The sequence below is a fragment of the Rhinolophus hipposideros genome (genome assembly GCF_964194185.1).
Source record: "Rhinolophus hipposideros genome assembly, chromosome: 17".
Classification (NCBI taxonomy): domain Eukaryota; kingdom Metazoa; phylum Chordata; class Mammalia; order Chiroptera; family Rhinolophidae; genus Rhinolophus; species Rhinolophus hipposideros.
Window position 1 is genome coordinate 58,349,793 of NC_138063.1, and position 72,089 is coordinate 58,421,881.

At 43.1% G+C, this 72,089-nt stretch overlaps 2 protein-coding genes across 4 annotated transcripts in view; one reads left to right on the forward strand and one right to left on the reverse strand.

Moving 5' to 3' along the window:
• Positions 1–230: 230 nt before the first annotated feature.
• Positions 231–45,126, reverse strand: RUVBL1 (RuvB like AAA ATPase 1). The gene is made up of 11 exons (XM_081078345.1): positions 44,885–45,126; positions 41,122–41,208; positions 28,112–28,244; positions 20,547–20,698; positions 17,996–18,085; positions 17,105–17,254; positions 15,271–15,334; positions 13,676–13,874; positions 6,325–6,427; positions 1,723–1,814; positions 231–651 (listed from the first exon to the last, which is right to left on the reverse strand). The coding sequence occupies exons 1-11, from the start codon at positions 45,023–45,025 to the stop codon at positions 492–494; spliced, it is 1,371 nt and encodes a 456-aa protein (XP_080934471.1). The 5' UTR covers positions 45,026–45,126; the 3' UTR covers positions 231–491.
• An 18,147-nt stretch (positions 45,127–63,273) lies between these two features.
• Positions 63,274–72,089, forward strand: part of EEFSEC (eukaryotic elongation factor, selenocysteine-tRNA specific) — a 329,667-nt gene continuing 320,851 nt past the window's right edge. For 2 of the 3 annotated variants that reach the window (XM_081079076.1, XM_081079075.1), the window contains exon 1: positions 63,274–63,654. In XM_081079076.1, coding sequence (XP_080935202.1) covers positions 63,339–63,654 — 316 coding nt within the window. In that variant the 5' untranslated portion in view covers positions 63,274–63,338. The remainder of the gene's footprint in view (positions 63,655–72,089) is intronic. The other variant, XM_081079077.1, reaches the window with a different exon arrangement.

Consider the following 72,089-nt stretch of genomic DNA (forward strand, 5'->3'; position numbering starts at 1 on the left):
ATGTAATGTGGGGTCCTGGGACAGAAAAGGGACATTAGATAACTCAAGAAATGGGAATAAAGCATAATAAGGTATTGGTTCATTAATTGTGACAAATTTACCATATACTACTATGAGATGTTAACAGTAAGGGAAACTGGGTATGAGGTATGTGGGAACTATCTTCACAACAATTTTGTACATCTAAAACTGTTCTAAAATACAAAGGTTTTTGTTTTGTTTTTTTTTTTAATTAAAAGAAGAAAGAGAGATGGCATCAAAGTAACCTATAAGGGGTTTATTAGAAAACACACCAGGTGAGTCAGGGTTCCTTCAAAGCAACCATGGGAGAAACTGAGATAATTTAGAAACACTTTCCACACTGAACTGACAACAATGCTAACCGTGCCCGAGTGGGAACAAAGCCAAACCGAGGGACAAGGCTTGTGTTCGCAAGCTGGACCTGGGCCCAGGTACGCCCAGGAGTCTCTCTGCAGAAAACCTCAGCTGGCTCACTTCATGTACTTGTCCTGCTGGTCAGCCAGGATTTTGGCCGATGACTTGGCATCATAGAAGAGCTCACTGATCTCCTCAACGTGCTCTTTCTCGATGCTGTCCTTCCCGTTGATCTTAGCAAGCAAGTTGGCCGGGGTCAGCAGCTGCACCGAGTACCTAGTGTGGACAGGGGCCAGGGTAGGAGTGAAATGGTGGCCATAGATAGGAGCCCGCTCCCAGAACAGCTGGAGCACCGACACCAGGGGCTGAGCCCAATGCTGGGCTTGTGCTAGCTGTTGCAGACACAGCAGTCAAGGAGAAATGACAGCTGTCCTTTCTCAGAGAGCTGCAGACCCCTCATTGGAGGGGTCAGAAGTCACTAACATGACAAAGTCCTGCTCCTCCAATCTTTGTCACAGTCTAAAAGTTCTCCAACAGAAGGTAGCTCTACTGCAACTTGAAAGAGATCTCAAACTTAGATGTATACAAATGCCAGGCAGGTAACACGAAGGTCCAGATAGGTTACATTGAACATGACAGGGAAATGAACATACAGCCACCTGAAAGCATAGGGCACATCCAAAGGCAAGAAAATCCAGGAGGTTTTAAAGCACGGCTCCACCCAAACAAAACAGCTTGCAATTCTGCTTCAACCTTAGGAGCGAGGGAAATAGGGACAGGCTGAGAACTATGAAGTCATGATTTCACAAGGAGTCAGGACACTATGGAGGGACATCCTCCACAGGCAACTGCTTCGAGCCGCTGGTGAACAGTCAAGAAAGCAATCTATGTCTGCACTCTTCTCACGATCGCCTATGCTCACCATCCCTACCCAAGACACGCCTGGAGAACAGAATCTACAGGGCCTGAGGCAGGGCCTGGCCAATGAGCTCCCTGCCCTGGACCCTGGTCTCTGGTTCTGTCCATCTCCTCTACCAAGGAGATTGGCCCAGGGTCAGAGCCAGTTCTCTACCACAGGCGTGCATCTGCTACAGGACAATGGGACTTACACCGTTACTCTAGCTTTTTAAACTCCAGCATCTCAATTTAAGAACTCTAAATTGCAATGTCCTGGGACAAGACCCATCACACTAGTAAGGGCAGACATGGTCCTATGCCCTGTGAAAGGAGCCTGCCTTTGTGTCCCGGAACAGACCCCATCCAGGCTGCACAGGCCTTGCAGAGAAGGCACCAGCGGGGTCTGGGGCAGCTCCAGGCAGACACAGGTCCAGGGGACAACCACCTCACCTCAAGGTAGTCTTGGTACCAATCTCCCCCAGGTGGTTCAGCGCCTCTTCACTGATGTTGATTCCCTCTGTCTGGGCACGGATTTTAATGATCTTTTGGAGAAGAAAAACCATGATCAGCAATGAATGACAAGTGTCCCATTTATAAAGTGCTTTAAAAACAACCGTGTTCAGTGTTTCTCACCCCCCCATCATAAGAGCAGCAGAGGCCCAAACCTGGGCTGGTGGGGCAGAGAACCCACCCTTACCCAGGACTGCTGGCTTCAAACACCTCCGGGGTGCCAGCCACACTGTGAATGGCTTTATAGCCGTGGTGTTGCCTTCATACTAACTAGAAAGCAGCTGGTACCCCTGAAGCTGTGCACTAGGGTGGCTCAGCTCCTGTCTCCCAGCCCTTCGCACTCAATCTCCAGACCCAGAAAATAGAGGCCTCTCCAAAACCTGCCAGGCTCCCACACAGTTTTTAACCTTCCCACCTATAAGCACGCAGGGAAGAAGAGACATTTTTTTTATTTACTCGATAAATGACAATGGTTAAATAAATCAAAAAAGTTACTTTTAAAGATTTACCAGCCCTTATACCATCACTGGAAGATATCTAATCTATCCAGAAGAGGCTGACGCTTGTTGCAGTTTACAGCTCGCAGGACCGTGGGACGGGAAGGAAGCTGGCAGCGGGGCTGCTGTAACGCAAGAGGTCCAGCATCTCACAGGCGCGCCGGCACTGAGTGATAAGGGCCAGCTGGGAGAGTGACGTTGTGTGTTGTGCAGCTGAGATAACTCGAGGACTTTGAGCCTCATATAATACAGGAATTTGTCACTATGGCAGCTTCGTAAACAAGATATCAAGAAGCCCTTGTTTAAATTAAAGCCATAAAAACACACCCGGGTGGAGATGTAGGAAGTGGGAAAGACAGAGCCCCCAGCTAAAGCCTTACAAGGGGAAGAGAGGGACCAGAGGTTTAGGAGATGGACACTTCAAACTGGTCTTTCAACTCTCAGGTACAGACCGTGTGGGCAGGAGCTGCAGGTGGAGGGAGTTTAGTGTCCAGAGACACTGATAAGGGACCCAGTATATCAGTCTCTACCATGTTTCCCTGAAAATGAGACAGGGTCTTATATTAATTTTTGCTCCACTAGGATATATTGTCGGGGGATGTCTTATTTTTTCATGTACAACGATCTACATTTATTCAAATAGTCATGTCATCTTGTTCTGGAACATCGTGATAACGTACGAAATGCGTCCGTCTGGCTGACGATCTTAACTGGGGCTTATTTTCGGGGTAGGTCTTATTTTCAGGGAAACATGATATGAATGAGAAAGGCCCTGCTCAGTAAGAAAGTCAGGTCTCGTATAAGTAGGGTAGGAGCTGGGGCTGAGGTGGCAGGGCCAGCAAGCACTCGGGGAGGTGGTTAGGGCTGGAGGGCCACGTGCTGGAAGGAAAGTCTTTCTTTCTGTCAGAAGACTCATACATTTTGTATGAAATGTCCTGATTTCTAAATGTTGGCAACTGGTTTAAATATTTCACACTGCCCCAGCCCCAGAGAAACCTATCTGTTCAGCCAGTGATGCCAGGGTATAACCCGTCAAAAGAATCTTAGCTTGTACGTGAGGGAGTCCACCATCTGGGCTCCAAAGCTAAATGTAGCTGAGCAGAGAAATTACTGCATGAGCAAGAGGAAGGCGGAAAGAGAGTAGGGACAGAGAGCCTTGCTCCTGGCTCCAGCCGCAGGACGCCCCGCTGACCACAACAGTCAGAGTCAAACAGGTTTGTGCTCCAATATAAAACGGGCTTCTTACTGCCAGATGGCGACTAAGGAAACCTCCAGGTCCTGCCAAGAAAAACGTCCCCTGGGGCCTTCAGAAAGTCTAGGGAGATGCAAATATTCAATCCTGGAGCCCGGTCAAGAGGAAAGCTTAAGCTCGAAGCATCTCGTCTTCAGTGAACTGCGCTGAATTGGAAGACAGGCTTCAGAAATGTCAGAGACAGTCTGCTCTCAGGCTCTCTAGAGCAGGTCAGAGCAATCCCAAGAGCTCCTGCTTCAGACTGTTCGGAAATGGACAGTTCATAAATTAGATCTTTAATCATTTAATAACCTGCAGGGATAGTTTATGAGGGTGTCCACACTGATGGCAGAGTACACAAGTTACATTTACTTTGTTTTTAAAAAGTCCTCCCCCAGGCTCCAGTAAAAGTGCTGCGGTTATCCTTGAACCCATTCAGAACAAAGCATTGAAGGTGCTGGCAGTAAGTCTATCCTCTGACTGAGCCAAGACGAGAACCAGCCCAAGAGGCAACCTGCAGTCACTCCTGTGGAGGCACAGGGCAGAGGGGAGCTCGGACTGCATGCTCCGGGCTCAAATGGAAGCAGCAAATGTGGACTGGCTCCGAGTCGGGTCCTAGCAATGCAGCTTATTCTGTGACCATGGGACCCTAGTTGTTCCCAAGCCACAAACCCTGGTTATTGAAAGTTATTGTGAAGACCACAGAAGATGTCTGTGAAGCAGCTACAAGCTGTTAACAGTAATACTTACTGCAGTGGGAAGCGATGGCTGGCCCTGGCCCTTCCCTAAGTTACTGTTGCTGTTTCACTTAGTCCTCACAAGCCCTCCCTCTTTGAAAGGAGGGGGCAGATTTTCCAGTGAACTAGGAGGTCTGGGGCTCACAGAGGTTAACAAATTGCTCAAGTCACTTAGCCACGAAGTGCTCCAAGTGTGCAGGACACTGGGGGCTCCAGTCCCAATGGTAAGGATGGGGAAGGGACCAATTTCTCCTTTGCTTTTGCTTCTGCTTCTATTCAATGAATGCCTTGGCTTCAACCAAGCATTCATCCAAGAGCAAGAGACCACTATCTGGTGACCAAGGGCCCCAGCCATGGACACTTATCTCCTAAATCACGCACACACTTGCTGCCATGAACTTCAACTGTTTGGGTATTCTGTCAATGCTGTTTATAAAGGCTGCATGCTTACTTCGGCACTCCTGGGTACTGGTCAACAAGAAATGTTGGCAGGGCCAGGCAGGACAGGCCACATGTGAGCAAGGCGGCGGCCAGGTAGTACCCAGGAGAGTCAAAAGGAAAGGCTCTGCCGACAAATTGCCAAAGGAACTCCATCCCGAGTTGAGGTATTTCTAGCAGGTGGGAGGCTGGTAGCATGGCACTTAGGAACATGGGCTTCAGGATTAGACAGCCTGGATTCCAGTTAGTCAGGCCTGTCACCTACTAGCCACTGACAAGCTAACTTGGGCATTGAGTTAGCCTAAATCTTGGTTTCCTTATCTTTAAGAATGACAATGATAATAATTCTCCCTATTTCATGCTTACTGGAGATCAAATGGAATCATGCTGGCTAAGCATGTCCACGGACTTAGTATGATATCCAACAAACAGTGCCTGGGTTCTGGTGAGAGGAGAAGGTCCAGGGAGAGAACTTCAAGACATCAGTGCAGCTCTGGTCCACTCCACAGCCCCAGCCTTGGCCTCACGCAGACCCCAGTGAGAGAGAGACCTACACACGGGCAGTAAGACTATCTGGGGCACGGGGTAGGCAGAGCAGGGAAAAAAGTACTGTGTCCCCCCAGTGGGAGCAACCTAAGGTGCAATCCACCACTGAGCAGATGGCCTGGGCTTCTGCAGGGCACAGCCTGGCTTTGCATCGGGGACTTGCTACTCTGTGATTCAGCCATCAAAAGGAAAAGAGACCATGACCGTAACAACTACTGAAGTACCAGTTAGGGGACCAGAAATTCTAAGTGTGCAGTGCCTAGGCACTATTTGGCACACAGTTGGTGCTCCAGCTCCAGATTAAGCAAGAGGTAATTCCTTCAGGAAGAACTGGGACTGTACTCCTCGGGAGAAGGCCCAATCTCATACATCTCTGTCACCCCAGCCAAGCCTAATTCAAACTCAGCTCATGTGGAATTTTGAGCATGCACTCTGTCAGGGACCGAGCTAGATGCTTCCATGTACACCTCCTTGAAGCCTCTCATTTTAAGGTTAAGTTTACGACCTCCATTCCAGGAGCCCCTCTAAACTGTGTGACCCTGCTTCACTATCATCTCTACAGCCAAGGCAGCAGCCCCAGGCACAGCCTCCAAAATCTGCAAGAAACCCACCACTAGTTAGGCCGCTTACAGCCTCCAGGCTCTGCTAAGGCTTGAATGCGCTCGGCCCCTCCCCGCCTTGCGGGAGCCAGCCCGCTGTGAGTTCTGCTGGGACAGAGTGCCTGGCTTCACCCTCTGAGTAGAAGTGCCCTCCAGATAGGACCTGGCCAAGAGGCTATCGCTCAGTCCTATGCCTCTTCCCCAGAGCTGGTAGTCTCCCTAATGGCTGTCATCAGTCAGTATTTTTCACTATACCTATCCCGAAGTTTATACGAAGGGATATGGGCAGCTGAGGTTTTGTGATACTTCAGGCCCACCCATCTCTTGGATGGAGGGACTGAGCTCTGGAGTCCTGTGACTTGCCCAAGGCAGGCGCTCAGTGGTGGGACGGTGGTGGGAGCCAGGTCTGCTCTGTGGATGCTTTCCTGCCTGGCATCAGGGAACACTGGGAGCAAACAAGGGCGGCAGAGAGGGGCACGGGGAGGCAGGCTCACTTGTTTCATTTCCTGCGGCGTGTACAGCATGGTCCGGATGATCATCACTCGGTCCAGAAGGTCGAGAGGGATGCCGTGAGGAGAGGTGATGTCCTCTGTGCCCCTGGGAGAGCCAGAACGACCACATCAGCACAGGCTCTGACACCAGAAACTGAATACTGGAAACATGGCTAAGGCACTCACAATGACAAAACAGCTAATTCACATCCTAAGAATCAGAGCCAGGACCACAGGGGAAATAGACTACCATTCAGGTGTCATCAAAACCAACTTCATTATTTTAGCAAATATCAATACCATAGGAAATTTGGGGAAGAGAAAAAAAAAAGCCACCTAAGATCATATTATATATAGATATTTGCCAAATTTTCATACATACATTTTTATAAATTACGCTACGTATGTAGATTTTTTTGCTTTCGTCCATGTTGCTTCAGTCTTAATAACCCATCAAGTATTTAACAAAACCCAAATTGTTGGGCATTTAGGTAGTTTCCAATTGTCGGTGTTTTTATTAACGATGCTTTGATAATACTTCTATGCATACAACCATGAATATTTCCTCAGTAGCTCTCATAGTGTCTGACACAATCCTGAACATCTATTCGAATAAACAAATGGATGAATGAATGTCCTAATTTATACAGCTACACAAGTGATCTGATTTTATTGCATTATAGCCAGTGCTGGGTACTGTAATTTTTAAAGATTTTGCTGCTTTAATGGTTTAGAAAAAGGGTAACACTTTATTTGAATTTGCATTTCCTTGATTCATTTGAATGCTTTCCCTTATACGCACTAGTTATTTCTTTGTGGGGAATTGTCCAATCATGTCCTTTGCCTATTTTCCTCTTAAATCCTTAACCAAGCCATAGGAAGAACAGCTCAGGAGAGGAGCCTGTCAAACCCACCGGGCCTCGAGGTACCAGCTATCTGCCGGGATGCGTTGGGCAGATCTGGTAGCCAGTAGGACTGGGCTTCAGCCACAGCGTCTGGAAGCCCATATGCTCTGGGCTTCTGCCTCAGCATTTGGGAAGCACAGCAGCAGAATGTCTCCATCAGCACCGTTTCTGGTGCCAGACTAGGGTCTAGGGTCAAAACTTATCAATTTAACAAAGAACAGGGACAGGTCATTTGGATTTAATTCTTAATATTGAAATATTTGGTTTCAAATATAAATAAACATTGTACATATAGAACTTCAGTAAAAAAATATATCTGCTGAAATTCTATTCAGTCAGTTGAAGTGTAAATGTATACTTATGACTGCAAGAATAAAATGCTTTTCTGATACATACTATAATAGGATGAACCTTGAAACCATTATGTAAGTGAAAGAAGGCCAATTACAAAAGGGCAAATATTGTATGATTCCACTTATAGGAAATATCTAGAAAAGGCAAATTCTTAAAGACAGAGTAGAACAGAGATTACCAGGGCCAGGGCGAAGGGGAAAATGGGACTTACTATTTAAGGGGTACAGAGTTTCTGTTTGGGATGATGGAAAAGTTTTGGAGATGGACGGTGATGATGACTGTAAAACAGTGTGAATGTAATTAATGCCACTGCATTGTACACTGAAATCGCAAATTCCACATTATATACATTTTACCACAATAAAAACAATTCAAAAAAAATGCTATGAATAATTGCTAAATATAATATAAAAATAATTAAGATCTTTTAAAATAAATAGGGAAATAGAATAATAGCAAATATAAATATTAAGGTAACTAGAGAAAACAAATCTCTTCCACCAACAAGTCATTCTAGAATTATAAAAAATAATTGTAAAGATTAAATTCTATTATGATTCCAATTCTGGTATTTGGTTTGCCTGCAATCTTCACATTAAACAGAATAACCTTTAAAGGCTACATTTAATTTTAGTTATTTAATTCTATTTAGGCCATAAGTTTGAGGCTTCTTAAGTCCTATCTGGGAACTCTCTTGAGAATTCTTGGGAAATCTTTAAAAGATCTCATCTTTACCACATTAAAATATCCCAAATTCTGTAACACTCATCATAAATTATCTTCGATTCAGACATAATATAACAAATATTAAGTCTAAAGAAGAAATGGTTAGAGAAAAATGAAGTACTTCCTAATCAAACTCCAAAATAGCAGAATTTATAAGAATGCATTAAGAAAATTTCTTATAGCTTTGAGTCTATAAAATTAAAAATTTAAACAAGTCTGCTTAAAGGCTGCTAAGCATTTTTCAAGAATTAAAGACAAAATATTTTTGAAATTTGTCCAAGCTATGAACTTTAGATATAATTCCTTTTAGAAAACATATTAGTGAAAAAAGGTTTCTGGAATTCTATTCTGCTAGGTACAAAAGGGCCTGTGACATTGCCGAGCAGGCCAGAGCATGGAGTCCCTATTTACCAGGGCTCCTGCATGGGGTGGTGACCCCAGGAGGAGCTCTCAGTGTGGACCAATTACTGTTTGACAAGGCAGCCATAATCGTCACATTACATTATAAAATTGCTCACAATAAACTGCAATGATAACTATATTTTGGCTAAAACTGCAGACTTATTCTTATAATTAAAATTTCATTTCTGGCTTTGGTCTCAGCCTAATACTGATTTCACCACTTTGCTATTTGACAACTGTTCAAACTCTGTTAATGGTGTGCCTCCTCCAGACGTAGTTTTGGGTTGTGAGGACACAGGCCCAATTCTCCTTGGAATTCAATATGATGTATCTGTAGGAACAAGGTAATTACGCTTTTAGAAATTTACCCTATAGCTATACCTACATGTGTGCAGAATGACTGACTCATTTGTGAATACGTCCCTTTCACTATAACTCAGGGTTCCTCAAATACTTTTTTGTGGTGGACTGTCCTGTGCGTTTTAAGATGTTCGGCAGCATCCCTGGCCTCTACCCACTAGATGCCAGCAGCACCTCCAGTTATGACAAGTACAAATGTCCCTGGCTGAAAATCACTGCCTGACTGCTTTTTTATGTAACCCTGTAACTGCAAGGACACAGATAACACAATGCTTCTATGAGGACAGGAAGTGCAGTCAAGAATACTTCTCTGGGTAACACGAAGGGTAATTCCCGTAAGCTCAGTGGACACAGCAAGAGTGCTAAGAAGAAAGGCATTATTTGATTTTTTGATGAGACTGACAAAGCAATTCAATGAAGTAAAAACAGTTTTTTCATCAAATGGTCCTGGGACACATGCAAAGGAATGAAGCTGGACAGACTTATTCTTCGTGCCAGACACAAAAATTAACTCTAAGTGATCAGAAAACTAAATTTGAGCTACAACTAGAAAACTCTTAGAAGAACTCATAGGTGTAAAGCTCTGTCACCTTCGATTATGCAATGAATGGTTTCTAGGATATGACACCAAACACAGACAACAAAAGAAAAAACAGATAAATTGGATTTCATCAAAATTAAAACTTGTAAATCAAAAGACATTATCAAGAAACTGAAAAGACAATGTATAGAGTGGGAGAAAATATTTGCAAATCATATATCTGGTAAGGGTCTCGTATCCAGAATACATAAAGAATTCTTACAACTCAGTAATAAAAAGACAAATAACCCAAATGAAAAATGGGCAAAAGATCACAAACAGATAATCCTCCCAAGAAGATAGACAAACGGCCAACAGGCACATGGAAGGATGCTAATCACTAGCCATCAGGGACATGCAAATCAAAACCACAATGGGATACCACTCACACCCATTAGGAAGCACCAAAGAGACATTAGGAAGCACCGAAGAGACAGACAATAACAAGCGTTGTTGAGGATGGAGGAACCCTTGCACACTGCTGGTGAGAATGGTGCAGCCACTGTGGAAAACAGTCTGGCAGTTCCTTGAAAGCTTAAGCAGAGTTACCAATTGACCCATATTTTGGAATGCTATTCAACCTTAAAAACAAGTAAGTACTGAGGCACGCTGTAACATGGGTGAGCCTTGACAACAACACACTAAGTGAAAAAGCCAGACACAAAATAAAAAACACATATTGTATGGTGCCATTTATAGGAAATGTCCAGAAAAGGCTAATGCATAGAGACTGAAAGTAGATTACTGCTTGCCAGGGCCTGCGGGCAAGGGCTGGGGAAACACCAGGTGGGGTGGGATGGGGTGGTGTGCAGGTGGAGGTGGCAGGTAGCTGCTGATAGGCACAGAATTCTTTTTTGGGGTGATAAAAATGTTCTAAAATAGATTGTGGTGATGATTGCACAACTTTGTATGTTAAAAACCCCTGAATTTTATACTTTAGCTGGGTGAATTGTATTACGTGTGAATTTTATCTCCATAAGGCTCATTTTCTAAAAAGTGCTACTTGGGATGTCTTCTGCCACAGGGTTACACTGAATTGAGACTACACTGTTTCTTAAGTCTCCACACTTTAATGCAATAGTAACTTGTGGAGAGCAACTCCTACAAAGACTCCTTAACCCCAGGGAGCTATTTCTCCACAGGAAAAGAAGAGCTCTCAGTTTTTAGAGCTGGAACAAGGGACAGGCTCTCCTTGAAGAGCTGAGGATCCTGCTGCCTGAAAGGGACCTTAAGGTGAGGGCAGAGCCAGTGCAGCTTCACCTCCTACTGAGCCCATGGATGTCTCTCCTCCCAGGAGGAGTGTGAGGCATCATGGGAGATGCCTAGGGCCAGGTGCTGCTCTGGGAATGGCTCCCCTATCCCCCTGTGCACAAGGAAAGGTGATGTAGAGGTCTTAGGGGCTGTCTGCACTTCCACAGCCACTTATCACCACTGTGTACATTCCCTTTATGCCACCACCATTAAAGCTCGACCTCTACTCACTGACTGGGCCACTCTGGAAAGCAGCCCAGGAGAGCAGGGATGGCATGGGCTTTGAAGTCAGATGGCACTCAGGCTTGTAGCCCACAAAGGTCACTCCTGTGTGACTCTGGAGATAATGTCACTTGCCCACAGGGGGTCAGGGTGCCCTGAGATTACATGAGACGACCTATGCAGACTACTCTGGACAATTTCTGGCACAAAAGAAGCCCTCAGTTACTGTTGAGTTCCCTTCCTCCTCCCTTTCCTTTTGAATTCTGGAGGTCAGATATGAGTCTGAAGGCAAGAAAGCTCAACACCTCCCCTCTAGGGGTAGAGTCTGATGGGCAGTTTAGTTAGATGTTGCCAAAACTGTACATATATTCCAGAAATTCCACCATTTTGCATCTAAACCAATCTTGTCGAGAGCATGGGCTCTGAAGTTCAATGCTCCAAATCCCAGCCTTGCTTCTGAGCTATGTGATGCAGGCCACGTGCCCCATCCTGGTCCAGCCTCGGTATCTTCATCTGAACAACAAGAACAGCAGTCCTTTCCTCACTACGTTGAAGTGAGAGCAGCAGTGTGCCTAGCACACAGAAAGAGGTTTTCAATACATGTTGGCTATTATTTTTATCACTGCTATTTCGGCATTATTATCACTACTAAACAAATTTCCCACTAGGGCTCGGCACCAAAATCCTCTTGTAGAGCACACTCCCGTTTTAGTTACCTCTGTGGGCCTGCACAAGACCCACACTCTGAGCATCTTCCTTCCACTTGGGTGACTGCAGTCTGGCAACAGTGAGCAGCCACAGCTTCAAGCAACCCTTGATCAAATCAGTCAGGATAGGGCTGGGGCCAAATCTCCCACATTGCAGGCTGACCAGAGCTGTTCCCAACGAGCAGTTCTGTGATCAAAGCCACCTCCCTATGCACCTTTGTCCTTGATGGGATGGGACTAAGAGGAGGAACTGAGTCCTAAGAGATCTTGCTCCTGCCAGAGCTGCCACGCTCTCCTGGCACCCGCTGGGCTGGCTGATCTGTGAGGGAAGAGAGCCTGCGAGCAGAGTTCCCCAGCAGGGGGCGCCATGTGTCCAGGCTGAGCCCTTCCACCAGTTGTGCTACGGAAGGCAGGCCAGACCGAAGCAAGGCAAGTCCAGCCAACCTCTGGGGCCTGTGTGGCAGGGACATCAGGCTCCCTGGGCATCAGGCCACATGATCTGGTTTCCAGATGCTGCCCAGGTAGCCAGGCTCCTCTCACCAACAGCCGACCTGGACCTGGAACAAGCCTGCCCTCCAAGACTACAGAAGATCTGTAACAATGGTGTTGCCAGGGCAGCATTACAGGGATTCAGAGTGACTACAAGACGCTGCTATATGAACTGGAATCACGCACACAAGTCCCAATGCCCCGCCAACTGAGGGGGACCTGAAGGCTTCCCGCCCCAGCGTCAGCAGCACCACATCTGAACGACCTCCATGGAGACAAACATACTCCATCAGGAGCCAACTATACTGGATGTGACCCACCGCCATCCAAGACGCAGTCTCGGTGAACCAGCAATCTGAGTTCCTCACTCAATGTGGCTCCGGCTCTGTGCTGAGACACTCAAAGACCGTGGGGTCTCTTTCTGGATTGCCAGCACGCCTGCTGCCAGGAGCACACGACCTCCAGGGCGCTGTTCCCCTCACTACTCTGCTGCAGGCTTAAAAAGGGCTCCTCATCACCCCGCTTCATGACTCCAGCACTGCTTGGATCAGGCCCCGACTTTCAAACAGAAGCAGAGAAAATCAATAAAACGAGAAAACTACGAAGTATGGGATACTGATAGGCTTGTGAGCTGGGAAGATGGTGTGTTCTCTGGGGCTCACAAGCCTACAGAATGCTCAGGAGAAAAAAGAACCTCAACCAAGTCCACCATCCCAGCCCTGGGCCCATCTCCGCAGGGTGAGCATTATATAAGCCTCTGCCTTCCAGATGTCAGCACCTCCCCTTTACAAAAGCAGGCCTAAGGGGGAGGGGGCAGGCACCAGTGTGGCTCCAAGGAGGTCTGAAATAGCGAAAAATCCGGTTTTGTTACAGGTTTCACTGTCAGAAAGACGAGGGCTCTCATCCTATTTTTATGACCAGAAGCAAGTTATGCTGCCACTGTTTCTTCATTGAAAAATGAAGCCAAGAATACTCACCTCCCTAGTATGAGGAACTAGTATGAGGAGCTAGTATGAAGATAGAAGTTAACATGTGTAATATCACGCGAGGCCAGACCGTATGACCTCCCCTTTGCCCACTCCAACTGCATGACCAAATCATACCACATTGTAACCCCGTGGGAGGCCCTTATATTCAGTAACCGGGTGGCTGTTGCCTTTGGTGACCATGACAGATTGAGGCTGACACAGGAACGACCTCTGAAGGCAAGCCATTTGGTCATGTTTCTCTCGAAATGCACATGACTTCCCCTCATCCCCATCCCAATTCTGACATAATAGGTTTAAAGTGACTCAAGAGGAACAAATGAACCCAGGTAGAAGGTGGAAAACCCTCATGGCTAGCAGGCAGCCACCTACCTGATGACACAGTTGCCCCGGTTGGATGCAAAGATGACGATGGGGGCAATAGAAGATTCCAGGGCCCGGTGAAGGTAAGTGAAGCACTCGATGTCCAGCATGTGGACCTCGTCAACAAAGAGCACACCTGGAACCAGCTCAGCAATGCCCTGATCAATGTACTTGTTCACCACCTTGTTAATCTCCCCGCGAAGTTTATCTAGGAGACAGCCAGGGTGCGCAGGCCAGGTCAGTACCAGGTGGGGAAAACTGTCACCTCTTCTCTTCTCCCTCCATCTGAATTCAACCCAAACCCAAATTGGGAGCATGGTTTTACTGCTAGCTATGTGACCCCAGGCAAGTGATGTCCCCACTCCAGGCTTCAGTTTCATGACCTGAAAGTAGGGATAATCACACCAGAGGTCACAAAAATGGCAGCTTCTCCTCGAGATGTACTTTAAGTCACACTCCCCGCCAAGCTGTAGTACTCACACCCACCCAAACTTAGCTCCCTGCCTGTTCCCACAAACACGAGTTTGGGAGCCCTGGATGAAATGATTTTCCATGAACAAATTTTCCTGTTCTGCACTGATAAATGACCTTTTCTTTTGGCCCTGTATGACAAAGCTTAATTACTGTTCAGTCAAGTGCCTGGACGAAGGAATGGAGGAATGAATAGAAGTCGCATGTAGAATCCTCGCTGGAAGGAAAACCATGAGGAATAAAAGGTTCTCAGGAAAGGTCCAAGCTCAGAGCTCTAAGAAGAAAGAGTCTCTCAAAAGTTAACTCGTCTAAGGTCACAGTTGTCATTTTCCAAATCAGCTCCTGTGCTGCCACCAGGAGGAAGCTGCTCATAAACACAGAAAGTGAAGAGTTGATGGAGCATCTCCCACGTCATCTCCCTACGAGGTAGGACGGCCGAAAGAGGGTGCATAGTGAAAATCAGGTTAAAATAGAGAAACTGCTCTTGGCAACTCTAGTAGAAAGGTCTCAGCTCACTCCACTGGCTAAAATGTTAAAGAAAATTGATGCTTTAATGTTTAACATTTTAAGGTGACAAAGCTGTAAGTGGTCAATAGAGGAAAAAAGGGACGTACCAGTTGGGAAGAGAAGCAGGGTAAACTAGAGGTCCACAAGGGAGTAGCCACGTTCCTGCCAAACCCTGCAAAGTGCCCAGGAGGCTGGGCAGAGAGGGCTGCGGAACCCTGGCAGGGGAGGAGGATTCGGTACCTAGGCAGCAGAGCTCGTCGTGCTTAGATGTGTTTTGGCAGGAGCTAGCCTGAAGAAATGGGGTGATACAATCCACATTTTTGGGACCTCAGAGAGACCGGAGACAGTGACATCCATCTCTGAAGATGAATGCAAGGATACTGAATGCAGTCAAGAGAGTGTGCTAGCACGCAGGAACAGAGAGCACATGGTCTCCTGTTGGCTGTCTAAACCAGCCAGAGATTATTAGGATAGAATCAGGATTTGAAGGAAGAGGAAGAAAGCACCCGTCCCGAGGCACTTCCTCAGCTTGGGGAGTCACTCACAGAAACTCACACAGGAAGGATATCAGAATCCAGGGTCCTCCAGCTCTACTTATGGCTCACAGGCCTCGCTGTTTCTCTTACCTGTGATTTCTGTCTTCTTCGGCTTCATTAACTGGCCCATCATAGATAGGATGTCTTGTCCCCCCTATGAAAGAAAAGATTTAGAGTCAGTCTTGCTTTCAAAGGCAGCTGCAAAAGCCTCACCACCACCCCCCCTCCATCCCACTAGTTCCCAATGTCAACTTGACATGGGGTCCTGAGGTGTGCAGACCCTAGACAGCTCCACTGGAAAGCTTGAGGAGCTTCTAAACACAGGACTTCTTAAGAGGTTCTCCCTGACCTGCAAGAATCAGATGAAATCTCTTCATGGGAAGTACAAACTCTGTTGGGCCTGTCCCTGCCTCCATCTCTAGCCATATCTTTTTCCAATCCCACATTCCTTGATTAGCCATAAAGGACTCTTAACCCTTCCCTGAGCACCCAAGCTCTGCTATGACTAAATGCTTTTGCGTATTCTAGTCTATCTGCCAGGAACTGCATTCGCTTTCTTGGGAAGCTCCCAGTTATCCACCAAAGTGCAGGTCAAATGCCCTCTGGGGGGGCGTCTGACCCCTAACCCTGTCCTGATGCTGCAGCTCCCTCGGGGGCAGATGGACTGTCAAAATAGCTATAAGGACATACCTAATAGTGTTTCCATGTCTCCTCTCACTAGACTTGGCCACACAGTCACGTTAACCTAGTCCTGACCTAGCGCTGCTCAGAATCTAGTGAACCTGTGCCTGCATCATAGCAGATCCCTAACAGACTCACCACCTGCCTGCACGCTCCCCGATGCAATCGGTAAGAAGAGGCTGCTGTTTTGTCGCTTACCAAGCATTTCATGATCACCTGTTGGTTACCAGGCCCTGGGACACAGAGGTGCTCACCGAATGTTCAACAGTAAAAGGTAGCAAATGTTTCCTGAGTTCTTACAACACCTGGTCCTCAAAACAGCCCTGCAGGCAGAACTATTGTGCCCTTTTCACAGAGGAGGAAACTCAAAATCAGAGAGCCCTAAGTCACAGAAAACCCGAAGACCCAAAGTAACTAACTAGCCGAGCTCAGTAGTGCTGGCGTAGCACAATCCCTGACCTCCACTTCTCAGCCCAGCATTCTTTCCATGTCACAGGCTTCCGGGAGGTTGGCTTGGGGACAGCCATTCCACAAGCAGAGGGGATCTGCTGGTCCAAGCAATCTCGTGGCCAGGGCTTCAAGGGCTAAAACATCCACGGATCCAATTTCAAGTTAGAAAGCCTATTCCTTGCTAGTGAAGAAGTGGCCTCTCTTAGTGAAGAGGAAACCAAACTGAAAGACTACCAGCAGGAAAGAGTTGGGTTTTTTAAATCAAACATTTTCCAGCGCTGTCATAAACTCACACTGTACTTGCTCCCATTGTATTCGTCAAGGCACAAGTATCCATGTTCTACTCAGCATGAAGCGCACATATGATCTGCTCAAAGTTATAAAACTGTAGATTTTGCTAAGCAGGAGGAGAGACAGCTTTGTCAGGCTCTCCGAAATCCTGCAAGAAAAGGGCTCAAATAACACTCCTGCCCTCCCACCATTAAGACCCAGAGAATCCCAGGTGTGAGCCTGCTGCTACTGGAGAAAAGCCACAGAAGAAGCTGCCTAGCTCAGGCCCAGGAGTCTGGCTGGGATAAGGAACCATACACATGAAATCATCTGTGACTAGCGCATTTGAATTAGAACAAAGGAGTCCCTCGTAGCTCATGTCGCTGTTAATTGCTGAATATTACAGATAGAAGAGGACTGGCTGCCCTTAGAAACAGGAGCGAGACTGACAATTTATTCCCAGAACTTCCATGCACAAGCAAAAAGGTTTGTGTGCCAGGTCCTGCTGGTATGAAGGCAGTACCTGGGGCCGAGCATTGGCCACGTCCAAGTCATGCAAGGTCACATCCTGGATGATTTCTTTCTTCTTGTGCACATCCCCCTTTGGCAAGGGGACATACTCTTCAGCTTCAAGGTCGAATTCTGTGGCATAGGTATCACACCTGCCCTGTCTCTGCAAAATGAGAGAAACCTCAGTGCCTGGGGAGTTTTCACTGCCAACTCCCCAAATGGCACATTGCTAAATAAGATAAAAGTCTCAGTTCCCAAGTGTGGCCCTGACAGCCTACTTGACAAACTCCAAATATGTCCCACGCCCCTGCTGCCAAGAGAAGGAAGCTATCTGTTCATCACTGGGCTCCAAAAACCCAGTTGAAAAACACCTGATACTTTCTCCAAGAACCTTTTCCCTCCTCTCTTTTAACTGTATGCAATTCCTGATAAAGGGCAAATCCAGTAGATTAACTGGAGACAGAGGGAGCTGTTCAGACTCTTTTGTAGGTGGGTGATTTATCGTATGATATGAAGTATTATGCTCATCCATTAAACAGTGAGGAACACTGTACAGGACACTGAAAATCAGATATAGAAAGAATGCCAACCAATGCAGCATTCCTTTCCACATGCATAGATCTTGGGAAGAAAATACCAAAGAGATAAAAGGAAGATTAAACACACCGCACATTTCAATTTGAAAATGACTATCGTTGTTTTGCTTTCTCACCATGTACTCTCCCTCTAGACAGGTGTTTTAGTATTTTTTTAACAGCCTGTTTTAGAATAAAGATAAAGGGAAAGCAAACTTTATAAACATATAGGGGCAACTGCAGCATTGTATCAGACACCTCATACCCCCTGAAGCAAGCAACTGCCTGGTCACCTGGGTCTCCTCATGGCAAACAAATCACAGCATTACCTTCACGGCTCCACTGTTGGCTTCAATGTAAATCACATCTCCAGCCTCTACTCGTTCTTTTTGCAAACTTTCAAAAATGCTGGGGTCGAGCTTAAAATTAAAAAAAAAAAAAAGTAAATCAGAGACCTTTAATACATATTATATTTACTTCTGACATACTGTAAAGTATCTTTCCATTAAGAGACTTGAAGTAGCTAATGACTGTATGGAGACAGTGTCTTTGTATGTGTGTATTAGGATGTGTGAGACTGGCTGTGGGGGTGTTAGTGTCCTAGAGAGAAAGCGGGAGAGTGAGCGTATCTGCGTGCAGGGCAGAGAGGGGGACCAGGGAAGACCTAGGCTCCTTCTTCCCTTCACTCCTAAAGTTGCAAACTGGCAAATATGGCTCTGACTACTTTTAGGTGGCCTATACTGTCCATGGGGCCACACGCCCCAACATCCCTTTAGACACTGCTGTCCCTGTTTCAGTCTTTCGCATTCCTCACCTCAGGTACAGATGGAACTTTCTGCAACTGAAGCCAAAGCCTGCTTATTCTTTGTAGCTGGCATTCTGTGAGCCTATGATTTTGGACAAGGCTCTTTGAGCCTCAGTTTCCTCATCTATATAACAGCATCCAGGTGTGATCATAGATATGTAAAATTCAAAGGGAAACATAAACCAGGATCTTTCCCAAGCCTTTTGATTCAAATCCCAGTGTTTACTCCCTTGGGCCTGCCTGTTTATATCTCCAGGCAAGTAGCACATTTTGGGAACTGTTGCTTTTCTCCACATCATCCAGATTCAGGCTACTCTTGGTGATCATTTTTTGTAAGAAGTCAGTATTTAGAAATAAGTTTCTCTTGGTTAAACTTCACATTTTATAATGTAAAAAAATCTTGGGATTTGTCACAAACAAAATTAAAGAGTAAAAACCCAGGACTCAGTGAAAGAAACCAGACACAAAAGAACACATATTGTATGATTCCATTTGTATGAAATGTTCAGAAAAGGCAAATATATAAAAACAGAAAGAAGATTACTGATTGCCAAGGGCTATGGGTAGGAATGGGAAGCTACTATAAATGGGCATGAGGTTTCTTTTGGGGTGATAAAAATGTTCTAAAACTGGATGGTGGAGATGATTGTACAACTCTGTAAACAGACTTAAATTCCTTGAGTTGTACACTTAAAATGGGTGAATTTTATTTAAAATTATGTCTCAGTAAAGCTGTTGCAAATGGTAATCAGAGGAACAAAGTCCTGGGCTCTGCCTCACTCGCTGGGTGGTGCCCAATGGCCTCCTGGAGCACTGCCGTGAGCAGGAGGGACAGTGGTTGGTAAGCCCGACACAGGGCCTGGGATGAGGGAGGCACTCCATACTGATGGCAAATATGGTATTCTCCTTCACATTACCCACCCAAGTATTTGAGCTCCATCTATCCAACTATCTTACACATATGCTCAAACTAGCTAGAAGTACTCATTTTGGAAGAAACCATGAAATCTAAACTGCATGCCTCATCCTACATTGGAGTATAGTTTTGTTTTTGTTTTTGTTTGCTTCAAGCATTTTTATATAGGTTAATTCTCGAAAGGTGGCAGATCCTACTAAGAAATCTAATTAATACCAAACAAGAGAGATGAGGAGCAAATTTAAAAGATTCATTTGCACAGGCATGCTCCTAAGATGGAAACCCTATTAGAAAAAAGAAAAATGGCCCTTCGAAAAACAGACATTTTTATGATCTCCATAAAGCAGTGACCAAGTACCACCTTACAGAATCAAAGAACCATAAAATCAGAGTGAAGCAAAAATGGAGAAATTATATCATAAACTGCGGTCAATCTACCACAGTTTACAGATGGGAAAATAGAGGCCCAGAGAGCTCAACTGACTTCCAAAGGTCACACAGCAAGTTGGAGGGTGCTCTACCAAGTAACTAGCTGTATGATCCTAGGACAACTGCTTAACCTCTTTATGAGCCTCAGTTGTCCTTTATCTGTTGGAAATTACATACACACACACACACACACACACACACACACACACACACACAGTTGTAAACAACAATGGAAATATTTGTTGACACACTTTGCCCAGGGCCTGGCACAATAAATGAGAGCTATGATACTAATATTATTTATTATTAATAATAAGGCAAAGCCTACAATCCATATTGGCCCATTTCTCTAACTGAAGGTCCTCACAATAACATCAACAGCCACCACGTCTTAGGTAACTAGGCATCACATCCAAAGCTACAACTTTTATCCTTAAAAGAATTCTACGATAGGTAATTTTTATTCCCATTTAACAGATAAAGAAACTACTGCTCAGAGACAGAAGTAAATAAAATAAAAAAGTAAGAGCTATCTTTATTGATCCTCCTGTGTACTGGCCCTATACTTGGTACTGCTTTAACCATATAACACCTTCAAACGGCCTGTAACAACCATCAGCCACAGTGCACAGACGAGGAAACCAGGACAGAGAGGTTACACTACCTGCCCAAGGCCACACAGTGCTGAGAGATTCTGAGGCAAGAGAAGAGTCCACAAACATGTACTCACTTTCAATTGTTTGGTTCCTTTGGCTGTTTTGAGTCCTATGATTACATGGCTAATGGTTTTGCCATACCCCCCCATGGGGTTCTCTGTCTCACACGGAGTTAGCTCTGTGACTTCGCCTTCATAAACCTCCTTGGTCTCCTTTATCCGCAGCCCTGGAAAAGATGGCAGACAAGACCTGGTAAGAAGCAGAATTCTCTCTCTTACTCCTTTAACAGCCTTTTGAGCCACAAAACTTCCATGTCACAAGAACTGACAAGTCAACTTTACTGATGTATATTCAAGGGTTTCATCCTGGGGAGAAAAGCACTAGAAACAAAACTATAAACTGGAGGAGTTATTCAGAATGCAGAAAAACAATTTTATTTTAGGTTTTCAAAGGGACTTCCTAGGTTCAAATCTAGAACTAAACAGAGAAGCTGTAATTCTCAAAATGGTTTCAGACATCTGCTACACCTCCAAGGGGGTGAGACTTAGTGTCAGCCTCTGATCCAGCCTCTGAACCCAAACGATCCTACTCCACGAGAGAAGCAACTGTGTGTGCCTCACTACACCCCTTCTGACACCCGCAGGCTTACGCACGGTAACTATACTAATCAAAGCTCCGTGCTGACAGCAGGTGATACCTGATCCGGCCAGGTGTTCTGGGCCTCAGACTGACACTGTGCACCTCAAAAAGAAATACTCAGTGTCATTCATTAGTTTCAGGTTGTTTTATGTTTTCCAAGTCCACAACAATTTCCAAAGCAACCCTGCCCCGCCACTGTAAAGCATTTATAGCTTTTAGATTAGAATATTGTAAATGAAGGCAAATGTCTCTCCTCATTCTAAACATCGTTTACATTGGCCATTCAATAAATGTTTGTTGCCAAAGTAATTTTTAGAATCTGATCTCAGTGCCTTTTGATATGTTTTTGCTGCCTGAAGCACCCTTCACTCCTTTTTGGCCTCGCCAACTCCTCCTTGCAGACTCTCTGTTCAAGACTCAACCCCTCTAGAAAGCTTACCCTCTTCCTCACCCTCCGGATCTCTGCACAGCCACCTGCACCTCCCACTGGGCCCCCACACACGGAACCACAGTGACTAGAGGGGGCATAAGGAGCTTCTGGAGTTCCAGCAAGGTCTGTTTCTTAATCTGGATGCTGGTTACATGAATGTGTTGACTTTACAAAAACTCACTGAGCTTTATACTTATGATTCATACCCTTTTCTGTATGCACATTTTTATGCCTCAGTAATATTTACATTAAAATGTGAAAAAGGAAAATTGGATTTTTTCTAATACAGCAATGATAATCATTAGTAAATGAAGGTTTTTTTTAAGACCTAGCTGGACCATCAGCTCTAATGCATCTTTTGAAGCAAAAATTAATATAAGACCCGGTAATATATTATACTGTATTATACGCAGTATTATATTATATTATATTATATTATATTATATTATATTATATTATATTATAACCTGTCTTATATAAGACCCGGTCTTATACTATATTAAAATAAGACTGGGTCATATATTAATTTTTGCTCCGAGCTCCAAAAGATGCACTAGACTGACGGTACGGCTAGATCTTGTTTTCAGAGAAACACGGGATCACTGAACACAGCTTCTCTGAAAACACACATCACACACACACACCCCAACACACACAAACACTCTCTTTCCAATTCCAAGTCTGGGTCAAGGGGTACAAGTGACTTTTTCTGAAAACACAGCCACACCACAGGTAAGTTAATAGCTATTAAACCTACTTTCAGAGGATTCTAGAAACATCAACAAGAAAACCATTCTAAGTCACTATGCCTGCCATCAATTCAAAGATGAAGAGGGAAACATCCTTGGGTCACACTAGTTAAGATCTTGTGTACAGAAGGCGTCCCTGCACTGAGGTGAAAGCTGGCAGAGCACAGCAATCGGAATGAACTACAACCCGATGACTGCAGGGCCTCCTCGCCTGTATGAGCAGCCCTCACATGCCGTCTATGCCTTGCATGTCACTCCCTCATCTGGTCCTTCACTGGACTAGTGAGGACATCAGGAGATGCCGTCACATTGCAGCCTGGCCCTGTGACACAGCCAGGGGAAGCATTCTTTATCTCCACTTTACAGAGGGAAAGTCAACTCCAAGAGGTGAAGCAAAGACTGCTTTCCTCCTTCGTGGTAGACCCAAGGCTGGAGTCCAAGTCTTCAGGGTCTGGGACCAGTCTCTTCCTGCCGCATCACAGGATCGCTGCTCACTGACAGCCTTTTCTATAATACTCGTTCTGTCCTTTTCCACCTTCCAGTTAACATGTGCCACTGACCTCACCTTTCTCTTTCTGCAAGCCCTTAGATATGATCTTCGTCTCCATTTAATTTATATTTTTTCCAAAGCAAAAAACAGAAACATAAGGGATACCCATAAATGAAAAAGATATGACACATAACAACCAATCTATCATGGAGAACCTTATTTGTATCCTGATTCAAACAATAATGGTATAAGAAACACATTATGACACTTATGAGACAACTGGAAATTTGAACACTAACCAGATATTTGATGATGTTAAGGAATTTATTGTTAGTATTTTCTAGGTATGATAATGGTATTGTGCAGTTTCTAAAGTTTTTATTTTTCAGAGATATATACTGAAACATTTATGGATAAAATATCGGGTCTGCAATTAACTTACAAATAATCTTGGAGGGAATAACGGAAGCTGTGAATCAATCCAGATTTACTGAGTTGAAGCCTGGTGATGAGAACATAGAGGAGGGTCATCATACCACTGGACTACTTTCTGCACATTTGAAAATTTCCAAAATTAAAGTGTTTTTAAAAGGAAGAAGAAACACCAAGGAAATACTACTCCACAACCTCCAGAATCACTAAAATTAAAAAGACTGATAATACCAACAATTGGTGAGGATGCAGAACAACAGGGAGGTTATATGGCTGGTGGGAGTGTAAATTGGTATAAATACTCTTAAAGTTGAACACGTTTGAATATCCATGATCCTGCAATTCAATTCCTAAGTATATACCCACGAGGCATGAGTGCACATGTGCACCAAGAGATACAGCCAGTAGTGGTCACAGCAGCATTGTTCTTAATTGCCAAACGCTGAGAAAACTCCACTGTCTGTCAACAGTGGAAGAGACAAGTGAATTGTGGTTTACTCATACAACAGAATATCACAGAACAATGAAAAAGAATTACAGTCACATGCAACAACACGGATGAATCTCACAAATATAACTTTGTAGGAAACAAGACAAACACGGAAGAATATAAACTGCAAAATTGCATCTGAGGTTCAAAAATAGGCACAACTACACTATAAAATTAGAATTAAGACATTAATTTGGGGAAGGAAGGAAGAAAGGCAATTGAGGGTGGACACGAAGGGTACTTTGAGGTACTAGCAGTATTCTTTTCTTGAGTGGATGCTGGTTTCATGAGTTTTCAATTTATGATAATCCTCTGAGCTATGTAATTATGATTCATGCACTTTTCGGTATGTATGTACATTTCCAAGTCACATTAAAAATATTTAAGTAAATAATACTAGTGGGACCTGGTAAAGAAGACAATGGGTGGCTGAAGTTTAGGGAACACTGCTCTAAGCCTCAGCTGGCGTCTACAGTCATGATTTTCACCCTTTAGAATCACCTGACTGGCTTCTACAGTGCCTTATGCCCTGGCCACACTCAGACCACCTATCTCCGAATCTCAGGGGTTGGGACCTTGCCATCATCATTAAAGTTCCCCAGATGATCCCAATGTACAGCCACAGGTGAGAACCACTCATCTAAAGAATAAAAAAGAACTCTGTTCTACTCACAATGTGGAGACATAAACTACTTCTGATGGTAGGAAGCCCTGATGTGGTTTGGGTGTCCTCACCATCAAGCCACCTCTGTTCTGATATGGAAATAGTCCAATGGCAAAAAGAAACAATGGTGTCAATCACTTCCCACTTTTAAATGTGATCATTATCTTATCATTTGGGTAGGTTGACTTCTTTCCCCAGAAACCCAATCAGGACAAAGACTCTCTCAGATACTAAAGTTAAGAAAAAGTTTTACTCTACCTTCATTCAATCTGATAGTCTACAAATGGAAGTTTTGGAATAGCCCCAAAATAGAGGTTGCATTTCATTTTCTACTTACCAAATTCTTCGTTCCTAAATATCAAGACAAAAATTTTCTAAACAACATGAATGTATCAGAAGATTGTGACAAACTTGAAAAATTCTGTACTTTTTAAACAAACCTTGATTTTCTTTTTAATCAAAACATTTATGTCCCAGAGATAAATTCCTTCAAATAGAATGCTTCCCTATATTTACTGTTAGATGTCTGTGACATGAAATTTCTTGAGTGGGGGGAAGAAAAGCATTTCCATCTCACTAGTCCCCATATTTGTTTAGAAGTTGCTCTGTGCTGACAAGCAGGCAGGGGACGTGGTTGACAGACAATGAAACAGGCTGTCAGCCAGGAAAGGGGCTGAGCTGGCGCCATCTCTGGCAACGACAACGCACATGACACAGGTTTCATCTGCTGGCTCAGGTTTCTAAATCCCTGACAGGGACCTTCATCACATCAAGGAAACAGCACAGACTCCTTGCTTTTTATTTGTGATCAGCTTACTGCTTTCTCCCCACCCCCTCTGCCAACTTCACAGGAATTCAAAGGCAGAGGAAAATGGGCAGGGTTCCTTTTTAAAGATTGTCAATGGCCTGCCTTTTTACTCTGTGGCAGGATCAAGAAATTTCTCTTCATCTGGCTGCCATCAAAAGAAGTACACAGCCCCACCACCACCCCCAAATGGCAAATCACAAAACTCATGCCTAGAAAGTTTATCTCTATTTTTTCAAATTTTAAGGCATTTAAGCTACCTTTAAGCAAGCTAATCACATGTATTCATGTAAAGGTCAGTTTTGTCAGATTTTATCAATGTCAGACAAATATTTTTTAAATGCATAAAAATGCATTTTAAAAGTACTCAGATATTTGAACCAGTTGTAACATTTTACTGTTTATCTTATTAATTAATGAGTTAAATAAAATCCAAGGCACATGTTTATTAATTAGTATGGTTTGGGTGTCCCCACCATCAAACCACCACTGTTCTAATATGGAAAAACCCCAATGGCTAAAAGGTTTGAAACCCTGAGGAGGGTCCTATGAGCCATTTCCACTGTTTTTCCAGATAACGATGGCAACGACAGCGATTCATGTCAATAACACGGGCTGAACCTTACAAATATAAATGAAACAAGACACAACACCTAGAATAGGTTCCATTTAGATAAAGTTTAAAAGGGCAATATTCAGCCACATTACCTAGGGATACACCCAAGGGTACACAGAGTTATGATGATGACAGAAGCCACTGTCACACAACTTGCATTCTATGGGGTACACATTGGGAGAGGTAAGGAGCTGTGAACTTGAGTGACGTCTGCAGTGCTGGCTGTGCTGTGCACTTTAAGTGGTGATTACACAAACGTTTACTTCATAATTAATTGTTAAATCATAGGTATGTTTTACATACTTTTCTATATGTATATTTCAGATTAAAATGGGCATCAAAAAATCCAACTTCCAGTAAAATATTTTGCAGTTTAAAAAAGTCCATACTCAAAGTAACACAAAACAGCCTACAGACACATTTCAGTGTCTCTGGTTTAGAACAAGAGTCCCAAGCCCCAGAGCTTACCACGACCTGGCAGGGAACATCAAGAAGCATAGTAAGTCTCAGAGACTCGGGGAAGCCCACTCTGAAAAGGAGAAGACCCCCTTACCAGTAGCTTCGACCTACTGCTGCTGAGTGGGATGAAAGCTTCTTTCAAGCCAGAACGAAGGATTTTATATGACATCTCCCAATCTCTAAATACTGTCAAGTACATAATTCAAATTTTATTTTTAAAAACACTGTGTAAATAAAAAATATGTGTATTGCCAGACACAGACACAGGGCTATCTTACTTCACCTAAACGCTTCTGTTTTTTACTCTGCTTTAAAGTCCACCGCCTTTTCTAATTCAGAAAAACTCCACTGAGCACCCACTACGTGCCAGCAACTGGAGTAACAAAGATAAACACTGCCTTCTATATCCACAGTAGACATTTAATGAATACCTAATCTGCCCCTTCCCATCTCCCAAAATGACAAAACTGACATCCTCACCTCCTCTCTTTCAGCCCCTACATCTAATTCTTCAGGAAATCCTGCAGCTCCCTTATCCAACTATACCCAGAATCCAAACACTTACCACCTGCCACCACCACCCCGGTCAAAGCCACCACCGCCTCTTCCTTAGACTCCTCAAGATCTCTCTGCCTATGCCCTCGCTCTCCTTAGTGTCCCTTCTCCATACTCCAGCCGGAGAAACTCTTACAAAACCAAAGTCATTCTCCAATTACTTCTCCTTTCAGCGAAAAAGCCAAAGCCCTAACCATGGCCTAAAGGCCCTACAGGATCTTACCCCTACACTAAACATTAGCTGCCGTGAGGCAAGGATCCTGGGCTAGACAAATCTATTCTTTCTTAAACTTTCATAATTTCCTTGAAGTTTTTTAGTAAACTTCCTTCTTCAGAATACTTACCTTGTTTTAACAACCAGAGGGACTGAAAAATGGTACAGGCACTCTGACAAGTGTTCATAACCCATGACTCAGCAACTATATCATAGTGATAGAATCCTACATGTACAGACACACATTAAATATTTCTTAACAGCTTAAAAGGAATAAGTTATTTCTACAAGTAGGTGTGAGGGAAGTTGAGATTTTCCCAGAGCTAAGCCAGCAGAAATGGGGCCAGGAAACTACCCCACACTCCTGGCTGGCAAGAGGGAAACATTTGGGAGAGAGGCCCTTTTCTCCTCACAGCAGATCTTCAGAGCATGGACTCCAGAATCAGACAGATTAGGTTCAAACTAGAGCTCTGCTACTTACTAGCTGGTTCACTGTAGGCAAGTTAGTGAACTCTCTGAGACTATTTTATAAGATGCTAAATGAAGACAGAGAGTTTCCTCTTGGGGGAGGAAAAGGTAGTCAATGCAGGGGCCTGGTACATAACAAAACTCAATATGGTAGCTCCACAGCCTACGAGGCTAGAACCACCAGCCTCAAAGCTCTGCTAATGACCAAACAGTCTCCTCGTTTCCTGTCACAGTTCTTCTGGCTCAACATCTAGGACCAGGGGCACTGTGGCAGCATGGCACCTAATGCTTTGGGCTTTAGTGCAAAATCTTTTCAGTGGACAGTCATCTCTAAAAGCATAATGAGGCTGCCATGAAATCTGACTTGTTTTTGAAAAAAATCACTTTATAGAAACATCTGCTTTGTCAGGTGGAGAACCCCAGCCCCATAGCTGGGGCCCATATTTGCTAATTGCTAAAGCACTTCAATTAAAAAAGCTGGGTATTTGTTTTGTTTGCAAAGATAACATTAATGGTGGGGGGAAAAAAAAAGAACAGTGCAACAAATACAAGTCATCAAGGCATTTTCACAATCACAAGAGTGCACCGTGCAAGTGAGACCTCCTCCTACCACAAATGTGATACTCACCAATCGCCCTGCGGAAGTTCTCCATCAGCACTTCTGTCTTCTTGATCTCTGTAGAATAAACTTCACTCCCCACCATGGGGCAGAAAGGCACCTTACTACCCAGCTCCTGAGCAATAGCCAGAGCTAGAGCTGTCTACAGAAAACAAGGAAACATACTTCGTTTTTACATTCTTGAAAATATCATTCAGAAACATATGCTATAAAAAAATTATTAACCAGGAACAACAGAAAATCTGGTCCTTTTAGTTTTAATATCATTTGGCATGTTTCACACAACAAATGTTTGATAACCTGTCAATTATAATCTAAATGACATTTTTAATCAGCGCTGTAGTTACAACAGTTATCGTTCATTGAGACTCAGTGCAGGCCCAACTCTAAGTACTTCACATGACCCTCCCACACACCCTACAAATTAGATGCTAAGACTTTCCCCACTTTACAAATGAAGAACTGAAACACAGAGAGATTAAATAACATATCCTAGGTACCATAATCCAGAAAATGGCAGAGTGGGGAGTTAAACTCTGGCAGCAGGGTTAGAGATCATGTTTCCATCATAATTAGTACAGTCTTCTAAAACTGTTCCCTCAATAGCAAAAGAGGGTTCGGACCTAATCGTTAAGAAGCCCACTACTGGATCTTTGAGATACTGCTTTTAGTTTTCACAGATACAGGAAGACACCAATCTACAACGCATCAGAAATCAATAATCAAGGAATGCATTGCATGAGGTTCACTTTATATTAAGTGGCCCACAAATAATGAAGAATGTATGAGGAAGGATTATGAAGCTATGAGCTGGTCTTAAATTACACTTAAACGTGCCCTACTAAAACTACAAGTTGATTTTTGGTAAGACAACCACAGTTGATACTAAACAGAAGCAAACTTAACAGATATATGATCAAATATCAAGTATGAAAAGCTAGGCCTTTAAAGCTGGTACAGGACTGGGAAATCCCATGACCTTTTAATGCCATTTTCATCTTTCCTCAGCTTTGAAATAAGAGCCTGAATAAGATCAGTTCACAAGGTATATGGGCTAGGAAGAAAATAAGCTTGCTATTGAAGGTCAACAAAGTGCCTATCTGAGACAATGCTTTAAAATTGGCCCACTAAAGGTTCTGCTTAGATTTCCTTTTCAATTCCCCTTTGGTGATAGTTTTGAGACAGAAGAATCCTTGAGAGAATCAGTACACACAGTAGCACAAAAAGCACTGGCCTAAGGGGCAGAAACTGGGTTTTAGTCCTGGTTATGCCACTAATTTTCAGTGTGAACCTGGGAACGGGATGAATCTCTGTGGGCTCTGATGGGGCTCCGTTGGTGGGTAAGTCTGTGCGCAGTCCTTTTAATAGGAGTGCCCGGGAGTGCAATTGTCAGTCTCACTCAGTCACAATTCCCACTGCTTTTCACAACCAGAAATGATGGGGACTTCCCTCCCCGGCACTGGAACCCTGGGCTGGGACCTCTCGCTCCTCTGAGGGGTGGAGGGGAATCAAGTCCTGGGTTAGATGATACTAGGCAGCCAACTGGTTCTGTTGTGCCCAGCACAGTTTCATGTGTGTTTTTAAATTCAATTTGTTACTCTCTTTTTTCCTTCTCACTTTATTTTTTAATTTATTTTTTACTAGTTTCAGCTGTACAAAGCAATGTAATTAATAGTTAGACATTTAAAGCCCTCATAAAATGATAACACACCTGCCAAGCTACTACCCCTGACGTCTTATATAGCTGTTACAGTACCATCGACTATCTCCCCTATTCTGTACTCCACATCCCGTGACTATATATGCCTATATATTTAGTTATAGTTGACATTCAATATTATTCTACTTCAGCTTCAGGTGTCTAGCACATTGGACACAGTCTATGAAGTGATCCCCCTGATAAGCCCAGTGTCCATCTGGCACCTTACATGATCTTTACAATATTGTTGATTATATTCCCCATATTGCATTAACTACCAATTTGTATTTAATACCTTCACCTTTTTCACCGTGCCCCCAACCCCATTCTATTCTATCGCCCTGACAGATCTAGTACCTATCTGGCACCATACCTAGTTATTACAATATTATTGACTATATTCCTTATGCTATACCCTACATCTCCATGACTACTGTATAACAACCAATTTGTATTTCTTAATTCTTTCCCCTTTCACCCATCCTTAATCCCCCTCCTACTTTCAAGAAGTCCCTCTAAGAGTCCTTGTAATACTGGTTTGGTGGTGATGAACTCCTTCAGCTTTTTCTTGTATGGGAAGCTCCTTATCTGTCCTTCAATTCTAAATGATAGTTTTGCTGGAGTAATCTTGGTTGTATGTCGTTGCTTTTCATCACTTTGAATATTTCCTGCTACTCCCTTCTTGCCTGCAAAGTTTCTGTCGAAAAATCAACTGACAGTCTTATGGGGGCTCCCCTTTAGGTAACTAATTGCTTTTCTCCTGCTGCTTTTAAGGTTCTCTCTTTGTCATTAACCTTTGGTATTTTAATTTTGTGTCTTGGTGTTGGCCTCTTTGGGTTTATCTCGTTTGGGACTCTCTGGCTTGTGTGTCTATTTCCTTCACCAGGTTAGAGAAGTTTTCTGTCATTATTTCTTCAAATAGGTTTTCAATTCCTTGCTTTATCTCTTCTCCTTCTGATACCCCTATAATGTGAATGTTGGTAAGCTTGACATTGTCCCAGAGACCCCTTAAACTCTTCTCAATTTTGGGGATTTTTTTCTTTGCTGTTCTGGTTGGGTGTTTTCTGCTACCCTATCTTTTACATTGCTGGTTGGATCCTCTGCTTCATGTAATCTACTGTTGATTCCCTATAATATAGTCTTCATTTCCATTATTGTATCCTTTATTTCTGACTGGTTCTTTTTCATGGTTACCATCTCCATTTTTATGCTTCCTATCTCTCTGTTGCACTTTTCCCTGAGATCACTGAGCATTCTTATAACCAGTGTTTGGAAGTCTGCGTCTGATAGATTGCTTATCTCCTCCATTTTACTCAGTTCTTTTTCTGCAGCTTTGTTCTGTTCTTCTATTTGGGTCATGTTTCTTTGGCTCCCCATTTTGGCTGCCTCCCTGTGTTTGATTCTATGTATTAGGTAGGGCTGCTATGTCTTCCAGTCTTAGTAGAGTGGCCTTATGTAGTAGGTGTGCTGTGGGGTACAGTGGTGCAGTCTATCTGGTCACCTGAATCATGCATTCCAGGTGAGTCCTTTGTGTGTGTTGTGTGTGCCCTCCTCTTGTATTTAAGCCTTGGTTGATAACTGCACATCAGTAGGAGGGGCTGACCCTTGGGCTTACTGGTTGTGAGGACTGGCCTTAACTACAGTGTAAGAGTTGTTATGCAGGGGCTGATTCTACAGAGTAGGATCTGCCTCAGCAGGACTCAGGTGGCTGCCCAATCCACCCCTTGGGTGTGTCATACTTGGAGGCAGCTGGAATGCTTCAGCTCGTTTTGAAGCTGGCCACTGGGGATGCCAGACCCAGGACCACCTTGGAAGGGATCTGCTGCAGGTCAAGTTCCCCACCCAGGGCCACCCAGCAGGAGCCACAAAGAAATCCGCAGATGGCCTGTGCTGTGCTTGGAAGTGCCTTAAGAGGCCAAGCTGTAAACCAAGGCCGGCTGCCGCTAGTGCTGTACTTAGGGCTGCTCAGCCGAACATACAAGACATGCTCAAGCCAGATGCTGCTTGTCTGGGTTCCCCGAACCTTAAAGCGACCCTAGGAAGGTCTGTAGCTTGAGCCAAGACAGGTGGTCTGCACGAAAAAGCCACTGGAAGCAGCCTGGATATGCCCAAAAGCTGGGCGGGGCCAGGTCTCAAACTGCCAGGGTGTGGCGAACAAATGTCAAGGACTCAGATGTGGCAGCTGCCTGCATCCCGAAGCGGGGAAGGGGGAAGCCTCAGCAAAGAAACAATGTCCTCCACCAGCTCCTCCATCCAGGAGAAAGCCACCTCTCCAGCCCCTGTCCCAAGCCAGACAACTCAGTTCCACTCTCCCCACCCCACACCCCGGCCATCATATGTCCCTGCCACCTTTCCAGCTGCTACACCAGCACTGGACCTCAGATCAAGGAGCTCCATTGGTGGGTAAGTCTGTGCGCAGTCCTTTTAATAGGAGTGCCTGGGAGTGCAATTGTATTCAGTTTCACTCAGTCACAATTTCCACTGGTTTTCACAACCAGAAATTATGGGGACTTCTCTCCCCGGCACTGGAACCCTGGGCTGGGACCTCTCGCTCTTCTGGGGGGTGGAGGGGAATCTCCACAGCCAAAATATTCCTCCTGATCTTTAGTGGTCACATGCAGATGTGGGACCAGCCCGTTCCACACCTCTGCCCTTCCTACTAGTCTGGAGGTGGCTTCTTCTGCCACATCCTTAGTTGAAAGGCTTTAGTTCAGCTTGATTTTAGGCGATTCTCAATAATGGTTGTTTTGTAGACTAGTTGTAATTTTGATGAGGTCGTAAGAGAAGATAAGCACAGCGTTTACATACTGCGCCATCTGGGTTGTCCTCTGTTGCTCACTTTTGAATGTTGGCAACCTTCACATAAAAATCAAGCTATTTACAGGCAGACCTCAGACATACTGTGGGTTCTGCTCTAGACTGCCTCCAGCTGCACTGCTCCCTGGAGCTTGCACCTAGGTGTTTCACTCATCCCCACTGGCTGTCTGAGTGGGCATCTGAGATTGTGATCTCGAGAATGATACCTCTAAAACTGTTACTTTCTAGTATTCTAAGAGCGAAGGAAAAAAACCTCTGGAGCATGATGGGGCACAGTGAGAGGCGCAGCACTCTAACACCAGGCCTCCCAATGGAAGCCACAGGCCCGCCACGTCTGCCTTCTATCTAAATCCTGCAACCTTAACAGTCACTCCTCTTTCTCATCCAGGTATCTTTATGGGCAGAACTCCCTACCGTCAGTTGCAAACTTCAAAGACAGTGACTGTCTCTGATTTTATGGCATCCCTCCATCTCTACTTAATACAAAAGAGATGATCAATATACTCCCATTAAAATACGATAAATACTTACTTACGAAGTGTTTCAAGTGTGTCTAGTCTCCTCCACTTAAAGGCTCCCACAAGACAGGTATACAATATGGCAGGTATACTATATCTCAAGTAAGTGACCAAGCACCTACTACTGTGTTTCCCTGAAAATAAGACCTAGCAGGACCATCAGCTCTAATGCACCTCTTGGAGCAAAAATTAATCTACGACCCGGTATTATATTACACTATATTATATTATACCTGATCTTGTATTATATAAGACCCGGTCTTGTATCATATTACAATAAGACCGGGTCTTATATTAATTTTTGCTCCAAAAATGATCATGCATTAGAGCTGATACTCCAGGGAGGTCTTATTTTTGGGGAAGCACGGTACATATACTGCTAGATCACCTACATGAGAGATCTCATTGAATCCTCCCAACTAGCCTATGAACTTGACAGTCTAGTTGGCATTTTAGAGATTTAGAAACTGAAATGCAGAAGTTACCAACTCACACAAGGTCAAACAGTTATCAAACAGCAGAGCTAAGATGCAAACCCTAATCTCCACGACATTATTTCTTTGTGCCCAGCCCACCCCTATGCAGGTGGCACACAAAAAAGAGGTGGTTGCCAAAAGAAGATTGAAGAAATCTATTTTATTTTCACTCTTATCTGAAAATCTCCTTTTTCTAAAACCCAAACACATAGGCCTGTTATTAATGGTGTGAGTTCCTTAAGAACGGAACGTCCATATGAACTATGTATTTGCACCTCTAAATAAGTACCATATTCCTGCCTGTGATTAGTTAAGTTGCTTAAACGCTGGGGCCCCATCAGCATACTATAAAGCAGGAGAGTTACCACATGCCTTCATACCCATCAAAAGGGACTGGACAATCCTGTAAATGCTGAGAATTTCTCATATTTCCTGGAGGAAAATGGTACAATACTACAAAAGGATTGAAGGACTTATGCTTCCAGTATGGCACACTAGAGCCACTGAAAATCCTTCCTGTTACAAAACACCTAAAAACAGACAAATAAATAAATACATGCATACGTACATAAATATATAAACAAACAAACAAAAATAAACCCAGAGTAGTTTGGGTTTCAAGTCCATTGCCTTGAAAGTTCAGTGGGTGTTGGACAGATACCAGAAACCCAGCAAGGTATAACATTAAGGCAGAAACCCCTGAATAAAAAGGATCCTTGAAGTGTCCCACATTAGTAGAAAAGGTGGGCCATAAAAAATCTCCTTGAGGTATAAAGTATAAAGTTGTCAGTCTTGCATTGGCTCTGGGTGAGGAACACAAGTGTCCCTAGCATGCTGTCAAACAGATTTAGGATTGGTCTTTACTAGGGTTTCCAAGAGGGAGTTCCCGCCCATTCTCAGGAATTTTTTTCGCTTTCCTATTCCCAAATCCCAAGATATAAACTGTTTTCTGTTCTCCACAATGAATCGTTTCCACAAAGTGATGGCCGATACTCCCAACCACCTGGGTTCAATTTTCCCAATTTCCCGACCAACTTTTCTTGGGATTCAGGAACGGAAAAGCGAGAAAAATTCCTGAGAACAGGCGGGAATTCCCATGCAGAAACCCTAGTCTTTATACTGCCTGATGACCAGAAGATCCAAGCCACAAAATTCACATCAAGTACCCTGGGTTGGTAGCAAAGCAGGGCCCCTCACAAGTCCTCGTAGGAAGTACTCAGTCCTAACTTTAGAGAAGCCTCACAGATTTGATGAAACATGGTATCACGGGGCAGATAGGTGGCTCAGTTGATTAGAGCGCGAGCTCTGGGCAACGGGGCTGCCGGTTCGATTCCCACATGGGCCAGCGAATTGCGTCCTCTGCACCTAGAATGAAGTCAATGAGCTGCCGCTCAGCTCCCAGGTGGCCAGATGGCTCAGTTGGTTGGAGCGCGGGCTCTCAACCACAAGATTGCCGGTTGGACAACTCGACTCCAGCAAGGGATGATGGGCTGTGCCCCTGCAAATAAGACTGAACACAGCACCTTGAGCTGAGCTGCCGCCGAGCTCCCGGATGGCTCAGTTGGTTGGAGAGCATCCTCTCAACCACAAAGTTGCCGGTTCAACTTCCACAAGGGATGGTGGGCTGTGTCCCCTGCAACTAACAATGGCAACTGGACCTGGAGCTGAGCTGCACCCTCCACAACTAAGATTGAAAGGACAACAACTTGACTTGGAAAAAGTCCTGGAAGTACACACTGTTCCCCAATAAAGTCCTGTTCCCCTTTCCCAATTGAGAAAAAAAAAAAAAAAAAACCACGATTTCCCCAGCAGATACAGCATACAAAAAGAAAAAGAAGAAGAAATTGGTTAATGAACAAGAAACAAGAGGCTATCAAAAATAGCCAGATTTTAAAGAAAAGAAAAAACAGAACTTTGGTGAGGTTGATCCATCTTTACAAAAGAAACAAACAAAAAGAGCAAGCTATAATATATGTAGAATAAATGACATTTAGAAAAAAAAAATCACCATTTTCTAGTATCACTAAGACAAGAAATGACAAGTGTTGAAGAAGTTGTGGAGAAAAGGGAACCCTCATACATTGCTGGTGGGAATGTAAACTGGTACAGCCAATACGGAAAACAGTACGGAGATTCCTCAAAAAATTAAGACTAGAACTACCGCATGACCCAGCAATCCCTCTTCTAGGTAATTACCCAAAAAATTTGAAAACACTTATTCATAAAGACATATGTATCCCTATGTTCACTGCAGCATTATTTAGAATAGCCAAGACATGGAAACAACCTAAGTGTCCTTTAACAAATGATTGGATAAAGAAGATGTGGTACATACATATAATGGAATACTACTTGGCCAACATAAAGATGAAATATTGCCATTTGCGACAACATGGATAGATCTTGAGAGTACTATGCTTAAGTGAAATAAGTTAGAAGGAAAACGTTAAGAACTGTATGATTTTACTCAGATGTGAGATATAAAAAAGGCAACAAATGAACAAACAATACAAATAAATAAAAAAACAAAGAAATAGAGACAACAGAATGATGGCTACCAGAGGGGAAGACGAGTGGGGGAGGACAAAGAGGGTAAAAGGGGATAAATATACGGAGATGGAAGATTAGACTTTGGGTGATAGCCACACAATAGAATATACAGAAGTGTACTACAAAGCTGTACACCTGAAACTGATAATGTTATTATTACCCAATGTCATCCAATAAATTTAATGATTAAAAAAATGACCAACCACTTTGGTTCAGGTCAAGATAGCAGAGTAGGTAAAAGCTGTGCTTACCTCCTCTCACGACCACATCAAAATCACAAGTAAATTACAGAATAACCATCATTGAGAGCCACTGAAATCTAGCTGAACCGAAGCCCTGCAACTAAGGACATACAGAAGAAGCCACGTCGAGACTGGTAGGAGGGTCAGATAGGTCGCCAGTTCAATTCCCACATGGGCCAGTGAGCTGTACCCTCTACAGCTAAGATTGTGAACAACAGCTCTCCTTGGAGCTGGGCTGCTGTGAGCAAACGGAGGTTGGCATGAGCTGCTGTGTGCTGCCACGGGCAGCACAGCCATGGGCTACCGTATGCTGCCAGGACTGGCCAATGGCCAGCGTGAGCTGCCGTGAGCTGCTGTTAGCAGCCAACCAACAACTGGTGACCGACTGCCTCAGCTGTGGGGAGCACAAGGCTCATAATACCAGCATGGGCCAGTTGTGTCCTACACAACTCGACTGAGAAACAATGGCTTGAACAGGAGTGGGGGTTGGGGGAGGCAGAAGAAGAGGGGGTGGAAACTGAATTGTCTAGCTTCAGGGAAAGAGCTTCCCATACTAGAAAAAGCTAAAGGAGTTCATCACCACCAAACCAGAATTATAAGGAATCTTAGAGGGACATTTTTAATATGAAAAAAAAATTAAAATATATATATATAATATCAATAGTAAAATGGCAATAACTACATATCAACAATTACTTTCAATGTAAATGAATTAAATGCTCCAGTCAAAAGGTAGGGTGGCTGAATGAATAAGAAAACAAGACCCTTACATATGCTGCCTACCAGAGGCTCACTTCAGATCGAAAGACACACACAGACTGAACATAAAGGGATAGGAAAAAGACATTTCATGAAAATGGAAACAAACAACAAAGCTGCAGTAGCAATACTAATCCCAGGCAAAATAGACTTTAAAGCAAAAGCTATAACAAGAGACAAAGAAGGACTGAGTATTCCCACTTCAGTTACTCATCTGAAGAAACCCAAAATACTACTTCAAGGGGACGTTGTATCCATATGTTCATTGCAGCATTGTTTACAATGGCCAAGATGTGGAGGCAGCCTGGGTATCCACTAATAGATGGATAAAGCAGAGGTGATACATATATACAATAGAATATTGCTTGGCCATGGAAGGGAATGGGTTCTTGCCATGTGCAGCAGCATGGATGGACCTGGAGGGCACTGTGCTGAGTGGAGTGTAAAGACAGATGCAAGGTGATTTTTGCTTTTATGTGGAATCTGAAGAACAAAATAAATAAATAAATGAAACAGAAACAAACTCATAAATACAGAGAACATTTTGATGGTTGCCAAATGGAAGGGGGTTGGAGGGTGGGTGAGAAAGGGGAAGGGATTAAGGAGTACAAATTGGTTGTTACAAAGTAGTCATGGAGATATAGGGTATAGCATAAGGAACATAGTCAATAATATTGTAATAACTATGTATGGTGTCAGATGGGCACTAGGTGTATTGGGGTGATAGATGGGACGGGTTGGGAGGCAGCGTGAAAAGGGAAGGAATTAAGAAGTACAAATCGGTAGTTACAAAATAGTCATAGGGATGCAAAGCATAGGAAAGATAGTCAATAACATGGTAATAATTATATATAGTGCCAGGCGGGTACTAGACTAGTCAGGGGGATCACTTCTTAAATTATATAAATGTCTAACCACTATGCTGTAAACCTGAAATTAATATAAAATAATACTGAATGTCAATTGTAATTGAAAAAATAAAAAGAGGCGGGGAAAGGTGAAGAGGAATAAGAGGTTCAAATTTCCAGATATAAAACAATTAAGTCATGGGGATATAATGTACAGCACAGGGAATATAGTCAATAATATAGTGATAGCGTGGTACAGTATCAAATGGTTGCTGGACTTACCATGGTGATCACTTCTTTAGCTACATAAATGTTAAATAATTATAGCGTATACCTAAAACTAATATAATATTGTATGTTAGCTATATTTTAATAAATTTTTTATGAAAATCACCATTTTGCAATCACCAATGTGATAATTGATAAGCAGTGACTGTCAATGAATGTTAAACCCACAGGGCAAAAGGATATTTGCAACATCTCAATATGTCACTTCACAGATTACTTATTGATTACAAAGAGAACCAGTAACTTCACAGCAGAACCTGGCATCAACCTCCTGTTATGAAACAATGGAAGGATACAATATCATCTATGCGGCGTAGTGCCAAAGTATTTAACATTTCATACAAAAACAGTTAGGCAATCACTGTAGAACAGTTGTAGGTCATTGCACAAAAAAACTGTCCTGGACTCTTCAAAAATATCAATGCCATAAAGGAAAATAAAACAAAAAAATAGTGGAGAGGGTAACTGTTCTAGATAAAAAGAGACTAAAGAGACATAACTATGAATTCAATAAGTGATCCTTCATTATATTCTGAATTTAAAAGTATAAAACAATGAAACAGTCAAAAACTAGAACAGCTTGGAGAAACTTTAATATAAATTAGACATCTGCTAATACTATTAGCAATTTTAACTCTCTTGGATGTGATGACAATATCCTGGTAATGCGGGAAAATGTCCTTGTATTTACTTTCACATGGTTCAGAAATAAAATTTTAAAAAAGCAAATGTCACAAAATATTTACAATTAGTCATCTATGTGTAGGGTATAGAGAGGGTCATCATATTATTCTTTCAACTCTTCTGTAGATTTCAAAGTTTTCAAAATGAAAAGAAAAAAGTTCAATGGATTGGATTAAGCAGTCACTTAGTCACAGCTTAAGCTTACAAAACAATGAGACTGAAACAGAGGTCTAAAGAAATCACCCAGAATGCAGCAAAGTAAAAAAGATGGAAAATATGAAAAAAAAGGTGAAAGACAAGATGAGAAGCTCTAGCCCAGGGTGTCCCAATCTTGGCACTATTGACATTTTGAACTGGATAATTCCCTGTGGAGACTACCCTGGGCACACTGTAGGATGTTTAGCAGCACCTGTGGCCTCCACCCATGAGATTCCTTGAAGCATTCCCTGCCCAACCAAGTTGTGATAACCAAAAATGTCTTTAGACATTGCCAAATGTCCCTTGGGGAAGCAAAATTAACACAGGTTGAGAACCTTTGCAGACAAACTTAACATCTAACTATATTTCCAGAAGGAGAGAATATAGGGAAAGGCAATATTTAAAAAAATAAAGGCCAACAACTTCCCAGAACTCATTAGACACATAATATTCAGATTCAGAAAACACAATTAACATCAAGCTGGATAAATAAAAGTAAATTCACTCTTTGACAAACCATAGTGAAATACCAAAACCAAAAATATCTCTGAAACATCCAGCAGAAAAACCAAAATCCTCAAAATTAGACTTCTCAGAAGCAAAAATAGAAGCCAACATCATTGAGAGAAATAATAGTACTAAAAGAAAATAAGCTGTCAACTAAACTATCTTTCAAAACAAGGGCAACATAATAATTACAAACCTGACTTTGACATCAACAAACCTCTCGAATGAACTTCTAAACGATGTACTTTAGAAAGAAGAAAAATGGAGGGTAAGTCAGGGTCTAAGATGTAAGAAGAAATAGTAGGCAAATAAATGGTAAATACATTGGACAAGCTAATGTTGCCTGCAGAGGTAATGAAAGCTCACCTTTATATGGTATGAGTTAAAAAAAAACTTAAGAAACATAGCACTTCTTCTGTTTTAAGACACCAGTATAATATACACCATCAATTCAATTTATGATTTCAAATGATAATTAAAAGCATTATCTTAGAACTGATCAGTTTAATAACATTCTGAAATAGTCAGGGCATATGCTACTACTTCAGAAAGGCTAAGAGACCTGCCTTGGGTCTCATGGCAAGTCAGCACCAGAGATGGAATTTAAAGCTTATTTCTTTACAAACAGAATCTTAAGCTCCTACTCTGGTACCAAGTGGCCCTTTTAAAGAACAAGCAGGGCTCAGACTGGGGACTTTGGAGCGTTTCAAGTATCTAGGCAGTCTCCTCATGGATTACTACCTTCTTTACCTGGAAGGCCCTTTTCTTTCCTGCGAAGCTAAATCCTCTCCCCACTTTGCAGGGCAACTATCAAGACTCAACCAACCCTTCCAGCTTTACTAGCCCTCAGTGCTGCCTCCTGCTCTACTCCAAGCTGCATTTAAGATCAGTCAATAGCTCGCAACTTAGTGTTCAACTGAAGTATTTTGTGCTGTCATGGTTTCTTCTCTCTGCCCTATAAGCCCCTTGAAGATAAAAATCATGTCCCTAATTCCTTTCTTCTTTCTTTTTTTCCTCATCTCTCACACAGCCATAACAGTGCTGGGTAAAGTTAGCATTCAGAAAAATGCTTGCTATTTTTTTCCCCCTCGAGTAAGATGTCACTCTGAAGATTTTATGAAGCCCTAAGCCAACAGAAATGTATTTCCAAAGCAAAGGAGACTTAAAAGAGATACAGGACAAATTCTAAAGACAATGAGACCCCTCTGAGGACTTCATTCTCTCTTCTCTGGAGGTCAGCCAGCATAATCTGAATTTTAGAAGCATGGATTTTAGAGACTGAATTGTATTATTAAACATTAGTTTTAAAAACATACACATAACCAATTTAGCTAAACAAAGACTAGTTAAGCCACAAATTCGATTTGGCTTAGACATTAAACATTAAGATCATTCTCCTGAGCAGATTAAAAGAAATGAGAGAAAATGAGTACCTTGCCAGTTCCAGGAGGTCCTGCCAACAAGACAGCTCTTCCAGCCATTTTCTTGCTTTTGATTAATTCTACTATCACTCCACATGCCTAGACACCACAGTGGAAATAATAAATCAGTATTAAAATGTTTCACGGGGGAAAAAGTCCAGTCTCTGGTCCAAACAATTCACATACTCATTCAACCAACACTGAGTGCCAATACACTGCTGGAGGCAGTGAAGGGTAAGACAGAAAAGACTTGTGCTCATGGAACTCCTGTTCCAGTGGAGAAGAAAGACAATCACAAAGACACTGTACAAGATCTATCATGAAGAAAAAAGGGTAATGACAGAGGGAGTGGCTGGGGCAATTTGATACGAAGTCTGATCACAAAATACGGTGAATGTTTAAATAAAAAAGAAATTATTACAGTAAAAGACACATTGCCATTAACACCCTTCAAAATACGCCCCCCTCGCTTCAAACACACTTATCCCATCGTTCTTGCCACTTTCTGAAGCAGTTCTGGAAGTGCCCTTTCACTAGTATCTTTAGTTGCACAGTCATGGCTGCCTCAATGTCCTGCATTGATTCAAAACGTTTACCTTTCATGGTCATTTTGACTTCGGGGAAGAGCCAGAAGTCACATGGTTCCAGATCCAGTGAGTAAGGTAGATGAGGACACACCGCAATATTTTTATTTGACAGAAGTTGCTGTAACAGAAGTGTTGTGTGACACGGAGCATTGTCATGATGGAGGGTGAAGTAAAGATACTCACAAAAGAGGACTTCCAGAACTGCTTCAGAAAGTGGCAAGAATGATGTGATAAGTGTTCGAAGCGAGGGGGAATATTTTGAGGGGGATTAATGGCAATGTCTTTCACTGTAATACATTTTTTTTAATTTAAACATTCACTGTATTTTTTGATCACACCTCATATGTGAAGCTCTGGGCAGGGCAGAAGTCAGTGTTGCAGTCAAAGGAAATAGTAAATTCAAAATATAGTAATGAGCTTGGTATGTCCGAGGGACAGAAAGGCTGCAATGACCAAAGTATAACAAGAATGGGAAGATGAGGTTAAAGAGGCAAGCACGGGCCAGAACTCAGAACAGAATTTTATAGAGTCCACAGTAATATTTGGATTTTATTCTACATGTAATGGGAAGCCACTGAAAAGGTCTTAGGCTATGTACCATGTTATGATGATTTGTTTTTAAAAGATCTTGATGGCTGCTGTGTGGAGGAGCAGACAGTAGGAGTACAAATGAGAGTAGTGACTTTTAGCCTGGGGACCAGAGATAGTCTCCAGGAGCCCACACACCTCCTGAAATTGGAAATGAAATTGGAAATAAAAGTGTGCGTATATGTTCATATGTACATTTGTCCAGGGAGAAGATTCACAGCTTTCATCAGATTTCCAAATTAACCTATTAAGGGCTACGAATCAATGACATATACTACTAGTTTGCCATCAGTTAACCATCCCAAAATGCTACAAAATAAATGCTGTATATGAGGTTAAACCTGTGGCACCTTAAGATTCACTGAATGCCTTCCGAATCCTCAAGATCAATTCCTTGCCTTAGAGGAGGCCACAGCTCTTCTCTCTGGGCAGTGACAACACTACCCTATTAACAGAGTCTTGGAAATCTATCTTATCTCCTCTACCACTGTTCCCCAGGGGCTGTGAAGAAGTACCTTGGTCCCACACTTATGACAGCCCTTCAGAAACTGTGGGTTCAAGGAATGCATGTAGATGTGCTATATTTCATTTCCGGCTCAGCTGGAAAAGCACAGTGCCCTTAACAGAGCCTAGAAGCTATTCTTCAGATGCTGCATTTCTAAAAAGATAACAGAGCCACTATGGTTTTTTCCATAGAACCTGTCATATCATAATCCTCAGCATTGAAGGTCTTTGGGAAATTCAAAAGAGATAGAAGAGACTTTCCAAACCTTGGACATGTACTCTTATTCACACACTAGGACCTCTTCCATTTAATCTTCGTCAGTTTAGGCTCCAACTTCTCCCTAGTGAGGTATGTTCAGTGAGTACTAAAATTTAAACAGTGGAAGGGCCTTTAAAAGATCACCTAGTGAAACTCTCTCATTTTTCAGATGAGGATATCAAACACCAACAAGACTGCTGATGTGACCAGTCATACAAGGACCTGGTAGCTGAAGTGGAATGACGATTAATTCAATAAATAAATAACAAGCCCCTCTATAGAGTCAAGTTCTGGGTATTTAATAATATTAATAATATATTTATGCTCAGGAAGCTCATAGTTGTACAGAGGCAAACAGCATCAGAGTTAAGAGCATGGGTTCTGGACTTGGGTTTAAATCATGGCTCTACCACTACCAGTGGGTGACCTTGGACCTACCTACTTAACATCTGTGAACTACAATTTCCTTATCTGAAATGGTTCATGATAGTGGCATACATGCTAAAGGGTTTAAGGGTAAAATGTACTGTAGTCTGCAACTTATTTTGAAATGCAAAAGTGGATTGGTGGATGGATAAATGAATATATATATGATAAAGCAACAGAGTAAAATGTTAACTGTAGAATTTAGGCACACAGGTATTCAATATACAAGTCTTACAACTTTTTGTGTGTGTCTTAAAGTCAGGAAGAAACAATTACTAGGGTGGTGAAAACAAGACAATGGAGATAAAGCTGCTTAGTACAGTGCTTGGCCCATAGAAAGCTTCAACTGATGTTAGCTATTTGCAGTAACAGGTCCTCCCTCAGTAAGCAGAAGCTACATAAAGAGAAATCTGAAAGCCACCTTGATCATACCAATGTTTCCTTTTTGGAAAGATGAAGCTCAAAATGAAAGCCAGAGACCTTTCTTTGGTCCTCTGTCTTAGTACAATTAGGGTAGGAGGAAATAGACTTAATTAAGGTTTCTGTAGCTGCTAAATGGCGAGGCCAAGAGGCATGGATCTGAGAGCACAGCAAGCTGAGAGGAGAGCACTAATTTGGGACCAGAAATACACGTGGGTACAAATCCTACCGTTCCCATTAATAAACTGAGTGGCAAGTGTATAGGTGAAGTGACCTCTCCCACCCTCAATTTTTTAATCTGAAAAAAAATAAAGCTTGAATAGTTTTGTGATTATAATGTAATACTTTTGGACCTAGCACAAGTGCCACTTAATAAAAGTAGACTGAGTTGGACAATAGGATGCTGAGCATGAGCGGAGCAGGCTGCTCCTCCCTGTGACTCCCACTTCCCTCCTTCAGGTCCCAGGCCCCGGGAAGCAAAATGAGCTTTTTCAGGCTGATCACGCCCCTACTTTAAAGCCCCATAGCCTCCCACTGCGTTCACGAGAATCCGAATTCCTTCCCACGGTCAGCAGAGCCCCGCAGGAAGTGGTCTCCAATAAAATATAATAATTACTGGTTTCAACGTTTGTCGTCTGTCACCACACTAAAACGTAAGCGCCATGAGAGCAGGGACCTTATCTATCTTGTTCCCCGCTGGGTCCCAGCGTCGCCAACAGGCGTGGCACGGAGCGGGGGACTCACTCCAGACTTGCCAGAGATGAAGCAAGCAGCCAGCCCCCCGTGGGGTCGTCAGCTGCTCTCCTGGAACGGCTCGGCTCCCAGTCCACGAGGCGCCCCTCGCCGCCCCCCACTGACAGCGCCGACTGTCACCGCGCCGAGGAGACCGGAGCCGGACACCCAGCGCACGCCCAGCTCCGAGCCCCCATGCAGCGGCCCCTCGCGGCGGCGGCGTGCTCAGCGCCCCAGTCCCCGGGCCCGCCCGCCACACCTCTCGCGCGTTCTCCTGGCCCACGAGCCCCGAGGCCGCTTGCTTGGCCAGGCCGCTCTCGTCCAGCCCCAGCCCCTTCACGTGGCTGTGGGAGGCGATGCGCTGCGTCTTCGTGGTGCTCTTCACCTCCTCAATCTTCATCCTGCAGACGCCGGGAATCAAGACTTGAGGGGAAAACCAGGAGATAGTTGCCCAAAGCCGGCGCCCGCGTTACCATGCGGCAGTTACTAGAGCGGTTTGTCAGGGCCCGCCTTGGTCGGCGATCCATTGGCGAAGGCGGAAACGCCTCTGCTCGCCATTGGCTCACGACTGCGCCCATCGCGGCGGCCGGGGCTCTCCCCACCCACTTCCGGCTGTGTTGCTGGACTAGCATCCCCCGCAGCCCGGGCTTCCTGCCCTGGCCCGGGGGCGGTAACGCAGAGGATAGGCTCCCAGTTTCGTCTGGGGCGGGGACTCTGCACCGAGGTGGGAGTCTTAGCCGTGCCGTCCTGTGCCTTTCGCACTGCACCGTCATATCCTTCAGAGAAGCTCAGGTTCTTACCTCCGTTTTGGACGCGGTGAAACAGGTTTGGAGCGTAAGCTTTCACTTTTACTTACTAAGTTTTCAGGCTCCCACGCCTTTGCGTCTCCCGGGGAAGGCCTAACGCAGCCAACCACTCCCACCCGTGTGCTGCTGGGTATCCTCCGTGGAACCGGCCTCTGCTTCTCCTGGCTTCCACCCTCTCCCTTTATTTAAATTAAGTTGGCTGCAAATAACATTTTATGTTTCCAAAACTCTACGACCCAGCAAGGGAGTATAATTCTAATGCAGATAAAGGCAGGCCAAAACAGGCCCAATAACCTGCCCAAGAACACACAGCAAGTAATTAACAGAATTGGAACTCCAGCTGAGGACTTAAGGCTGCACAGCCTGTGTCATCTTCATCCCATCCCACAACCTCAGATGAGACAATCAGCCAGCAAATATATCCTGTCAGGTTCCATAATGATATTAACACTCTGCACCACAATGTACTCTCCCATCCATCCATCCGTTCAGCAAATATTTGTTAGCACCTGCTTTGAGCCAGAAACTACAATGTACTAGGAATACAGGGATAAAATACAAAATCTCCAGCCTTGATAAGCTTAGTCTTAGTTAGGAAATGTGTAACATTAGATGTGCAGGAACAAGTACACCCCACCTGGTGTGCAAGCCCACAGCAAGGCCACCTAGGACAGCCTGGAATGCCAGGGAAGGCGCCATGAGGTGATAATGCCTGGGCCAAATCCTGATGAATGGATAAGTCTTCTTCAGAAGCAGATGGCATGTCACCATTTTACAAATGAGTAAACTGAGGTCCACAGAAAGGGAAAGACTTGCCCAGAACGTAGGACAGCTTACATTAGGGTTGAGACAGACCTGAAGTCAAATCCAGCTGCAGTAGGTCCTAACTCACATCTCCTTGTACTTCTCCATAACTTTTGAATCTGGGTTTCTAATTACTTTGCAAGAGTATTAGGTCAATGTTTGTCTCTCCCACTAAACTACAAGCATTATGAGAGTGTAGACCACATTTGCATTGTTCATCATTTTAACCCCAGTGCCTAGTACACAGCCTGGCTCACAAGTAAGCCTTCTTATGAATTTAAATAAGATTCTACACTCCCCACATACACACTTGAAGTCATGCAGTTTGCTGCATGTATTTTACACTGGCTTTTATGGGACTTGGTAATGGTTTCTATCAGTAAATGGAACATTTTGGCATTTTCAGAGCCCAAAAGAGCAGAAGCAAGGCGTTGGAAAGCTGAGGTTGTTACTGATGACCTGTGATTCATCAACCCTAGGGATATCACCTCTAGGACACCCAGAAGGTTGCTTAGCATCTCATTGATTTATTCCTGGTTATGACCCTTGGTTAAGAGCAATTCCTTTCACACTGTGAAAGGGGAAGACTTTCTCCCAACTAGTAGTCAAAATGAGGTACTGTATGGAACTAACTTCTTTGTGTATTGTCCAGTTAGGAGAGAAGACCATTTTTACATTTATTATTTGGCGCAGAGTAAAGGGAAAGATTTCCTACCAGCCAAATATTGGGGTAGGAGATAAGGGCTTTGGAGCTTAGAGGAAACCCTAGGCACCCTTGGTCCAGTGGTTTTCAAACCACATTCCCTGGAGTTGTGGTATTCTTTCATGGCCAGCCTGAGTAGGGAAGGAGAAGTCTGAGAGTGCAGGATGCCTGTTCCATGCCCCTACCTCCCCTTCCACCAGAGCTGTGCCTTTTTTTTTTTTTTTTTTACTGCTAATGAATAGTTCAAAAATCACTGACCTGGCTTAGCCTTCTCATTTTACAGGTTAGGCAACAGAGGGCCTCAAAGGGGATGGAAATTGTCCAACTTCACAAATGGAGCAATTGCCTGACAATCCCTGACTCCAGATCTGGTGTGCAAAGAAGCTAGACCTGGTTGCAGAGCCGGACAGTTCCTTTTATTTTGACAGAAGTCTATGTGGTGGGCCAGTGTCTGAAATACACAAGATGAATGAAGGGCAGTTGAGGCCCATAGTAGTAGATATGGGTTGTTTTACCTAGCCAGAATCCATTCAAATTTTTCTGGCTACCATCACTCTAATTTTCTTTAGAGAACCACCCTTCCCCCACTTTGAGTCCAAATCCTTTGGATGGGTTGCCCCTAACACCCAGCGTTGTTTTAGGGATGGAAACAGAACTCTGGCCTATCAAAGTATCTCATCTGCCTGGACACGGAGATTGGTTTGGGAATGTGAGTGAACAGTCCAATGACAGTCCTGGCACTTTTACTGGAAATATCAGGAAAGAAAACTTGGGTCATAGGTTTCCAAGTCGTCTTTGCCACTTCACGGAAATACCGCCTGAGAATGAAGCCAACACATAGGAAAGGAAAGCTGACAGAGATTCCTGATGAAATCTTTTACATTCCCAGATCCAGGCTTGCCCTTCTTACAATGTTATATGGCATTCACATTGGGGCTTAAAATAATTTGAGTTAGGTTTCTATCTGTGGGTATTGAAAATTCATATCAATCCGATGATACATATGCAAATAATTGTGTGGACTGCTACATTCCAAAATTGTGCTGTGTGAAAACACCAGAACTGCCAATTCTCTCACTCTTTTCACTCCCATGACCCTTGCTGTTTCACCTCCAATCACTCCACCCCTCTTTTTTACAGTCCAAGTTTTCTCATCTCAGCCACTTGGTTTTCAACACTTCTGCTCCCTCCTTGCATTGACCTCTTTCACACCTGAGCTTTGAACCCACAAGCCCAGATCAAGACTAACTCTATCTTCTCTACTGCCTCATGAAGGCTGCTGTGTATGGCGGCAGGCAATTATTCAGTGTCCCCATGGAGCCATTACACTGTCATGGTCTCCAGCTTCATTTGAGCACACAGAGTTGCCCAACTAATGATTAAATGCCATATTAGTTAGGATATTAATTCAGCTGCAGTAATGGAGAGATACAAAATAATAGTGAACTAAACAAGATAGAAGTTACATTTTTTCACATAAAGTCCAAGCAAGCATTCTACCTGGTGAGCTCTGTAATCATTAAGAACCTGTCCTCCTCTTTCTCTTATTCTGCCATTCCCCACACACACATTCTAGTGCATGGTCCAAGATGACTGCTCAAGCTCCCCCCCAAAAGCCTATGTTTGAACCAACAAGAAGGAGAAAAGGGGGAAGGGAGGCTATGCTCCTTCCATTTAACCTTGACCTCCAGTTGCACCATCATTTCTACTCATATTCCAATGGTCATACTTAATCAAATGGTTACAGATAGCTGCAAGGGAGGCTGATAAATATAGTCTTTAGCTGAAAAGATACATGACCCCACTAAAAATTCTATTCCCATCTAAAAAAAAGGGGAGAAGATAGATTGGGAAGCAACTCTTCCTCTCCACCCTAAGTTGCAATCTGCCAGGCATTGCTGGGTTCTTCTTGTGTGCTGACTCAAAGACACACATGACCTTCCTCCTAGTCAAGGTATCTCTACTAACTGGGTTCCAGATAACAATCTGGGCCCCACTACATCTCTCAGAGGCCTTTCTCCACTCATTACCCTCCTTTTTCCTGTAGTTCCACCTATTCTCCCTGATCATTCCCCACGGGATATAAACATACTCAATCTTTCCCATCTTAAAACACAGATCATGTTCAATGATGAAAGACTGAAACTGTTATTCCCTAAGATCGGAAACAAGATAAGGATGCCGGCTTTAGCCTCTTCTATTCAACATTCTATTGGAAGTTCTAGCTACAGCAATTAGTCAAGAAAAAAAATAGTCACCCAAATTGGAAAGGAAGAAGAAGTTAAACTACCTCTATTCTTCGATGACATAATCTTATATATAGAAAACCCTAAAGAATACACACACACACACATACACACACACACACACAAACTGTTAGGGCTAATAAATTCAGCCAAGTTGCAGAATACAAAATCGACACACAAAAATCAGGATATAAACATAGTCTTCCCCATTTTAAACCACACAATGATGGGTTTTGCAGAAATAGACTATCCCATCCTAAAACTCATAAGAAATTTCAAGTCACCGTGAATAGCCAAACCATCTTGTAAAAGAAAAATAAAACTGAAGTCTCCTACTTCCTGCTTTCAAAACTTCTTACAAATGTATAGTAATCAAAACAGTGTAGTACTGGCATAAAGATAGACATATAGATCAATGGACTAGAATAGAGAGCCCAAACATAATCTTCACATACGTGATCACAAAATATGGTGAATGTTTAAATTTTAAAAATTTATTAAAAAGTAAAAGACATATTGCCATTAACCCCCTTCAAAATACTCTCCCTCGTTTCAAACACACTTATCCCATCCTTCTTGCCACTTTCTGAAGCAGTTCTGGAAGTCCTCTTTTGTGAATGTCTTTAGTTGCACTGTCATGGCTGCCTCAGCGTCCTGAATTGATTCAAAATGTTCACCTTTCATGGTAATTTTGACTTTGGGAAAAAGCCAGAAGTCCCACAGTGCTAGATCCAGTGAATAAGGTGGATGAGGACACACTGTAATGTTTTTATTTGACAGAAGTTGCTGTAACAGAAGTGATGTGTGACACGGAGCATTGTCATGATGGAGGGTGAAATAAAGACACTCACAAAAGAGGACTTCCAGAGCTGCTTGAGAAAGTGGCAAGAACAAGGAGAAAAGTGTGTTCGAAGTGAGGGGGAGTATTTTGAGAGGGATTAATGGCAATATGTCTTTTACTGTAATAATTCTTTTTTGTGCTATGCAGAAGCTTTTAAGTTTCATATAGTCCCATTCATTTATTTTTGCGTTTACTTCCCTTGCCTTTGGAGTCAAATTTATAAAATGCTCTTTGACCCCAGGTCCATAAGTTTAGCACCTATGTTTTCTTCTATGCAGTTTATTGTGTCAGGTCTTATGCTTAAGTCTTTGATCCATTTTGAATTAATTTTGGTACATGGTGACAGATAGCAGTCCAGTTTCATTCTTTTGCACGTGGCTTTCCAATTCTCCCAGCACCATTTATTGAAAAGGCTGTCTTTTCTCCATTGTATGTTTTTTGCTTCTTTGTCAAAAACTATCTGTCCATATTTATGTGGTTTTATTTCTGGGTTTTCAATTCTATTCCATTGGTCTATGTCTGTTTTTCTGCCCATACCATGCTGTTTTGATTATTGTTGCCCTGTAGTACAAGCTAAAGTCAGGGAGTGTGATACCTCCAGTATTGTTCTTTGTTCTTAAGATTGCTTTGGCTATTCAGGGTCTTTTGTGGTTCCAAACAAATCTGATGATTTTTTGTTCTATTTCTTTAAAAAATGCCGTTGGGATTTTGATGGGGATTGCATTAAATCTGTATATGGCTTTGGGTAATATGGCCATTTTAACTATGTTGATTCTTCCAATCCATGAGCACGGAATGTCTTTCCATTTCTTTGTGTCTTCTTCAATTTCTTTTAAAAATGTTTTATAGTTTTCAGTATATAGGTCTTTCACATCCTTGGTTAAGTTTATTCCTAGGTATTTTATTCTTTTTGCTGCAATTGCAAAAGGAATTGTTTTTTTGTATTTTTTTTTCTGAGGTTTCATTGTTAGTATATAGGAATGCAATGGACTTTTGTACGTTGATTTTGTCGCCGGCAACTTTACTGTATTCGTGGATTGTTTCTAATAGCTTTTTGGTGGAGTCTTTAGGGTTTTCTATATATAGCATCATGTCATCTGCAAAGAGTGACAGTTTAACTTCTTCTTTCCCAATTTGGATGCCTTTTATTTCTTTCTCTTGCCTGATTGCTCTGGCAATAAATTTTTTAAATTTAAACGTTCACCATATTTTTTGATCACACCTTGTACATGGTTGAAGGTGCCAAGATCATTCAATGAGGAAAGAACAGTCTCTTCAACAGTTGGCCTGGGAAAACTGGATACTCATATGCAAAAAAAAGAAGTTGGATTCTGATCTTATACAATATACAAAAATTAACTCGAAATGAATGAAAAACCTTCATTTAAGAACTTAACCAATAAAACTTTTAAGAGAAAACATAGGGGCAAATATTCATAACCTTGGATTTGGCAGTGGTTTCTTAACTATGGTACCAAAGTCATTGGCAATAAAAGAAAAAACAGGTAAATTGGACTTCATCAAACTTAAAATCTTTTGCACATCAAAGGACATTTTCTCTCAAGAGAGTGTAAAGACAACCCACAGACTGGGAGAAAATATTTGCAAATCATATATCTGATGAAGGTTTAATATCTAGGATATATAAAGAACTCCCATAATTTAAAGCAACAACAACAAAAAGGACAACCCAGTTAAAAAATGACCAAAGGACTTGATAGACATTTCTCTAAACAAGATATGCAAATAGCCAATAAGCACATGAAAAGATACTCAACATCATTGGTCATTAAGAGAAATGCAGATTAAAACTACAATAAGATAGTTTTTCACCCCTACTCACACTGCTATAATAATTTTAAAAAAAGAACAGAAAATAAGTGCTGACGAGTATGTGGAGATATTGGAACCCTTGTGCATTGCTGGTAGAAATGTATATACAGTCCAGCTGTTGTGAGAAACAGTTTGTTGGTTCCTCAAAAAGTTAAACACAGATTTACCATATGATCCAGCAATTCCACTTCTAGGTTTTCAGTTCCAAAGAACTGAAAACAGGGGCTTAGATACTTGTACATTAATGTTTATAGCAGCATTATCCGCAGTAGCTGTGATATTGTGAGCTATAATAAAAAAAATATATCTTTGATCTTTGTACCATTTCTGGCATCAAGCTCCTAAAACCCTGGAATTTTCTAAGTGATGAGAGCTGTAAAGGTGTCTCTTGTTATATTAAGTGCCTTTTGGTCCTGCACATAAGGATGGCGACTAGTCGGCCAGAGAAAGAACTGTGTGATCAAAGGGCTGGAATTTCCAGTCCGACCCCCATCTGACCTCCAGGAAAGGCAGAGAGGCTAGAGCTTGCATTAATCGCCAATAGCCAATCATTTAATCAGTCATGTCAGTGTACTGAAGCCTCCATAAACGTCCAAAAGGATGGGGTTCAGAGAACTTTCCAGGTTGGTGACACATGGAGATTTGGGGAGAGTGGCATGCTCAGAAACCATGGAAACGCCAAGCTCTTTCCCCATACCTTGCATTATATATCTCTTCATCTAACTATTGATTTACATCCTTTAACATTCTTTGTAATGTTAAAAAACGAATTTCAACTCATTACATTTTAAACATCTTTTTGGCTTTATTTAATGATTTGTGAATTGAACAACATCCAATTAGCAAATAGAAAGGAGCTCTGAAGAGCTGTACAAAATAAAAAACCAAACAAACTTACAGGCAGAAGGGAGATGACACCAAGAAGTTACACTAGCAAAAAATCAGATTGGTTTTTGCAAAGTCACTTTCCTTTAGGAGATTGCAGGGGTCTAGCTGAATCTCTGAAATTCACAGGTCAGGACATTGGGGTCACATTCTTTAAATCGATCATTATCGTTGTTCCTTTTCGGATGTTCCAGTCTTAGGAAGATCATTTGTGTGGTGGTTAGTGGCTGAAAGCATTTAAAGCTTTTGGGAGAATACAACACACCAGGGAGACCACTATGATTATTATAAGCAGGATAATTCCCAATATCTGGAGTGCACTTTAAGCTATGATCCCCAAGACCCCAAACCAATCAGAATCAAATAAGTCAAAGAAAGACTCCATTGAAGGAGTCACTTTTTCAAGCTAACTGGCTTATTCAGTGACCTTATGTTTCCACATGCTCACTAGCATTTGAAATTATCTGCCTTTCTGTTTGTTGCCACCCTAATTGGCGTGCTTGTTACTTTAGCCCTAAACTGATTTCCGGGGACAGAGGGGGCTGAGATGATTCTATGGCACCTTAGAAGTGGTACAAAGACAGACATACAATTGCATAACATTGATCCACATAGTGAGAACATTGTTGCCTTCTTAATTCTCTTTTAATAACTCTTAGGAAGTAGAATGTGACTTTAACCCCTTTCTAACACTTGCTAATCTCCCTTTTTATTAAAGACTCTGAAACTGCGGTTATTATGGTTGCTGGCTACTTATGGCAAATTATAGTGTTTTTCTACATATAGGAAAATACTTTTATTTGAGTCAAAAACCTGGTCAATTTAAAGAATAATAGTAAGCCATAGGTGGCACCTGGTTAATGCATAAATTATGAAGATGGTTCATATCACTGGGGTTGAGGAAACCCGACATAAAACAATGATCAGCTGGCTGGGAATGGAAGGTCCCTGTGCTCTGGGCATCACAAAAGCCTCCTACACCTGCACAGATGCATGGATTCAAATCCTGACCTTTTCTGAGCAATTACCTCTCTAGGTCCACTTCCCTCTGCTGTAAAACAGCACTAACAACACCCTGTAATAGGATTATTAAGAGAATTAAATAAGATCTTTTATAAGGGGCTCTAGCACTAGGAGGGGCACTGAAAATGGTATCAGAGCTTTGGAGTATAAAGACATGAGTTTCCCCTCCCCCCTTAATATTTGCCTTTTGTGTGTGTGTCCTGGCCTTAGCGGTTAATTTTATCATGCTTTTTAAACTGAAACAGTATCCCAGGGCATTCCCAGGAACACCAGAAAGAGGCTCTAGGGGAGAATCCACTGTTTTGCCTTTTCCAGCTTCCACAGGCTGTCCACATTCCTGGGTTCATTTCCTTCTTCCATCTTCAAAGAGTAAAGGCCGGTAGAGTCTTTCTCATGATGCCATCTCTCTAATTCTGACCCTACTGCCTCCCTCTTATAAGGATCCTTATGATTATATTGGGCCCACAGGATAGTCCAGGATAACCTCCCTATCTTAAAATCGTTAACTAAATTATACCTGCAAAGTCCCTTTTACCACGTAGGGTAACATACTCACAGGTTCCAGGACATGGACTTCTTTGGAAGGCCATTATTCTATGATGGCCAGCCTCCCCTCTTTGGGTCCCATCACAGCCCAGACTGATTTCCCCAGGTTTTAGTCCAGTATCAGAGGGCACACTTTTGTATTGCTTGCCCTGGAAAAAATTCCAGGGTTTTCTCTGATTGTGTTAACTTGGGTCATATGCTCACTATCAAACCAATTGCCAAGGCTGGTGAAATGGGTGTGAGTCTCAGGCCCACCCCTGGAACTAGTCAACAACCACAATGACCTAGAGGAAAGGAAATGTGATTCCTCCAAGGAGAATCAAGGAGCCTTATAAAGGAAGAGGGAGTGGATACTGACTATTATAGACCATAATGATCTTGCAAAACATGATTATGTCCATGTGCACGTGGAAGAAATGGTGAGTTACACGGTCATCATGAGGTAGGCCCATGATCTGAACCTGCCTGGGACCAGTTCTTGCCAGGACATCATCTTCCTCATCCTGTGGCTAATGTGGCCTTAGCCGATCTGTCAGTGCTGGAAATGCCTGGGTCATGGCTGGTGGCCTGGGTAACAATCTCATCTGAGTTTCGTATGGGACATATTGAGGAAGGTACATGGTTAACACAATCACTGGCAAGATAGATACCCTCAGAGGAAAAGGAGAATTTCCATTTCACTCCTAAAATAATCTTTAAAGCCCAAACTCCAAAACTCAAATCAAAGAGCAAAGTATAATAACTTCCTCTAGGCAAATTTATAATTAATCCTGGATTAATTGGCCTTAATGAAATTGAATTAATTTCTAGCTGTTTGTAAAGAACTTTGAACTACCTGAGTACAAAATGGCATTAAAGAAACAGAAAGGAACCAGCATCACATTAACATTAAGAACAAATCCCAAATAATCACAGTTCTACAGGCTGTTTCCTGTCAATCATTTCCTAAGGACCATGCACAGCCTGTGGGACTGTGTGGGGCCCAGGAGTCTGCTGCAGAGAAGGATGTATTTGTAGGCTAGAGGTCTGGGGGTGAGTGCACTCAAGAAACAGTTATGGAGCATTTTCATGTGCCAGTGCCCAGGAAATCAAAGATGTGTAAGGGATACTCAGCCTACTAGGCTAGGGGTGAGCACCAGAATACCAGCCTTGTCTAAAGCAAACTTGACTCAGTGGGATGGATGCCAGGATAGAGACAAAAGACACAATGGAAGGGAGTGATGTGACCTGGAATTTGCTGGCAACATCAGTTCCTATGGGGAGTCCCCCCCCATACACTTTCCTCCTGGTTCTTTGAGTGGGTGTATGACTTATGCCTGTATGGCGTCTGCGAGGGGCATACGACTTCTTCATCAGGAACAATGACACTCGATGTGGGGATTATGTAGGGTTGCTGAAGTTGCGATCTTGTCACCATGAGGGGAGAGGCTGCCTGGAAATGGAGGCATGCTAGAAGAAGGAGGAACAGAGACATAGAGAGAAACAAAATTGGTAACTTTGTGTCATTGCCTGATCCCTGGATGAGGCTCTGACAGAAATGAGCTCTTCCCCTAGACTTTTCAGTTAGGTTTATTTCTTTAACTTCACAAACACTTACCATATACTAGGCATTCTTCTAAGTGCTACACAAAGACCACTTCATTTAATCCTTGCAACACTGTTTGAGTTAGGAACTGTGATGTCCTACTTTACAAGTGAAGAAACCCGGGCACAAAAAGGTTTTGTAAATTGCCCAAGACTACAGTTTGCAGATAGTGGAGGCAAGATTTAAGCACAAACACTCTGCTGCCAGTGTCTGTGGGCCATACCGTGGGCCAATATGTTTCCTGTTTTCTGCTCAAGTCAGTTTCATGATGGGTTTCTGTCATTTACCCTCAAAAATTGTGACTAGTGCAAGACATGATGTGGAGGAAGCTTCCAGAAAGTGTGCCAGGCAACAGGAGCAGCCAGTGGGTGAGTGTAGGGCAGGACACATCTGCACTGGCCATTTGCAGGATTGCATAGGTTAAGGGTGGCCCGCGAGGAGAGTTGTGGGGTGGCGTAAGAAATCCATCCACAGGCAACAGTAAGAAAAGCATTTATGACTCTCCCACTAGGGACTAAACACTAATGGATCTTCATCCCATGAATACTTTTAGGGCATTATCTTAAATTCGAAAATACCAATGTGTTTTGAATAAAACGTCTTCCTCTGTGTTCCAGACCACCAGTTCCCCTCTTTGAAGACAGCATTTATTGAGCACCACCTGTAGACACTGTGTAAGACAGTACACCAACAGTGCACTTAGGGTATTGCAGTATCCCAAGTTTCAATACCTGGAGGGGAGATAGTAAATAATGAACATAATAAGGGAATAAATGATAAAGTAAGTTAAAGCCTGCTTTGTTACAAAAGGAAAAACTATAGCAGGTAAAGAAGATGGTGAATGTTCCAAGCTGTGCTGGTCCATGCTTGATGAGTTTGAGTAACAGCAAGGAAGCCAGTGGGGCTGGAGTCAGGAGAAAGTAGGAGAATGGGTCCGGAAAGATAATGTGGTGGTTGAGAGCTACAGGGCCCTGTGATCCCTGTGACCACTGTGAGGACTTTGGCTCTTACTCCGAGTGAGATGGGGAGACAGCGGAGGGTGCTGAGAAGAGTGACATGGTCTAATGTACGTGCAAAAAACACCACTCTGGTTTCTATATGGAGAATAATGCTGTAGGAGAGCAAGAGCCTATGTAGAGAGACCTGCCAGAGAAATGACTGTGGTAAATCAAAATCACAGTGAGCTACCCTACATACCTATTAGAAAAGCTAAAATTGAAACAAAACGACTGTTGTACATTGCTGGGGGCGGGGGCTGGACAATGGTACAGCCACTCTGGAAAACAGTTCAGCAGTTTCTTATAAAGTTGAAATACAATTATCCTATGATCCAGCAATCCCATTCCTGGGTATTGACCCAAGTGAAATGAAAACTTACGTTCACACAGAAACCAATATGTCAGTGTTCAGAGCAGCTTTGTTCACAATGGCGGAAAACTGGAAACAACCCAGTGTCCTTCATGGGTGAATGCATAAACCAATGATGTTCTGTGCATACAATGGAATACTACACAGTGATGAAAGAAACATGTACTGTGGTTACATGCAACAACAACGCTGAATCTCAAACGCATTATGCTAAGTGAAAGAAGCGGACTCAAAAGGCTACCTATTGTATGCTTCCATTTATATAACATTCTGGGGCAGGCAAAGCATGTAGGGATAGAGAACATAGATCAGTGCCTTCCAGAGTTTAATGGTATGGGAGTGTTTGATCACAGAGGGGTTTCTTGCAGGGTTGTGGAACTGCTTTCTATCTTGATTGTAGTGGTGATTACATGACTGTGCATTTGCCAAAGCTCGTAGAACTATATAGCAGAAAGAGTGAATTTTACTATTGCAGTCATCCACGTAAGAGATGATGGTTTGGACCATGTGCTAACAGTGCAGGCAGTGAGATGTGGTGTATATATATATACAGCACTGTATATATACACCACTCTCTCTATATATACATGCACTCTTAGGGTAAAACTGACAGGATTCGTTGATGAATTGGATGTGGAATATAAAAGGAAGAGAGGACTCATGGACTGAGCCAGGTTTACTGCCCGAGCCCCTGGTAGGATGCAGTCCTCATTAACTGCAATGGGGGCTGCAAGTGGAGTGAGGACATCAAGTTTCAGATGTTTATTAGACATTCAAGTTGTATATGTGAGACTGCAGTTAGGAGAGGTCTGGGTAGAGATATACATTTGAACTCTTAAAGCCATGAGACAGGAGAGATCACCAGAGAATGAATGGAGAGAGAGGAAGTAAGAGGGCTGAGCCCTGGTGCCTTGCACCCACTGTTATGTTTCTCTGTGCATTCTACATTGTTCAAGATGTAGATATTGGGAGACTGACTTTTTCATAAGTGTAAACATGCTACCCATACTGGTGTGCACCTTACTTTTTTCCAATTACCAATATATCTTAGAGATTGTTCCCAGGTAGTAGACAAAAACCTCTTTGTTTTTTAAGGGCTGCATAATATTCCACTATATGGAATACATACAATAATCTTTATCTCTTTCTATTTAAAATGTTTTATTATGAAAAATTTCAATCATATATAAAAAGTACACAGAATAATATAACAAACCCCCAGACATACCACTCAACTTCAACAATGATCATCTCATGGCCAATTTTGTTTTATGTAGACTACCACACACTCCCATTCTTTCAAATTATTGTTTCTTGGTAACTTATTTTGATATAATTTCAAATTTACCATAAAGTCTCTTTTTAAAGGACACTTAAGTTGTTTATAATATTTTGCTACTGTAAACAATATAGTAAAAAAATACTAGAATATGCCTTTTCATGAAGACCACAATCTCTGGGGCCCAACAGGACAAAGGGCTGGTGGCTGAAATGTTTTCAGAGTAACCTTCTTGAGGATTGGGTCCCAAACATCAAACAAAACTCGCAGCATTGCTGCAGTCCTTTTTTTCTGGGAAAGTCTCCTGACGTTGCCCATTATGACTCTGACACCAGTACCAGTATATGAGGTTTATAACCCCACCAAGAAATTCTTCAATACAAGCTGGGTATCCAGTGATTCAACTCAATTCTGACACTGTCTACCTGAAGATAGCATCAGATCCCACAGGTTAAGGGCTCAGTCTCACAAGACTGCTCCCTACCACTTCAGATGCCAATCACAAGTCCAGGTTGTCACCTGTTTTTTGAGCTAGCTATAGACTGGAGGTTCCCATGACCTCCTCCTCAGGTTCCATTAATTTGTTAGAGCTGCTCACAGAACTCAGAGAAAACTTTTACTTATTAGATTACAGGTTTATTAAAAAAGGATACAACTCAGGAACAGCCAGATGAAAGAGATGCATAGGGGAAGGTATGGGTAAAGGGCTCTGAGCTTCCATGTTCTCTCTGAGTATACCATCTTCCCCCTAATCCCCATGTGTTCACCAACCCGGAAGCTCTCCGAACTTCATCCTTTTGGAGTTTTTATGGAGGGCACGATTGATTAAATCACTGGCCACTGATTCAACCTCCAGCCTCTCACCTCAGTATTCCCTGGAAGACTGGAGGATGGGACTGGGAAGTCCAACACTTTAATCACAAGTTGGTTTTCCTGGCAACCAGCCCCCATTCTGAGGTAGTTTCCAAAAGTCACCTCGTTAATATGACAGAAGACACCTTTATAGCTTTACTCACAGAAAATTCAAAGGGTTTTTGGAACTCTGTCTCAGAAACAGGAATGAAGACTTCTGTGTTTCCTTGAAAATAAGACCTACCCTGAAAATAAACCCCAGTTAAGATCGTCAGCCAGACAGACACATTTAGTACGTAATGACCATGTTCTAGAAGAAGATGACATGACTGTATTTGAATAAATGTAGATTGTTGTACATGAAAAAATAAGACATCCCCTGAAAATACGCCCTAATGCATCTTTTGGAGCAAAAATTAATATAAGACCTGGTCTTGTTTTGGGGGAAATGCGGTATAAGACCCGGTCTTATTTTCAGGGAAAAATGGTGTGTGTATATATATATATTTCTTATTATAAATTACAATATCACAGCTTCTGACAGGTCCTTCAGTGCTTCTGCCTTTGATGATCTAGAAAGCCATATGTTCAGACTAAAATCATACTTAGACATTTTTCAGAGTAAGGTTAGCGTGTAGTTTCTCTTCCCCGTCTCACCACCCTGCCACAGGCCCCACTTGTTGCTCCCTGGGGACCACCCACCATTCTCTCTTCCCTGCACATTCTTTCCTCAGTTTACCTCAGTTCTGTGCCAGGCTGACCCTTCTCATTGTGTCTTTGTCAGTTCAAATGCCTCTTCCTTGATGAATGTCCTTCCCTCCACCAGTCACTCTCAAACACTTGCCTCAATTTATTTCTTCTAAATCACTTCATCATTATTTTGTCTCATTCACTGTTGGACCCTGGCAAGAATCATACCTGGCACAGAGCAGGTACTCAATGAATATTGGTTAGCAGACTGAGTGAATGAAGGAGTGAATGCCTAAATCTAGAAACTGGGGGATCATCCCAGACTCCCCCTTCTCCCTCATTACACATCCAAATCATCACAAAGTCCAGTCAGTGGGAAATGTTCTTCAAAGGTACACAGTGCCTCCAAAGCTCTTATTTACCTCTTCACTAAGCCTCCCTCAACGGAGGTCTGCTGCTTTTATCACTGGGTTTTTTTAAATGGAAGACACATTTTTTTTAAATCATTTTCTATTTGGAGGATGGGGAAATAGAGACACATGGCTGGGAGTAGGCTGCCCATAGCATGGAAGCCCGAACATCTTCTAGTCCTGTCCAATCTCTTGCTGCACAGCTGACCGCAAGGGTTTAGTCTGAATCTGGCTGAATTTTAAATAATCCCAGAGCTTCCATCTCATTGACACTTGTAGAGACAGCTTTGTAATCACTGGGGGGCTCATACCCCAGGCTACTGGTGGAGTAGGACCAGTGTGGGAGCCACTGGTGGGAGGGGTATTAGATTTGAAGACAGGAAGACCTGGGTTAAAATCCCAGCCCCACCACTGGTAAGCTCTTAGGTGTAAGTCAGTACAGGTTAACTGCTAAAACCTACAGCTCCAAGTTTCAGTGACTTCACACAGCAAATATATTTATTTGTATCTCCACCACATATCTATGCAGGTTGGCTGGGTGGGCATGGGAGAGTTTCTGTTTCACACAACCTTATGGGAACCAGACTCCCTCCATTTTGAGACTCTGCCTTTCTCTGGTTTTTGGAGTACTCTCCACTGAGCCAGCAGATGGGGAAATAGTATGGAGGAGTGCCCAAGGGAGGCCTGGAAGTGGCCTATATCATTTCTGCCCAGATACCACAGGCCAGAATTCAGTCAATGGCCTTGGCTAACTAAAGGGAATCTGAGAAATGTAGTCTAGTTGAGTTCCTAGGTGAAAAAGGAAAATGGCTTGGTGAATACTAACCAGATCCTGTTCTTCTCTTACTCAGGACTCTACTTATAGGTTGCTTGTCTGAGAAATCTCCTTTGTCACCCTTGCATCCCCAAGTCTGGGCTAGGTCCTTCCTATGGGTGGCTCTCTTTATCATTCTCTTCTTTCCTCATCATTACATTTACACTGTGATGATGTTTATCCCTCTAAACAAGGAAAGCAGAGACTATACATCTGGCTTTTTGATATTAGGTTCCCAATCTATACTGCGGTACCTGGCATATAGCTATTCAATTATTATATTGATTTAATGAACCTCTCTAAGACAGTTTCCTCTTCTATAAGATGGGAATACCCGCGAGATAAGACTGTTGTTAGTATGGGTATTGTGTGTATATGTACCTAGCAGTATCTTTTTCATCAGTGATTGCCCTGTGCCTGACTAACAAAAGTGTCACATCTGGCCCTTCTCCAAACCCTTGTCCTAAGTCTTCACCCTATACTGTGCAAGCCACTTGTCAAGGTGGCAGCTCATGGCTTATAGCTATCTCAGCATATGCTCTCCTCCTCTCTGTGCTTCAGGACAGACTGGATTGTGTCTGCTCATTTCTGAGACCCTTTTCCTAGTGCAGGTCTTGGACCACACGAAGCATAAGGGAGCACTTACTGCAGGCTTGAATACATCAGAATATTGCCTGGCTCATCACACAGGGCAAATTGGCTGCCAGGCAAAACTGAACAAAATTTGTACTTAGCCACCACAGCGTTTAAATTAAAAGCTAAATTAGTTGCCACATGTAAAAGTCAGATTTCATATAGAAAATACTTTCTTCTCCTAAAAAATGGTAAGATCGAGCAATTGGGCTACCAGTCCTGCCTGGTATCAATTGGCTGAAACTTAGCAGTGGCTTCCCCCTTTATACAGGGCATGTGCTCTCCATTTCTACACAGTCTCTACTATCCCCTGACATTTTAAATGATGCTAATTTCTCTCCTTTGAGATAATAGCCTTGCCAGTGCAGACACTTACATTTGTGACCCTTGACTCTTGTGGTTGACAATCTTTTTAGTGGTTTTAGATACTTTGAGAATCTAATCAGAGTTATGAACTCTCTTCAGCACCTGCATATAAAACACAAACTTTTACATACAATTTGGAGCTTTGCAGCCCCTCCTAAGGCCAGGCTATTGACTCTTAGGGTGAGAATTCCCAAGTCAGAGATAACATCATCTCGCCCATTTTCTACCATGTTCCCCCCAAAATAAGATCTAGCCAGACCATCATCTCTAATGTGTCTTTTAGAGCAAATATTAATGTAAGACCCGGTATTATATTATATTATAGTATAAAGACCGGTCTTATTTTACTATAAGATTAATTTTTGCTCCAAAAGACGCATTAAAGCTGCTTGTCTGGCTAGGTCTTATTTTCGGGGAAACACGGTAACACTTTCCGAGATTTCCCATGGCTGCCTCATTCTCTACAAACAGGTAGTCTGAGAGGCCTTTCCTGACCATCCATTATAAGGTAGCTTTTCTCCCTTCCCCTGGCGATCTAGTCCTTTTTAATTCCCGCTTTTATTTCCCTAAAGTGCTTCTTACTCTCTGAACCCATCTGGTTCCGTCATTAGTTCACTTGTCTGTTGTGTGACCCCACCCTCACCGCAATACAATATAATGTCAAGAGGGCACTGTATCCCAGAGCCTTGATCAGTGTCTGGTACCCAGGAGGCACTAATAAGAGTTTGTTGGGATGGATGGACGGATCCCCCCGTCTCGGGCTCCTCCAGGCTTTAGACGAGAGGAGCCAAGTGAGAGAGTAGCTTTGTAGTCGGTGACCTGGGTCGAGCCCCGTCCCTGAGGCACCCTTCTCCTGCGCCGTAGCCGGCGGTGCCCGCAGTTGCCCGGAGGTCGGAAACTTCGGGGCCGGAACGGGCGTGCGGGGCGCGTGGCTGGCGGGGGGGAAGCTTAACGGGCCGGACTGCCGCGGCGGCGGCCGCGGGAGGGGCGACACTGGCGGGTGGCGGAGGTGGCGGCGGCGGCTGCAGCATGGCGGGGCAGCGGGTGAACGTGAACGTGGGCGTGCTGGGTCACATCGACAGCGGCAAGACCGCCCTGGCGCGGGCGCTGAGCACCACGGCCTCCACGGCCGCTTTCGACAAGCAGCCGCAGAGCCGCGAGCGCGGCATCACGCTTGACCTGGGCTTCTCGTGCTTCTCCGTGCCGCTGCCCGCGCGCCTGCGGTCTGCGCTGCCCGCGCCCCGCCTGGCGCCCGGCGCGGGGCCTGAGCCCGGCGCGCCGCAGCTCCAGTTCACGCTGGTCGACTGCCCCGGGCACGCCTCCCTCATCCGGACGATTATTGGCGGTGAGCGTAGGCTGGGGCGGGAGCCGGGCTCGGGAAGCTGGGCGGGGCGGCCGGGTCCGCCGCCCGGAGGGGAGACCCCACTTCTCTGGGGGGCAGCGGGCCCGGCAGGCGGCCGTGACTCGCCCGAGGCCCACGTGCGCGGAGGCCGTGGGACTGGAACGCGCGGCCACTTGGCTTGGAAGCTTTCCCACTCAGCACAACCGGGCAGGAGGGTGCTTTCCTTAAAAAGAAAGATTGGTTTTATCAAGATGTGTTTGTAATACACGAACAAGTTGAGAAACACGAAAGACTACAAAAAGGGTATACGTAAAAAGTGTCATAAAAAGAAGTTTGCACTCACCTGTCCTTTAGTCACCTGATTCCCATTCCCAGAATCATCAACCACTGTTCCTTTTGTATCATTTCAGGAAAACTCATGTAAAGGCTAGCATATCTGCGTATATCTGTACCCCCTCCTCATTTTTTATTCTTTTTTTCTTAACAAAAGGATAACATCATATACACTATTTTACTCAACACTGAAGGCTTCATATCTGTACATATAAAGCTACACGTCATTCTTTTTAAAGGTCTCATAAAATTGCATTGTACACAGGTATCAACATTTTCCTAACTAATTCTTAATGTTGGACATTTATGTTGTTTCTAGTTTTTGCTAATGATGCTTCGGGGAGTTTTCTAGAACAGAAGTCTTTGGTGAGTGTCCTAGTAGCATATCTTCAGGATAAGCTAGCACTGAGCTGGCTGGGGCAAAGGGCATGTGTGTGTTTAGTCATGGGTACTGCCAAATGCTTTCTTCAGATGTACTATTTAATTAATTTTTTAATTATAGAGGTAGTATACGAATATGCTCTATTTGTGAAGCAATAGAACATTACAAATCAGGCAAAACTTCCCTAATTCCCTTCCTATTTCTCCAGAGGCATCCACTGTTATCCTTTGTGGATTACTTTTCCAGGCCCATTTTACTATACTTAAGTCTATGGCTTTAAACTTACTTTAAAGGACAGGGCTTTAAAACTTACTTTGTTTTTAGAGAAAAGCGATACCATAATACAAGCATGTGGCACAGTAGGGCCTGTAGCTAAAAGAACTCTCTTCACTGCTGACCCAAGTACCTGGTTACCTTCCTTGTTTTCTATTTCCTTATGTTTTCTTCCAGTGCTGTCTCTGCCTATAAGCACATATGGGAATATATATTGGGCAGATGATTTTATTGGCCTGGTGGCAGATAGCCTAATTGGTCACTGGGCATGCCAAGTCCCAGCTATAGTGATGAGTGTGTTAAGTACTTTCATATTTGTTACCTCTTAACTGTTTCATGTTGCAGACAGTCTGAAATAATTTCCCTGTTTTACAGTAGAAATGAAGGCTCAAAGAGAAGGGACCTGCCCATGGTCACACTGCCTAAAGTCCTCTACTCAAGCCATATTTCAGTCATCAAATGAGTATTGAAGGGCACATGATCTTCTCTACCTGTTTCCCCTCATAACTGAATTCTGTTTGATCAAATCCAAATGCATTTTAAGGCATGTACTCTGAGCCAGTCTAGGTTGGAGGTAGAAGAGAGAAGTTTTAAAAAAAACAAATGACAAGGCAGATTCTTAGTCTTTTTTAGTAAATAGTGTAGGCAAGTGGTGAAGGACATACTTTTGGAATCAGAACTAGGCTTGAGGCCTGGCTTTCTCCCTTACTAACTGTGATCTTTGAACCTAATTCTGGACCTTCCACACCCTGGCAGATACTAGTAACTATGCAGCTCTTTATTGGCATTGCTTGTCTGACATGTTTGCTATTTCCCTGGGCAAATCCTACTGGTGGTTACCAGTTGAGGAAATTGGGACTTAGGGGGGCCGCTAGTAAGTGGCACAGTCCAGATCTGCTTCATTGCAAAGCTAGAGAGCCCTTTCCCACACTTCCCCAGGCCATTTTATACTGCCCCTGCTCCCTTCTAACATACATCTATAGAGAAGCTCTTCGCCGGACAGAAAGGTTTCAGGCAATAGCTTGATTCTATATAACCAGTTCCCCCAAGAATTTGGCAAGTCCTTGGTCTAGACTAAAATTGTAGATGAAAATAATTTTTTTCTTCTTGTGCGTACATTGTGGCTCTTTCTGCTTTTCTGTCACGTGAATGAGGAGACTTTCCTTGTCTTCTTACAGGCATAAAAATGTGACCTGAACACATTGGAATAGTGAGACCGTGGCTGCTACTATTCTTCCTTAAATAGGTCGGATTTCCCCCAAAAAAGATTTTTTCTTTTCAGGGAAATTAGAAAAGAAGATTTTTGTTTTCTTTTGAGGGAAGGGTGCTCACATTTGAGTTCCTGCTCTGGCCCAGGCCCATGGCTAAGAGTTTGATTCTATGCAACAATCATGATTGGTGGGAATGTGGTGGGAGTGTCAGCTGATTTTTCAGATGAGGAAACTGAAGCTCGGAAAGTAAAATACCCTGGGCTGGTGTGTTGGAAGCTCACTCTGCTGCCCTTCACCTGGATCTGGTCAACACCTTTAGTTATCCTCGTGACCCATAAACCCATGGACATCTTTGCCTTCTTGAAATGGCTCCACAGGCCAAATCCTGGCTTATGGCAGCTGTTCTTCTCCTGAACACTCTCACTCCTCCTCTCTTTAATTCATTCCCCCCACACGAGGCAGCTTGCTCCTTTTATAGATGTTCATCAGATCATGTCAACCCTCAACTTTAAGACTTTCCAATGGCTTCTCATTGTGCTTAGAGTAAAATTCAGCTTCTTTATGGCCTTCAGGAAGAGAGACCCTTTTTATGGTCTGACCTCTGCCTGTCTTGGAGCCTCATTTCTTGTTTCTGACCTTCAGCTCCACTAGCCCTGTTTCTGCTTACCGAATGGACCAGTCTTTGCACCTGTTCTTTGTTCCCTCTGTTTGGTATATCTGGCTTCTCATCATTTAAGTCTCAGTTTGAATGTCACCTCCTCAGAGAGGCCTCTGACCTACCTATCTAAAGTATCCCCAGCTCTATCCCCCTCATACTTTCTTGTGTTCCTGTTTTACTTCCTTATAGCCCTTTTCACTATCTGGTACTCTTTATGTGTTTGCTTGTCAGTTGTCTCTGTCCTCAATGATAGCAGAGCAGGAACCATGTCTGTCCTGTTCACCAGCGTATTCTCAGTGCTTGGGCCAGGCTCTGGCCCAGAGCCTGGTGTGTAGTAGGCACTTCGTAAGTTCTGAATGAATGAAGTTGTGTACCAGCTCCTGGGCTAGCTGGTTATAGTGAGCAGAGAACCTTCTCTGTGTATTAGTGGACAGAAAATAATCAGCATGAGCCTGTAGTCGATACATAATGCATGTCGATTCTTTCCCCTCCCTCTGGGTGCTGACAGCAGGGCTGGGAGAGGGCATCATGTGCAGAGTGACAAATTAGAGCTCTTTGCATATAGGACAAAAGCAGGAATTATTTACTTAGCTGGAGGGTACGGTGTGGGATATGATAGGGGAAGAAGAGCTTTCCTAGTAGTAGAGAAAATACCTGGGCAAGGCTCTGAGGCTTAAATCTGTTGTTGTCTTATCTTTAGAATTAGAGATAACTGCCAGCATTTAGGCAGGGCTTGAAATCAGCTAGTGTGTAGAGAGGTGTGCTGAAGGTGAAGGTAGAAGGGTTGGTGGACCAGATCCTATAGAGTGGTAAGTGTTGGACTTCGATTAGGCCCTTAGTGTAGATTTCTCCTAAGAGCCCTGGGAGGCTTTTAAAGCAGGTTTGTGATATCATCAGGCCTGAGCTTTAGAAAGATGCAAGATCGCTGGGCAGGGGTTCCTACTGATAGTACGCACCACACCTATAGCTGGGATTGCTGGAAGATTGGGCTCTTGTGAGAGTTCCCAGCCTACTGTGAATGATTTAGGCCCTTTGCTGAATACATTATCCCCAGGAGAAGGAAATTAGAACTATTGTCTGAGTTCGATGATTATATCTCTGAAGTTTAATATGTCTTAAAGCTATTTCTCCTTAATACTTTCATGGACAAAAGGAATCCTTTCTTAACTTGGAAAAAATTGGGTTTTATCTCCTTGACCCACTAGACCTTAGATAAAACTCCTAAGTGGTGCTGTGGGGTTAATAGTGACAACAGTACTTAGCATTTATTTAGTGCTGTCCATATGCTGTGGTTTTTTTGTTTGTTTTTTCTGTTTAACCCTCACAAAAATCCTGTGAGGTAAGAGATAGCATTCCCATTTTACAGATGAAAAAGCAGAGGCTCAGAGGTCAAGAAACACATTCATAAGTGTCAAAGTTCAGTTTGAACCCACATTGATCTGACCACACAGCCCATACTCAGGCATTCTCAATGTGAATGATAAAGCGTAACTGTCCCCTCCAGTCCCCTGTAGTGGTGTTTCAGGGCAGTACTTTTCTCTAATCCATTTTAGAGTATAAACCTTTCAGGGTTAGAACTTCAAAAAGATTCAGTAATGTATGTTTTAAAGACTTGGGTGGAGGTGAGGGACTTGGACCCATCCTCAATCTAACACTGGCAGGAAGGAGGAGAACTGAAAAATGCTGGTATCTCGGCTTGGCAATTTATAGTCCTCTGGTGGCTGCTAGGATTAACAGTGTATTGTCTCCTGGTCTTTTGTTCCAGTTGTTAATGAACAGCAGCTCTTCTGCCATGACTTGTCACCCTGATCTCTTGTTATCTGTGCTACCATTTAAGTGGTGCTTCCTGCATGGCTTGGATGCTCTCAGGCCCTCCTTGGCCACAGGTTTTGGCCACAGGTTACTTGTAAGTCTGATTTAGGGTTACTCTCTTTGGAGGGAAAACAGTCAACAGCCCTGGGGATTTTTGTCTCTGTAGCATGGGAGAGAACATTTATTTGTAAAATGAGCTACTTTGCCTTCTTTGTTTTTCTAGCTTTCTGTGTTATTGGTGCCAATGTGGAGAGAGAAAGCGCTTGTCCTTTTGTCCTGTTTCATCAAGGAGTGTGTGTGTAATCTTTCTGCAGTCTCTCTGAGATGCTCCCTTTGGATCTGTGAAACGGCATTTTCATGTGTGTGAACAAGTGTGTGTTTTTAACCAGATTTTTTTACATTAACCTTTGGGCATTGCACATAATGCCTAGAAAGCAGCACGGTACAAGCAGAGATAACAAACTGGGTCCTGGAATTTGGGCGTTATTCTAATGAAAAACCAACCAACCAACCAAAAGAAAACACTTTTGGTTTTCTTTGTCCCTAGTCTTTTTATGACTGTGTGTAGAAATGTATTAGGTTACATTGTGGTATTCAGATATGTTTGTCCTAAAATATTGAGGCATATTTAAAGGAGTTGATATTAGTGGAAATGCTTCCATAACCTTAACTTCTTTAGCTTTTGAATCTGTCAGGGCTTACTGTGCCTTTGTGCTGCCTTTTACTTTCTCTTCTTTGTTGAAAGATGCACACAGTACTGCAATTTTCTCTACTGTCAGGTGAAGCTGAGGCAAATACTGGTGTCTTTTTTTCTTTTTGATCATTTTATTTTATTAAAAATTTTTTTCAATCACCGTTGACATTGAGTATTATATTAGTTTCAGGTGTACAGTGTAGTGGTTAGACATTTATATAATTTATGATGTGATCCCCCTGATTAGTCTGGTACTCACCTGGCACTCTACGTAACTATTATTACATTGACTATATTCCCTATGCTGTACTTCACATCCCCATGATTGTTTTATACGGTGTCTCTTGTGTCAACTTGCTTACAGGCTCTGTATGTCCAGGAGGAAGTTGGCCTCACTCAATGCCGAGTGTGTCTTTATTCAAATACAAGTTTTCCTGTTTTGCCTGCTACCTTATCACTCTCTGACCCCACCTGATCTTCTAAGTTGGAGCGCTTTGAGCTGTCTCTAGGAGACTCTCCAGTTGAGTTGTGTCTGCAGCATTTTCTGGAGTTGGACAGCGGGTGACTTTGCTTTGGTTTGGGTGACAGTGTGGGGGTAGCACAACATCAGAGATGCAGCCTTGACTTTAAATTAATGCAGAATATTTGAGCAGGAACCAACAGGAAAGAAAAATGGAAGCAGGTAGTCATATTTCATTCTGTTGGGGTACATTTTTCTTCTCATGGGGCTTGCCCTTGAGAACAAAACATATCAAATGTTAAATCAAAGAATATTTTTGTAGTCATGCTAGGAATAGAAAATAATGCAAAGACTTTGCCTTCTTGAGTCAAATATTTTGCTGGAAGGTTATAATCAAAGTCAGAAGGAAATCATAGCCACAGCTTTTGGGAAAGCTGTAATCATTTAAAATTAATTGTTTTTAAACTTTTCACTTAATGTCCTCTTTGTTTTCTCTCAGCATGTTTCTTGTTTTTTTCCTTCAAAGTCACCCCATCCAGGTTGAAATAAGATTTGGGCGGGTCTCCCAGGAAACAACCTATAAGTTAAGCCCTGGGACATCTTCCCCGCTCTGTTCTGTCATTCTTTGTTGGTTGGAGCCTCGGCCAGGCTGCAGATGAGATGCCCTGTCTGTTCTCTTTGACTGTTGGCCTTCAAGCGTGTGCTGGAAATGATGGTACCCACAGCCCTGGGTACTCTGGGTAACCTGGAGCCACAGTCCTGGCGTGCTGGAGCCTGACATTTCTGAAGTGGCCTTAGGGTGGGGCGGGGAGCGGGAATGAGTCCACGGGGCTGGGCTGCAGTTGCACCTCATGCCTCCAGTGCTTTGCTGCTGGCTGACTTCTACCTCTTGTTCCCATTAGCCTCACAGTGAGGTATCGCAGGCACAGGGACATCTGAATCATTTCACGTGGGCCTGGCACATAGGAGATATTCAATAATGTCCTTAAATATTTTTATTGACATATAATTCACATACCATACACTCACCTATTTCAAGTGTCCACTTCAGTGGTTTTCAGAATATTCACAGAGCTGTGTAGCCATTGTACAGTCTAAGTTGAGAATATTTTCATCACTATAAAAAGAAACCCCATACCCATTAGCAGTCACTCTCCATTCTCCTCTTCCTTCAGGACTAGGCAACCACTAACCTACCGAATATCTCTAGATTTGCCTTTTGTGGACATTTCATATAAATGGAATCACATACTATGTGGCCTTTTGTGTCTGGCTTCTTTCACTTACTGTAATGCTTTCAAGGTTCATCCATGTTGTAACATGAATTATACTTCATTCCTTCTTTGAAAATCTGTTTATTTTTAATTGTGGTAAAGTACATATTACAAAAAATGTACTGTCTGAACCATTTTTAAGTTTACAGTTCAGTGCCATCCATCTCCAGAACTCTTTCATCTTACAAAACTGAAATTATACCCATTAAACAGTTAACTCCCCATTTCCCACCCCTTGCTGTACTTCATTCCTTTTCATAGCTGAATAGTATTCCATTATATGGATAGACTACTTGCTTGTTATTTAATCCATTCCTCAGTTGAAGGACATTTGGATTGTTTCTACTTTTTGGCTATTATGAATAATCCTGCTATGAACATTGGTATACAAATCTTTGTGTGGACAAACGTTTTTATTGTCGTGGGTATGTACCTAGAAGTAGAATTGTTGGTTTATAGCATAACTCTATTTCTACTTTTTGAGAACCTGCCAGACTGTTTTCCACAGCTACTGCACCATTTTACTTTCCCACCAGCAATGTATGAGGATTCTAATTTCTCCACATTCTCACCAACACTTGTTATTGGTCTATCTTTTGGATTATAGCCATTGTGGTAGGTGTGAGATGGTATCCCATTGCATTTCCTTGATGGCTAATAATGTTGAACATGTTTTCACATGCTTCTTGGCCACTTGTACCTATTCTTTGGAGAACTATCTGTTCAGATCTTTTGCCCATGTTTTAATTGGATTATTTGGCTTTTTATTAATGAGTTGTAAGAGTTCTTTACATATTTTGGATGCCAGTGCCTTATTTAATACATGATTTGCAAATATTTTCTCCCCTTCTGTGGGTTATCTTCACTCAATAATATTTCAATTAAACAAATAATTGAGTTGAGTTGAACTAAATAAATGAATGTATATTGAGGGGATTAAATGTGCCTAACACATTATCTGTGCTGTGGTAGGTGTGTAGCAAGTGCCATTTGCTTGTTTCTGGAAGGCCTGTTAGGGTCCCTCCTGTCCTCTTCCTGAATCTTCCCATTTCTGTCCTTAGTGCCTGGCGGGAGATGGGTCATCCTGGCTGTTCATGCCTTAGTAGGGTCTCATTCCACATTAGAGTCTTGTCCAGGGTCTGGTCTGCAGATATGTTTTGATGGCCCATGTAGCAGTTTAAAAAATTCATTGCCAGCATTAAAAAATCAGGAGAGCTCATAAAACAACCCAGATTCCTGGCTTGTGTGGAAACACAACGAAACTCTTATGTCCATGGAGACATGTTTCAGTGTGGCGGCACTGGCCTGGGGCTGAGTGGAAGTAGTATGTGCTCTGCAGAG

Coding starts and splice junctions, on each gene's coding strand:
- RUVBL1 (XM_081078345.1), bottom strand. CDS start 45,025: ATGAAGATTGAGGAGGTGAAGAGCACCACGAAGACGCAGCGCATCGCC. Junction 17,255..17,995: donor CCAACAGTGGAGCCGTGAAG/GTAATGCTGTGA, acceptor CTCATTTTGCAG/AGACAGGGCAGGTGTGATAC. Junction 652..1,722: donor GGTACCAAGACTACCTTGAG/GTGAGGTGGTTG, acceptor TGTCCACACTAG/GTACTCGGTGCAGCTGCTGA.